This window comes from Dermacentor silvarum, chromosome 8 (genome assembly GCF_013339745.2).
Source record: "Dermacentor silvarum isolate Dsil-2018 chromosome 8, BIME_Dsil_1.4, whole genome shotgun sequence".
NCBI lineage: Eukaryota > Metazoa > Arthropoda > Arachnida > Ixodida > Ixodidae > Dermacentor > Dermacentor silvarum.
Window position 1 is genome coordinate 51667544 of NC_051161.1, and position 72089 is coordinate 51739632.

Sequence of the window (72089 nt, forward strand, 5' to 3'; positions counted from 1 at the left end):
TTCGGTAAATAAGAAATGCTACTATCATTTGCTACTAGAAATGCTACTAGAAATGCTACTAGAAATGCTACTAGCGTGAAAGATATGTACCATCATGGGTTATGACCAGGCGCGTAGACAGGGGGGGGGGGGGGGGGGGCTGATGGGGCTTCAGCCCCCCCCCCCCCCCCGAATTTTTTCGTGCGGGCATGCACCACCGACCAAAACTACCACCGACGCCGGCAATCATTCTGGATTTTGTCTACAATGTCTTTTTCACGCTCGCAAAGACATTTCGGCACGAACATTGCGAACTCGGGCTAGATTTCGTGACAACGTCCTTGCACCTGGAGTCACGTAACGCAAGGAGCCCCATCCGAGCACAAACTTTCATCGGCTTTTCGATAGCGAGCGGGCGCGTTGCGGCACCTCGCAGCGGCCGCGGAATATACGGAGCGCATGGATTTCAATTACGAAACTTTATGGGTATAAAGTTCTCATAAACTTTTGACGCGAAAGGTGCGCTGACATTTCCAAAGGCATGCTTTAAAAGATTTTCAATTCTAGAACTTTATGGGGTTAATCTTCTTATAAACTTGGACCAACATGCGCGCACCAAAACGCTTGTGTCCAAGCCGTTCCATAAATGGAAGCGCGCGCTCGCAATCTCCCACACACACGAAAATACTAAATATCACAGTGACTGTCAGCTAGCAGCTGATAATTTTCTCCAAACATTTTCAGGAAGCGTGCCAAACGTCATTGATCAGCTGGACCAGGGCAGGCAAAGTAAATTATGAGAAAACAGAAGAAAGTAAATGGCCTACTATTGCGATTTTTTTTTTTTTTTTTTTTTTTTTTTTTGCGGGCGACAAGGTCTGGCTCTCCGTGGCCACAGGGACAGGGGCCCTATGGATTTAAGCAATGCCCCTGCTGAAAATACAGGCATTTTCAGAGTGCTTCTTCGCATGCGAGCTGATTGTGGAGATACATATCTGAAGAACCATTTGGAAATTTAGTTGCCCCAGTAATGCCTCGTATTTAAGCCCAGACGCACAAAACCAAGTTATAGAAATTTATGGTGCCATTATCAAAGAAAGCCTAGATTCAAAAGCAGGCTGCTTCTCCATACTTCCTGACGAAACGACGGACATCGCTGGAATCGAACAGCCTACTGTTTCTGCAAGGTACCTAAACAAGTATGCCAACGACATCAAGGGATTGTTTTAGGTTTTAGCACCGGAATAGATGCCCATCTCTCATTGCGACAGCAGGTTCTATGTAAATGTGTAAATACTGCTGCAGCTTCTAGTCACCCTTCCAGTGACCACTGCCAGCGCAGAGAGAATATTTTTTTAACAAGAGTTTACTAAAAAACTACTTGCGCTCTACAATGTCTGTGGAACGCATGGTTAGGCTGGCGCTTCTATACAGCCACAGAGACGTCGGCATCAACGTGTCCGAAGTCATTGACCGCTTCGCTCAACTTTCCCGCCGAGAGAAGTTTGTCCTTTAGATAGCGAAGCAGCAAAAATCAATGCAAGTAAAAAGCACTGTTCCTTCAGGTCCATAAGTTCTTAATTATGAAAACGTGTGACCGTTCATTAGCTTTTAAAACCGCAGAAATTTTCGCCGTTTATTCTAGCAGTTAGCATCATGATCACAATTATCACGCGAATACAAAAATTACGAAAATACCAATAACCAATTGCCAAAAACACACTCGGATATTGGATAGTTCAACTTGCCGCATCATCTGTGGCCTTCGCTTGTCCTTTTCTTTCATTTTCAGCTACCTGCTTTTATTTCTTTTTTGAAACGAAGGAATACCCTCCTTTAATTTTGGGTGCAGAATAATTGTTGGCGTTGTGCAGACAGTTAAATTAAACATTTTCGTACTGACTTATGCATTATTCCTCTATTATTCTACCCACATGGTGCTGTCGCGACCGCTGCATGGCCCAAGTACATATCACGATTTCTGCGATCATAGTTATGTTCTTGCCTAGATCATCTGTCTTTCTGTGCGCAAAGTTTACTATCTGTGACTGAGCAACATATCTATTTGTCTTATTTGACGCATTATATACACTAACGTTTGCTTAAATACGTAGATTTATTGGAGACTGATACGTATTTTTAAATATCTTGTTGGTTTTGTGTATACAAGCAGTGAACTTTGTTTCCAACGACTCTTTTTTTGCCCTTTAGCGAGTTGTATCTTCGCATTTCTATATTCCATTCTATCTTCGCAATTTCTAATATATATTTTGCAGAACTCCCACTTCTTATTTGTACTCACTGCTGCGAGTATTATCTCGGTGTAATTACAATACACGACGAATTACAGCTGCTCCTGCGCAATCGATTGCAACGAGGGATAGCGTCATTGAGGTTTCTTCCTGGCCGTTGCATATGTACAAAAATGTAAACAAGGTTCTTGAATGACAAAGATTCATCAAAATATGTGTCCTCAACTTATTCATTTTATGGCCTTTACGTTTTTCATATAAGCTGCATGCACTGCTTTGCTGGTTTCGAACTGGTATTGACCCTTTTCGCGGCGATCCCGTGGGCGCTGCCATATTTGATCACGTGGTGACGCGTCCATTGCTTGCCTCAACAGCCTCCGTTGCCTCCTTGTTTACAATGGAAGTGTATGACGCCGGCGCGGCTTAGAAAACATCTGTTTTCGGAGATATCATAGACGGTGACTAGATGGACGACACGAAGCTTTGATCACAGCTTCAGAGAACATGCAAAAGCGCTTTCGGAGCTGATTAAGCTATGGCAACATAATGCTTTTATGACAACATAATGGCATAAGCAGCGTATATGGTGCTTGTTCTAAAAGCGGGGCTAAATATGAATTCCAAGCTGTCCGATTATATATTCAGTCAGGATGAGTGTGTGTTGCTCTTTGTTCTTTATTGGGCAAATATTTTGAAGCAGTGGCTTGTCAGTTTCTGACTCAGTGAAGTTCCTATCTGATTATTTTCTGCCTAATCACTCGCGGGTGTGCTCAGCTCCGGATCCGATAGATTTGTTCTTGCTGCGCACAAGGCTTCAAACGTAGCTGTTTTGTACATTGTAATACCTTGTAGCAAATATATATTACAGCTGGTAACTTGTTTACTCTTGTGGACCATCACGAAACATTCACCTTCGACCATTAGTGCGCTATAGGTGTAGTCCGTCATTTATTGCGTGTATACAGTGCACATATATTCAAGTGTTGGTATTCACTTATTCTTGATACGTCGGCGATAGAGTGGGCGTAAGTTTTCCTGCCATTTGGACAGATGTGTATAGATAACGTGCGCGAAACTTAATATGACAGGAAGCGGTGCTACTCCCTTTGTCATTGTTTAACGAGTGGTACTCATTCTTGCCGACGTTATGGGGATGAAGCCCTTTCTTTGAAGGTTAGCGATACAAGGCTGGCGGATGAGCAAATTTCTTTATCCTCGAGGAAAGCCGTACGTACATCACGAAGTGCCGGTAACACATTCGGACAGTTGCAGCAGCGGTCCGCGAACTTGGCCACGCAGATTCATTCTATTCCTTAACATGCCAGTCACTATTTTTGCAGCCAACTACTGCACACGTCTTCAATCCACATTATTCAATCTAGCATGATTGGAGCACAGTGTGTTAGCGAAAACTCAGTTGCATTTCCGACAGCTGATCGCACAGAAGCAAGGTAGAAGCGGTAATGGTTTCGTATTCGTGCGCGGTCGCTGAGGAGAGGTATGGCGCGCCGCCGTGAGCGCCATCTCGTTTCTCTAAAACAAACTGCTCCCCGAAAAGGGTCAATAGTTCTAAAGTTCATGTGATGTTTTCTTTACTTATTAATTAGACAAAAAAAAACGCGGAAGCATTGATATCAGATATTTCTGCCACAATTTTTGGGGCATATGAATTATTCTTTTATGACAACATACATATCTTAATGGACAGTGCATAGCGTTCAATAATTCGTTTGCAGCATCTAATATACAATGTAATTGACAATGCAGTTATTATTCATGCATTTGATCCCTCGACAAATTCTATAAGGAGGAGGCCGCGCTGCAACCTGAGCCCCCCCCCCCGAACAAAATTTCTGGCTACGCCACTGGTTATGACTGCGCGGCGCAGCAAAAGTAAGCTGTGGTGTTCGCGACACGTGAAATGTAAGGCCAGGCAGAGAGCGCATGTTTACGCTGCTTATAAGAAAAACCGTTCGTTGAAGCTTAAAGATAAACTCAAAAACAAAACTGAAGAGATGAAGGCAGCTATGCAGACAGCCAAAGATAAGTACTTCAGCACGTTCCACCTGCGCATACAGAAAAGACCGAAAGAACTATGGCAATTCTTTAAAATGAACAATAAAGATGTATTATCAATACCGGCTCTTGATAGCGATGGTGCTACCGTCCATAAAGGACATTGAAAAAGCCGAGTGCTTCATCTCGTTTTTCAGTTCTGTGTATGCTGCTCGTGTTGACACTCAAAACACTGTGGCGCGATCCACCCCAGTGTTGGGTGAGCCCATGGACGATATCATGATCGACCAGCGAGGAATAGAGGCCGTTTTCAAGACACTGAATTCGTCTAAAGCAACTGGGCCGGATGCTTTGTCACCGGCACTGCTTTCTTTGTGCCCACGGGAAGTGTCCAAATACTTGTGCGTAATTTTTACTAAATCTTTACTAGAAATCTCTTTACCGGATGACTGGAAACTTGCCAATGTCGTCCCTGTGCATAAAGGTGGACCGCGAAGTAATGTTTTGAATTACCGGCCTATCTCGCTTACTAGCGTTGCTTGTAAGATACTTGAGCATGCACTTTACAGTAATGTTATGAGCCACATGAAAGTGCACTCTTTGCTTAGCCCTCAGCAGCATGGATTTCGTAGTGGATTTTCCTGTACAACACAGTTGCTTGAGTTAACGCATGATTTAGCAGGAGCTTTGGATAAGGGTTTTTCTGTTGACTGTTTGTTTCTAGATTTCAAGAAGGCGTTCGATGTTGTCCCTCACTCTTTACTTATAGAAAAATTAGAAATGTATAATATAAACAGCACGGTTGTTAACTGGATAAAAGAATACCTAAATTTAAGAAAACAGAAAGTTGTGCTTAATGGAAAAACATCCCGTGAAGTTGATGTGTCCTCTGGCGTGCCCCAAGGATCAGTCATAGGACCGCTTTTGTTTCTCATCTATATAAATGATATTTGCTCCGGAATTTCATCGCAAATGAGGCTATTTGCCGATGACTGTGTTTTGTACAGGACTATTAATACTGCCCATGACTGCAATGTCTTACAAAATGACCTGTATAAGATAAATGAGTGGTGCAACAAGTGGCACATGCTCATTAACTTGAAAAAAAAAAAAAAACCGTTCATATGCGTTTTTCGAGGAAAAGAACAACTCATGACTTCTGTTACTCTTTAAATTCAACCACGATAATATCAGTTCAGGAGCACAAACATCTTGGCGTTTATTTCACACCTGTTCTTTCTTGGAGCCGTCACATTGATCACATCACAACTAAAGCATGCCGCGTTCTAGGTTTCCTGCGCAGAAATGCAAAAAAGTTGCCACTGGAGACAAAGGTATCATTGTACAAATCAAATGTCCGATCTGTTCTGGATTATGCGTGTGCTGTGTGGGATCCGTGGTCGGCACGTGACGTAAACAGTTTAGAAAGAATTCAAAGCATAGCCGTTCGTTTTGTTTGTTCAAATTACGCCAGGAATTTCAGTGTTTCAAGAGCAAAAGAAAGCCTCGGTTCGGAATCGCTGCAGCAACGCAGGAAATATCTAAGATTGAAATTTTTTCACAACATATTCCACTCTCGAACAGGTATAGACCCCGGGAAATATTTTTTCAAGCCTGATTATGTTTCCGAACGGCTGGACCATGAAAATAAGGTTAAAGAAATAGCGTGCAAAACTGAAGCGTTTAAAATGTCATTTTTTCCCAGAACCATAAGCCAATGGAACAAGTTACCATCCGATGTCGGAACGATTTTTTCAAATGATGTATTGTCAAACTGTATACGCCCACTGAAGTAAGATAGTGTTTTTGTGTGTATGTGCGAGTATGAAAGTGTTCCGGGTACATGTTTTGTTTTGCCTGCTTTATTGATTGGTTCTTTGTTTCCTTCACCCCCCCGCTGTAATGCCTACGGGCGCTGTGGGTATTGTGATAAATAAATAGATAAATAAAAAATAAATCATCATCATCATCATCATTGACAAAAGCTGACCCCCCCCTCAGAAAAAACCTGGATCCGCCCCTGGGTGTTGTGTCATATGGTGGCGAGATTTTAAGCGAACTTGAGAGGTCGGAAATGTTGACATCAAAATGTTGATGTATACGATATAAAAAGCGGATGTCAAATGGGGATACAGAATAATGCATCTTGAAAAAAAATGTGAGAAAACGGTAGCAAAGAATTTTTGACTTGGTTCATAGATAGTTTACATGTTCAGTGAAGCTTAAATTGGAATAAAATGTAGTGCCATGGATTTTTTTTTTAATACTGGCATATGAGGCTGACACCATCTAAAGGAACAGTAGGGTTGCAAATTCGGGGTAGTATTAGCGCGGGTGTTGGTTTTTTTTTTTTTTTTTCTATGCTGATGTTAACTTTTGCACGACGCGCACGGCAGGAAATGAGTGCCTCGAGTGCCATTGCTTATTGATCCGAGCGGCTGGTTGTGGAAATGACAATCCCCTGTCGTCGGCGTATGCCTGTGCTAACACACCGGGCGGTAATGTAGATGTCCATCAATATGAAAAAAAAAATGAAATTATGGGGATTTTACGTGCCAAGACCACGATCTGATTATGAGGCACGCCGTAGTGGGGAGCTCCGGAATAACTTGGAACACCTGGGGTCCTCTAAGGTGCACCTAAATATAAGTACACGGGTGTTTTCGTATTTCGCCCATGAATAATATACTATATTGCGCAGTAGAGGAAGCACAATACTTATTGGACTTATTGGTGAGCCCTCAGGACTTACTGCTGAAGGTGTGGTTTACGCCTCGCCAGCACTAGAGCGGTAAACGACAGTTCCATGTTTGAGGAACGATTTTGTTAAACTGATGGCAAAGCTTTTTAGAGCAGGTATGAGATCTGAACAATTTTAACACTTTGGGATGCAGAACTGTCAAAGGGGTCTTTTAAACCAAAAGAGACGAGTGAAGCGTGTAGCTTTTTACCTTTAATTTCACCGAGTGTTTTACGGAAGGCGTATTAGGCGAGAAGCGCACTCTTCCCAGGTGAAAACCAATTGTTTAGTGAGGACTAAATTATTAAAGTAATATCTGCGGGAATTTTAAAGGGACACTAAAGCAAAACAATAAATCAACTTAGACTGATAAAGTATTCTTCGAAAACTCCGCTGTTGTTAATTACACTGAAATAGATCAATTATTAGAAGAGAAAATGAAGCTCCAAGTTAAAGTTTTTGAATTTCGCGCGGAAGCCCCAACGTCAGCACTCCAATGTGACGTCACGACTTCCAAGGTAATTTCTCGGTATTTGGGCCACGTTGGCTTCGTAAAAGCTCGCGAAACTTGCCATATTCAGCGTTGGGCTCCTTTAGAACACAATGCAGTCAATCTTTGCCGCTAAAGAATTAACTGGGACCTAGAAGACGCTGTCAAAATCCACGACGTCACGGTAAGCTGGTGCGGGAACTTCAAGGTGGCGTCGCCACTCGCCTTCTGTGTTTTTCGTTCCTTTCTGGCTTACCAAGCGGCTTCACGCGGCAAGAGTGGTGTTTTCGGTATTGTGGAAGGGTAATCTACTGATACAGAAGAAATCATTTTTCCCTTTAGTGTCCCTTTAAAGTCGTTCTAAAATTTTCCCCAGAAATGGAATTCATTAGATTAGGCCGGTATGATGGGAGTAAATTGGGTGATCAGTTAGGTTTTGCTACATAAATAATGCTACAAGAACTAAACATGAAAAAAAAAAAATCGCCGACGATTACGATACTCCCTAACGCGAAATTTGAGCGAAGTCTACATGAGTTTTCATTTGGCGATATATTGAGGCATCGCAGCGATCACTGCACCGACTGGCAGAGCCGCGACGCGCGGCGATATATGTATATAGATAGACCCGGCACACAGTTGCCGCTTCCCGGCAACTGCCACTTGGTAGTATAGCAACCAAAATCTTTACCGGGAAACACTTGCGGTGAACGCTATGCGCGATGGCGAGTTTTTTCCTTTCCCCCGCACGGCCGGTGCCGCCGCGAACGTGAGTGCCATCTGGTGGTGCTTCGAGGTGGCTGGATCCGATTTCCTCCTCGCGCTCTCTTCGCTCTCGCTGTCTTTCATTCCCCGCTGCGCTCCTTGTTCGCTCTTTCATCCTTCGTTAATCTCCTTCGCTCGGTTACGCCGAGACCCGTCAACGCTCAACGCAGGAACAGACGCCTAAGAGCTGCACTCTAAAATGTCAGGTACTCATGAAAAGAATTTTCGACAAGGCAAAAGTGAGCCTGTCCCGCGTGCACCCCTGAGCAGAACAGGTGTTACCCAACATTGCTCGATTTCTCCAACGGTTTTTGAAAAGCACGTCGTTGGTCAGATTGCGGGCAAGGCATTATCAATTGCCGGAGCCGCGTGTGATAATCATCGTACAGTGTATCTACTGAAATCTATGTGGTTAACAACTTAGCAGAATGTAAAACACTTGTGAGCCACTGTCCACAAGTAGAACGATGAAAGTTACGTGGTGTGCCGCTTTCCAAATTGGATTTGTAATGCGAGGCCAATATATTTATTTCACTGTGATACGCAAAGCCACTTGGAGGTCGATGTTTATAGGATGATCCATGTATACTTTACAAGCGACAAAAGCGTCGTAGTTATTTTAATTTGTTCAATTCCTCAAGTTGGGGTTCTGTTGTCTTACAAAAAAAAAAAAAGCCAATGCATTGACTTGATGCGTTTACGTTCAATCGCCGAAGCTGGTGTCTGGTTTCGGAACTGGTCGTGAATGAGTTATACGCAAGCCTTTGAAATTATTATAGAATTTATTAATAAAAAATTCTTGAGCTTCTTCTAAATAAAGGCGACTTCATTGAACCAGTTGCCAGCAATTAGAATTCTAGAGTGATTCCACAATTCTTTTGTGTTCCAAATTTTTAAGGCATTTTTGTTGAGGCTTGTTTTGACAGGAGAGAGAGAATTGAAAGTTTTAATAGTCAGAATTTCACAATCTCTATTGAAGTGGATGTAGCAGTACGAGGCGAGGGCAAGAGATGATAGGCTGCCATCCATCCAGCTATGAGCAACGTGCGATTGAAACGTAGGTTGGGGGATCAAGGGTTATCGAGCACTACGAGATCATTGGCAGAGGCGAATTGTGATGACTAAGCACAACGCGTATCTCCACCAACCGAGCCCTAAAGTTAGTAGCGTTTCACATTAATGTTGCCGGCAATGATTTTAAATGAGTACATGATATGGGCGATGCAAACTCAAATTTCGTTGAGCAATGGTTCGATTGGGGCATGAGGCGCTGCATAAGTTATGACAAATGTAAAACAGGGAGTCGTGCCTTCAGCCACTATATTACCAATTCTGAGGTGAAATATGTATCAATTAATGGGTGCTAATAGGTCTAGACAGTCAAATTTTTGTGTGGTTTCAGTGCGAGATCTGTAAAAGAAAATTTGGCCACTCTTTTTCTCCAGTGATATTTAACCGTTTTCTGGCAAATGAACGAAAATAAGAGCTTTGAAAGAATACTGCACCAGTCGAAACAAATTTAATCCAGTGATGCCAACCTTCTGTGCCAAAATATCTCTAGAATAACTCTTAAAAATCCATAGTTTACCACAAAAAAGATACCTAGATTTATATATTTATGGCTATTTTTCGTTATGAAGCGGTTTGCTCAGTTAAGTTGCGTTTATTAATGATACATGCGCATAGAACGAGAACAAAAGCTCCAAAACTCGAAAAAAGTTCCAAAATATGCACATTACAAAGAAATGCGGACTTGTCCAAGTCTCCATTCCCACTTCATTGTTCACGTACTTCAAATGATGGCTGCTTGTTATTACCGTAAGTTTTCCCGAGAGGGCATGCATTACTTTTTATTCGCCTTTACATAAAGGCAGGTGAAAAATACTGGCATGCATTAAACTTATCCTAGTATGCTCAGATGCAACATCCCCAATTCTGAAATTTATGAACAAGAATCTTGATAAAGAGGTCCCGATACCAACAGACTTTCAAAAGGTAGTGAGTCAAAAAGACACTGATGCCAAGGTATAATTATTAGCTGCTACTGAGTGCCTCTCAACACCCAAATTTTTGCATGGATTGCATGTAAGCAAGACACTTCTGACAGCAGTATTCAACACGAAACGCCCTGAAATTTTCTGAGGGGCCATATGGTGTGTATTTCAGTCTGCTGGCACCGCTGCTGGTTCGCAATGCTGCCAAGCTTTTAGAGTGCCGGTTATGACCTAAAATCATACCTGTTTTCAAGCACTTCTATTCACACCCACAGCTTCACTGTGCAATGTTTCCCGCCAAGAGAAAACTGCCTCCTTCCTGAAATATTGGGCAAAGCATCACTCTGTTAAGTTAGTGGTGGTGAATCTTTGCCATGCGCATCACAGGCACTGTAAGTACGGGATATAATAGTGCCAACATCTCAGTCCACACACAGTCTCAGTCATCAATAGGCAGAAAACGAAATTTGCCTTCGAACAGCTGACGATGAGGCTGGTCACAAAGGTATCCATCGTACAAATTAAAATTCCACGATCTGACATCATCGTCACCGCTACTGTAGCATCCAAACAATAATCCAAAGATGCAAGAGAGTCACAACCCAAATGTTCATGCAAGCATCCTGCTACCACAATGCACGCAATCTTCGCAATCACAAGGTGTTTGCCGTGTGCTTGTTAAAAATTGCCCCCCTTTGGCAAAAACATCAAAACAAATGTTTACTTACTGTTATAGCTGGCACTGAAAGGTTATACAGTAAAACATTGTTAATTCAACCCTCAATAATTCGGAAAATCGGACTCGTCCTTTGGTCCCGGCAGGCGTATGCATGATTTAATTCAATGAAACTCTCGTTAATTCGGGCGTATTTGGCCGCACGTCGGTTAATATGGACAACTCTCGCAGCTCGGCGAACACGGAGTGATGCAAATGTACGATGCAAAAGAGAGAAAACTGCGTTAGCGTCCACCGAAACGACAACCTGGAGTTCGCATCGCCATAGTCATCAGTGGAAATCGTATGTGAATGACATCACCAGGTCACTTCGTGCCTATTTGTGCCTTCAAAGCTCTTATTCTTGCGTTTACCACCACGCATAGCACCGCGTTGGCCGCGTGCCTTCATGACTGTTTAGTCGCCATTCATGATCGCGTAGATAGCGACCGCGGTTTCATCCGCAGTTATAGCAAACGTTTGTTTCGTTTTGACTCAGTTCGTGCGTCAGCCACGCACCTTCAGAACCGCAAGGTCGCCGTCCATGATTGTGTTGGGTGCAGCCGCGGTTTCGTCCGCAACGGTTGCGGCAAACAGTAGTTTCGATTTTACTCAGTGCAAATTTTTCAAAGATGAAGAGCCCCGTCTACATTGCGATGGGCGGCGACATGGCGACACTGCCATTGTGCATGCGGTAGTGAAAAGCGTGCCGTGGCCGCGTTGTGAAGGAAGTCGCGAGGGCTTCGCCGCTGCGAGCCCTAATCAGTCATGAGATGACAAGAATTGCAGCTTCCGCACTGCTTTTGTGTAAAATAGAACCAGGATTTGCCGATTCATTCAATAAATAAAAGCGTATTGACGTAGTAAGCATTTGTTCATTGTTTTCTCGATACCCTCGATAATTCGATATTCCGTTAATTCAGACATTTGTTTTTAGTCCCTAGAAATCCGAATTAACGAGGCTTTAAAGTATGAGTGCCAGTAACCTTGATATCGGGTGCAGCACTCACGAGTTGTTCGTGACTCATGTTTAATGGCCGTCCTAGGAACGAGTTGACATTTTATGTGCAACTTACAGCACTGCGTGTATTCATGACTATGGCAGATACTGCACAAGGACACTAGACTGAAGGCACAACCATGAAACACACTTTTGTTTTGCAAGTTGAATTGTTGGGCTAGTGGGTGTGTGCTTAATGACTTACTGTAGCGCAAGGGCACACTTTTGTAATTTTGCCTTCACACTACAATATGTCGTTATGCTTTTGTTTGGCACATTAAAAAGTGGTTCAAACAAAGCAAAAAGCCCTTTACAGGAACAAGGTTATTGCCGCAGTGATGTTGCTAGCGCAATTTCCGAATCTTGTATCAATAGTGATCACGGTGCTGTAACAGTCGAACCCACATAACAATATTCAAGTACCATGAAAATTCCATTGTTGTAACCGGGTTGCACCAAAAAAAAAAAAAATTCAAAATAGGGGGATGGCAGAACTGTTATGAAAAATCTATAATTGTGGGGAGGCCAGTGCCGCTCCCCACCACCTTCCTCCATCCGGATGCTGATTGTGCTGACTCATTTTAACTCTGCCTTCTGTGCGCTCCGATCACGTGTAACAAGCCGCGACTGTCGGCTTTCAAAAATGGCGCTGCTATAACAACTGCAAAGCGGGGTCACGGGCGGCAAGCGACATGCGAGCTCGGCCGAGGCATCCGCTTGGTGGCCTCAAAAGCAGCCTTTAAAAAAATGAGAGAAGGTTGCTGTGACAGCCTCTCAGCTTGAGAAATCCAGAAGAAATGCTGGGGTGACTCGCCATGTGCTTCTCACTGGCTTGCACGAGAAAACACCATGTCCACCAGCTTCGCTTGCTTTACACGAAGCTTGCCGACATCCTTCTCAGAGGCAACCACGTGCTCCACGTAGTGAAGGTCCCTTGTGAGAACGAAGCCTCGAAAGGACCGAATGATCTGCAGGGTCTCCTGTGAGGACAACATTGAGGCAGCCTGCCCTACGGCGTGATCGGCGCCGTCGTCGATGTCGTTATCCATTGCAAGCACGTTCACAACAATCGCCTCATCGGTTAGAAGCAGTGCACTTTTGTTTCACCGACAACGTAGTGCATTGTCGGTGATCAGTGGGCGGATCTGTTGTGTTGTGATTTTGAAATCTTCAGGCTATATTCTCAGTCGACCCCATTCAGGGGTACAATCGCTTTTGCAACATTTTGGCACAACTTGGGACCAGGCATGTCGGTGTCTACGGGTGACTGTGCACCTGGCACATTAACCTAGAATATCACTCCTGTAGAAATATAGGCTAGAGCAGGCGGATTCATCAAACAACCTCTTCGGCCAGAACTTGTAAGCATGTACTTTACCAAATCAACTGTAGAACAGCCACAGGATACACTCTGCTGCATCAATAAGGCACAATGCTAACCAAAAGTATAACTAGCAGATATTAGGCCAGGTATTTTGTCTACTATTAACAGTGTATCCCTTTAGCTATTTTTAAAGAAAATCATAAATGATCAACTTATCGGACTTCCTCAATTTGCCAGCGACTACACGAAGGGCGGGCGATTGACATGTTTTTTATTACATAGAAATAGCGCTATTCAGGAATGATTGGAGTGATCACGTAAACTTGCACTTGGAGAAGTCCATCTCTGGATGCTGCTCCATGAACCTAGAATGAGAAATTCAGGAAAATATTGCACCACTGATGCGTATAACAGCACTGATGTGCACTGCTGCCTGCTCGAGCATAGTACAGGCATCATTGGCCCATAAGCAAATAGCAAGACAATTTTTTCTGTTCGAAATTAGTTCAAAGCGTCATGAAAAAAATAAGAAAATTGTGTGTGTTATAACTTTAAACCATTCAGGCTCACACAGCCTGCGGAACTCAAGATTATTTGAAATGGAAAACATTTTGGCCTTGATGGACTTAGAATAGCATCGCTATGTCAGGGGCCCAAATATGATGCCAATGCAGCACCATTTCACGAAACATGCACTGTGAGCATTGCATAAGGATACTGTGTTAGCATGAATTACAAGAAACAAAACTGCTTGCTTGACAAGCTGAGTTATTTTTCTACTAAGTGAGGCAACATATTGTCCCATTTCATGGCCCCTAGAAAGGGAGCCTAACCAACAAAGGTTCACACCGCTTTAACAATACACAGATTGCCCAAAAACAGTAAAGAGGAAACAGAACAGAGAGGAAGTTGTGCTTCTTGAGTTGTTGTCCACGTTAAGTTTACAGAAGTGTGCAGCAGGATTAACAAGTGAATGGCTCATTGGGAACACTTTGTCTACAGCAAAAACAAATAAGCAGAGTGCAGTCAGCAATGACACACAATGTGTAAGCATAACACTCACACTCCTAACCTGCTATTGCATTTGCCCTCACTTGGCTTTGCTTTTGTGTGTATTAACGATAACCAGGGCCATCCGACACCTCCTTTGTAACTTGCGACTTCTTCCCAGACGGAATTCTGCATATCATTTGTTTTTAGATATCCAAGCCGTAATATGTGCAATTAAGAGATGCCCCAGTGAAGACAACCTTCTGTGTCTATCTCTGCAATGCCGGCATCATTTCATGCTGTTTGCAATCGAATTCACAAACTCACTCTAATTGATAATCATACATTCTTTCAGCTAACTTGCAGCTTTTAACCCTTTGCGGTCCGGTGTCAGGCATGGCCCGACAACGCCACACGGCCGTAGCGGTCCGCTGTCGGGCACCGCCCGACAAGGGGGTTCGGGGGTTAAATTTCGCGGTTTTTCTCACTGCGATTCACGCGCATTCTGTGTATACACGATGCGCCATCTCTTTAGCGATAAATAAACTTTGTTCGTTGAAGTTTACTTCTGTTTGCACTAGGGTGCGGCACAATACTCAGTACGGCTTCTGGATACCAGAGCGTTCTCACTTGCGCGCAGAACAGCACGTTCGCATGCAATAAACACGATGCGCCATCTCTTGAGGGATAAGTAAACTTTGTTGAAGTTTACTTCTCTTTGCACTAGGGTGCAGCACAATGTTCAGCACGGCTTCTGGATACCAGAGCGTTCTCACTTGCACGCGGAACCGCACGTTCGCGTGGTTCGCTGAGAAGCATCACCACTTTTTCATCGCGTGCGTTTTACGGTGGCACATTTAGTGAAAGCTTCTAGAGGTTTCCATTGTCAATAGCTTTATTTTGAGGCGCACACAGCTGCAGAATCATGCTGAGAAAGAACAGCGACACCTGCAGTACCGCCGCAACCTCTTCCAACAGCTGGTGGGTGACATGAGGGCTAGAGCCAAAAATCGGGGCCCGTCTGCGCGGAAGGAGTGCGAGGAAAGGCTAGATGGGAGGAGCCATTTCATCTACAAGCTCCCAGGCCGAAATAGGCAAAGACTGTGCTGTTTGTAGCGATCGAAAAACAAACGGAGGCAGGAGGTAAACTGGGTTTTTCTGCAAAACCTGCAGTAACAACCCTGGCCTGCACCGCAGAAAAATGTTTCGAGCGGGTATCACACGCTGCTCAAATATCGGTAGAGGAGTTGCCTACAGAATGCAAAAGAAAAAAGAAATATCATATGAGTTTTTCGTCCACAGTTTGTAGTTTTCATCATGGCGCTATAAACTAGCAAAATAGTTTCGGACTGGGACAGCCGGAAAGTGGGTAAAAGTTTCGGACCTGCAAAGGGTTAATCTTCTGTAATTAAAGTGCAAAGTCCTTTACTGTTTGGGGCAGTGATCTCATTTAACTCTTTCCCTACCGTGCCCACTGGACATCGTTAGCCCACTATTGATGGTTTGATATGTCATGTTAGAGCCCTTCCGCGCCGCGCACGGACACATGGCGCTATCGGACATGAAGGAGGAGAACTATATTTTAGTTTTCTAAGCAGTTTGTGCTTTTGCCGTCAAGTGGTAATTTTGGAACACGCTCCGAAGTGTCGCGATTGTCGAAGTAGAAAGCAAAAATGGCCGCCCGCTATCGATGATTTGAAATGCCACTTTCGAGACCTTCCACGCTGCTCACGGACACATTGTGCCATCGGATGTGAAGGAGGAGAGCTATATTTTTGTTTTCTAAGCAGTTCACTTTTTTCCCGCCAGGTGCCGACCTTTGTATGCGCTCCGAAGTTCCACGATCGTCGAAGTAGAAAGCAAAAATGGCTGCCTCAAAGAGCAGCGCACACTCTTCTAAACATTGCAGATCTCGTGATTCCGCTGCGTCTGCGACTGATTTTATCGATGGATCGAGCAGCAGCGAGTCTGAGGACGCTACCTTTTTGTCGGACTTTGGACTCTGAGAGCGACGACAACGTAAACCAGCCGAACATCGGTGGCCGCAGCCCAGCACGGCTAACTAGAGTGCTTGCAGTTACATTTTTGTAATGGAATACCTCTTCAATCAAATATTGATTGTTTCAGAGACAGTGCTTATTAAACGGCAATACATTTCATATATCATAATTTTTGTTACATTTTTTTCTTAGTAGATACAAGAGTGTCTTTATAAACTTTTACCAATTTTATCCCACAATCTTGATTTTGCCAATTTATCATTTTTATGACATACGTATCGTTAACAAAACTTTTATGCGTGAAAAGTGCAATCATTCTGCTTTTTGTTTATGTACGTGTTACATATAATATTGAGTGCAGTAGTTCCTTCAGAGAAAAGAAAATCTGGCGCAACCTACTAAAACACCTATTTTCCCCATGGTAGAGAAAGAGTTAAGCTATGTAACCGTATGGAGACCCTGCCCCTTTGCAATAACCTCTAAAATCCAACTGCACTGAACTTCAACTTTGCACAAACTGGCTATAAATGAATATAATACATATGGTTGAAGTAAAACTGGCAAAGCCACAGGGCTGGTGATCACCTTATCCTCAACTCTTTCAATGCCGTAAGGAAAATGGCCGTTATTTTTGTAGGTTACACTAGATTTTTCTTTTTCTGAAGAAACTATTGCACTCAAAATTTTAAGCAATACATGAAAGTAAAGCTGAATGAATCTGCTTTTCAGGCATACAACATTTATGAAAAAATTTAGTCATAAGAAATATATAAATTGCCAAAAACAAGAATGTAGAATTAAACTGACAAAAGCTTATTAAGATGCGCCTGTACTGAAAAAGAAAAAATGCTAAATATAATTTAGATATACAATATGTTTCTCTGTAATATAGCCACTAACTGGAAAGAAATCAATATTCTTCCTTGAAAACTACTTCAGCTACAAGAATTTAACTGGAAGGACTACAGTAGGGCATGCCATGCAGCTTATTGATGTGAAACATAGGGGAGCATTGCAAGTCTTGCAGCAAACTCTTGCTTTCTGGTGTGTCTGGCTGTCATAACATTTCTTGCAGTTTTGGTATGTTTCCACATTAGATGGCTAGTGCATTGGCTTCAGTGGGTGGTGGAGCATGAACTAGCGATGCTACCTCAAGTTCAGGGTTGATATCTGCCATCGTCACTCTCAGAATCGAAGTCAGATAAAAAGGCAGCATCCTCTGACTTGCTGTTGCTTCAGCCATCGATAAAATCAGCTGCAGACGCAGTGGAATCATGAGATCTGCAATGCCCTGGAGGCGACCGTTTTACAGCGAAAGCTGTATATGGCTAGGCGAAACAAAAAATTGTTCGCCCCATGTTTCGATAAACGTCTCCATTGGCTGCGCCGTCAGTTACGTCGTTCTCTACGTCGCACCCAAGCGTACGCGCCATTGGCAGCGCCGTTAGTAACGTCATTAGCGAATGCGTTTCCTCCAGTGCCGCGTTGACGCTGCTCTGCCCCCAACGCCGTCTCCTCGGCTCGCCGTTGTCACATGCATTTGATATCTTGAGTTAGCTCGGCGTCGTGGTTAGCAGCATCCGCCCGCCATTGGTGCTTGCGTTCCACTAGAAACACAAATATGTAACCAATAATTGAGAAACGCTTCAATACAGCGTCAGGATTAACCCACTGCTAAACACCGGGGCCGCACGTTTCAGCTTCGCTGGTTAACCATCTGTACGGAGTGCTCGCGTGGTGTTTTTTTCTTTCAATTCCTTGGCTTGCCATCCTGGGAGCCCGTTCAAAAACCGCTACCAGGAGGAAAACAAACTCCATATGAAACAAAAGCTTAGTTCTCGTACTATACATCAGATGGTACAGTGTGCTTGACAGCAGCGCAGAAGGTTTCGAAAAGAGCGTTCTAAACCAACAATGCCCAATCAGCGCGTCAGGGAAAGAGTTAAATAACAGCCTCAAATGGCGCCTAACCAGACAACACGTGCACTGGCGGCAAGCAGATACAACATGGATCCCAGAAGAACACATGCATGTTGATCTTGCTGTTGCACCTTGTCGCACAGGTGCCCAAGCGAGCACTGGTTCCTAATGTTTTGGGTTCTGCATTATTTCCAGTGAGCAGTAGTGGCGGCATTTCTTCAAGTTCCGACATCAAGAACGTAATCTTTTTGAGATGCATCCACTCATATTACAAACAAAAAATTTGCATGGAAGTTGGTTTGCATCTACAATATCAGAAATTGGGTTATCTTATGCAGTCTAAAATTTCCTTGCCAGTTAGCCCTCAGCACACTCTTATCAAAAACAAGTGGTGAAGCTTTTGTTTACTCACTTCTTAAGAACATCTTGTTTCTTTTGCTCGTCAGATGTTGGCAGGCCCATTTCCCGCTGCCTCTGGTCGTACATCATTTTCTCCACCATCCCTCGCGTTTCACCGTCAAGGTCCGAGAGCTGCACGAACAAAGTGACTCAGTTACCCAGAGTGCACAGACACAAAAATGTTGGGCGAATAATAATTTACGAGACTTGATGTTTCGAAGCTGGAAGAAAGTTGGCCACCTCAGGCTTCTTTTTTAAAGAACACTAAATGCGCATATCAAGCCAAAGTTGTAGATAAGCTCTACAAGGTGTCCAAAAATGGCGTTTTACTCAGAATTAAGTTCTCAGTAGGTTAACACTGTAACAGTGCAAACATGGCACCACCTCACATAACATTAATGTTCATTACTGATCAATTGTATACAACCACAGATATTAACACTTTTTATTGGCTTTTCCAAATAAGACACACCATTGATGCTGCCTACCCACACCAGTCTGTGAATGCCATTTGCAGGAGTGTGGCACTCTCTCTTCTAACTTGAAGCAGGCAGTAGTGCCCCAACAGAGCATGACCTCCAAGATTCTTGACAATGATACATAAGAGATCCAACCCCGTTCATCAAGAGAGATTCAACTAGTGGAACTGCAGTGGCTCTTTTAGTCACAAATTTATCTGCAGCAAAGTCACCGTTTAGCATAAAGTAAGCATCATGAGGTTTTTTAGACAACGTAACATACTGCATCAGTCCTTTCCTTTTGTTCCTTTCTTTACATACATGTCGAAAAAATAAACTGTATGTGCAAGGTGACTGTTCGGCCAATAGACAAATGCTGATAAAGGCCCACCATGAATAGTTCATAGAGCAGGCTATACAGCTGCAGTAATGCCCCGAGTACACACCCACTTACGCAAAAGGAATTGCAAAGTGAACAGTGCAATTTTAAGAAACAAATAAATATAACACAGCCTTGAGAACTTGCATAAGTGGAACCATGGAAGTGGAAGCTTTAACATAGTGGAATAAACAATAAATACACGTAAGTGGAAGATTAAATTAAAGAGATAGCTTCAATGTTTGCTCCTCTATGCCTCTTTAATAACACGTGCCGAAATCTCAGCCCATGAGCATATTTGCATTCTGCTCCACGGTCACAGCAGTCAGATCACTGGTCAGGACGACTGATCTCACACTTCGAAGCAGACCATCATGACTACTGTTCCGTGTAGTGAAAGCAAAAAATTAAAATGCTGGAGGTTCATGTGCAGAAGCAGTAGTATCTGATTATAAGGCACACTGTAGTGGGGGGCTCTGGATCAATTCCAACCACCTGAAGTTGTTTATTGTGCACCTAAATTTAAGTACATGAGTGTTCCAATTTCACCGCCATCGAAATGTGGTCACCACAGCCGAGATTGATCCTGCAACCTCGAGCTGAGCAGCACAATGCCATAGCCACTAACTTACTGTGGTGGTTAGCTCAGAAGATAAAATTTCCCGATCTTTTTCCACTGATGAGGCCAAATTCTGGTGGCACGTGACACTGCTATAACTCATCTGGTGCAGCAGTTCAAGACCCCTATGAGCTGTTGGCTACCTGGCAATGCACAAACCGGCTGCACTACTAAATTGACGGCCACTCGCACACTCTAAAGCTGCCGATTCTTGCATGCACTCTCCTGTGCTTTGTGTACACAGCACACTGTGCCTTGGTCGAATATAGTGTTCTGCGTTGAAATCACACATGAACAGCTGAGCGCATAGCTTGCGGCACATGGAGGTCTAATACATGCTGCACTACCTAATCAAGGCCACAATGAACAGCTGCACATGCAAAGTCAAGGGCGTTTTCCACGTACTGGGATCACACTTTAGAACAATCAATTTCGACTTCCGTTTTTCTTTCGCCCTTCATTATTGGCTCAGATAGAGCTGCCCCACTGTTATTAACAATGGCATCGGTGCAGTAGCGTTAATGGCAGTCGCTGCAGTGGATAAGAATAACAATTAAATGAATCATAACAAAACGCAACCTCTTCTCACATTTATGGTCATCACTTGGATTATGAACATTTCATGAATGTGACACCACAGCGCTGCAAGCCTTTCATTTTCTGCAACACCCTTCGATGGATGCCAGCGTAAAGAAACACCGTCTTTCTTGTTTAGAAGCATTCATTCTAGTACAGCAATGGGCACGGTACAAAATCGAAGACTTGCAGCGCTCATCCGGCTTGCTCACGAAACGCTCTTGTACTGCTACAGTCTTTTGTGCACACAACAACAGCGAAGATCACCGAGCTCTGACAGCTGCATTAGGAAAAAAAAAAAAAAAAGTAATAATTTCGTGCACAAAGATGTGGCAGAAACCAATCTTGCGAGGTTGTTCGGCAGTGTGGCGCAGGCTTTTGTACCGGCTTAGTCTGTGGTTACAAACAGCTTCCCCCCCCGCGTGGGCAATGTCAGCAGTGAAAGTGGAGAACCCTTATAACTAAGTAATGAATATATTTGAATTTGAATTTAATTGCAACAAGATACAAAACATCATGAAAATTCATGAGGAGCATCTGTATCCTTAGTATGATGCTAGTATGGATCCATACATAAATAATAACAGTGATATACATGTACAGAGGTCAACACACTTCTTGGGAACATGTGAACGACATTCTCAGGACTGGGCTGGCGAATATGAAGATGACGGGGCACAAAATCGATTGTGCATGAGGTTGCACGACTACAATTACACTTTCCATTGATTTCTCTCGACCTGGTGGTCAGCTTATTGGGGGACGCGGGGATCAGATCGCGAAAATCGCGAGAAAAATCTATTTTTGAAAACCACGCGTTTCGGTATCTGCAACGCCTAATCTATGCTGTATCAAAATGGTTTCGCTGAAAACGCACGAAAAGTGCCCCCAAAAAAATTAATTTGTCAGTGCGCAGGGCGATAAAACAGCTTTAAATCACGCAATATCACCACAGTTCATGGAGCCCTATCTCGTACTTCCCGCCACCGAGCGCCGCGCCATCTTGGTATCGTTCGAAAGTTCAAAGTTTCGCCGTTCCGCTTCTCAATTCGTCGCCATCTTGTAACAAACGCACAAACACAAAAGAAGCGCGGGTCAGCTGACAGTAGTCACACGGGCCCTCCGATGAAAGCAGGCCTACGATTGGCTGCCGTGCTGAAAGGCGTCTCTCCATTGGTTACTGCTGCGGCAGCGGGCAAGATGGCGACCGCAGTTCGCTTCGCAAACCTCGCCGGCGTCTTCACTTGACACGCAGAATTCGGATTTCTGAGAGCCCCAGGTTAGTGATGGATCGTCGCTCGTTCGAGAAGAGATTTTGGACGAAGCACGCCTTCGGAATACGGAAGCGCGTGCCTCCTACGGCGAGAAAAATACGGCAATTAGTGGGAGAAGCGGAGGAGCACCCGACTGAACGTGCCGCGCTACCTTGCACCGTGGATTACGTGCCGCGCTATCTTGCACCGTGTGGCTCGAGCAGCGAAACCGACAATCGCCCTGTGTCATCGGCACTGATAACGCAGTCGACGGAAGACGTGCCAATGGAGGCTCCCGCGCCTCGGCGTACGGCCACGCTAATCAGCCGAGATCGTATCAACGCGAGTCGAAGGTCACCATGGCCGGCAAAGACGGTGTACTCAGCTTCTGATGCATTGTGCGACACGGACCACGCCGCCTCCGCGCGAACCCCAACCGTCGACGAGCTACAGTGTGATAACCGAAGATTCACCGGACAAGTAGTCGCCCAAACTGCGCACCATTCGGACGCGCCTCGAGCCGCGTTTCGTGTCAGCGGCGACTGCAGAAGCGCGAGCATGCAGCGTTCGCGACTCCCTTCGCGCGGTGTCTGCAACTGAACGGAAGCTCAATTTGATGGACCAGCCAGGCTGTGAAATTTTACACGCCCACCAAACGAAGAGGAAAAGGTGCAAGAAAATGCCTAACAGCAATGATGCCAAATATTACAGCCTTGATGCGTCCTAATAAATCTGCGCTGCTTGCAAAACTTTGCAGCCCGTTTTCTCAATTGTGTCTTTTTTGTCAGTCACCACGCTCGTGGAAAGCATAGCACAACAATGGCTCCACCGATTTTGATCCCGTTTGTTTTTATGTATTCCCTGAAATGTGCTTGAGGGTATGACAGTCTTCAATATCTTGTTGATAGCTTACTTTCTTTTCTACTTGCTAATTTGTGAGTGACAAGTTCTGGTACAATTAGTGAAGGTGAACATGATGTTCTGTGTAAAAAAAATAAACGGGTTAAAAAAAATTTGAAACTGTTGTACCCTGTGGTCCTCTTTTGAGCAAAGATTAAAACTAAAGGCAGCTCCCTGGCATGTTTCGTTACTGTGCCAGGCTTTCCACGAGCAAGGAACTTGTAAACTTCTGTAAATTCTTATAAAACAAAAACTAATGAAGATATCTTAATCAAATCTTAGAGTGGCCTCTCTATTGCAATGTACAGTGTGTGTGCCAAATTTCGGCCCTTTCTGCCAAGTAACAAAAAAGTTAATTTTCATCCCCTCTTCCCCCCTTAAGCTTTGCTGGCTGCTTTGGGCCTCAGGAGTGTGTTCTAGGCAAGTGTGTTGACCTCTATACGCAAAGCAATTTCACCAGTTCTTGTGTTTATGCAGGTAGAAGAAGTATATTGAAGTAAGCTCAGCTCCCCCTTCAACTTCATTATAGCAAGGTCTTGCTGTATAGCAAAAATAAATTTGAAACGAAATTCACAGTAGTGGAAATCATTCGTACGAACCTTGGATGGTTCGGGGTTCACTTTCCTAGTGTTGATTTCTGGGTCTGTCATCACCAGACGTGTCCACCATTCCATCTTGTTAATCTGATGGAGAGAGAGCAAGAAGACAGTGCCGTGTTGCACCTTCAGTTTATTTCCTAAATCTAGGGAAAAGACAAGTTCTAGACAACACTGCTATAACAAACAGCACAAATATCGAAAACTTGCTTCATATACTCAAGATTCGACAAATAAGTTTACATAAAAATGCAATTAGAGATCAATGCTTTTCCATAAGGAACTAGTGCTAAATTGAGATCAATATTTGGGCGGCATACAGTTTGAACCCTTTATCATCACCAGCAAACGCCTGCTACCGACAAGAGCTGTAAAAAAACTTACAATCTCATAACACAGTTGGCTATTTCACAGTGCTCTGATTGGTTATGTAAAACAACAAAGCTGTATTAGCCGGACAGAAGACTTCGGTAGCATTATCCTGGCTTTGTTAACATTGTAGGAGCATGCTTATTGGCATGATAAAGATTCGTGACAATGTTGAACGATCTTAGAAGCTTTGCAGCAATGCTTGGAAACCACCAGTAGAATATCACATCATCCCTTCCTCAGAGATTCAATTTCCAGCCTGCAATTTGGAGCTGCAAAGCATTTGTCATGCACAGATGTGAAGTGCACTTGCCGATTTAGAGCAAGGCACTCAGGCTATGACACAAAGCTGAAGCTTGAGTAGGTGGCAGCACAATCTACAGCAACGGTCAACGTGGACTCAAGACATGTTGGTATTCCTCCCTACCATCAATACTCACTTTTTCCATTGTGACTAGGATGGTCTTCGAATCCTCGAGGATCCAGCAGGACTCTTCCAACTTGATCTCATTGAACAGGTCCCCATCAATGATGGGTGGGAAGCCCTTGAGACCAACTTTTAGGTGCTGCATAGAGATAGGAAAACAGACACATTCCTCAACTGCACACATTAGCAGTTCATGGCGGGAGACCTAATGGCCAAGGTGTGGTACATCTCGAACACCTGGCTACTCACATCTTACGCCTCTGAGAGAGTTTCTAGCCAGCTAAGAAGTCCTGTTAATAGAGGTTTATCCTGACTGGAAGCACATTACAATTTACGGAATACCAGAACACCGATGTAGATGGCAAAAGCAGTGCCATCTTGTGATGCTTTCCTACAAAGCCATGGAAACTTTTTTCTGTTGCGACACTGTTCCCACAGGAAGGGGGTAAAAAAAAAATTCACTACAGTTGAGCTCACTTCTGATGGCCTCACTTGAGACAAACATGCACTTATTGCAAACAAAACTGGTACGACTGTCAAAATACGCATTATTGCAATGCAGCCATGTCTCATGTACTATCAGCATCAAATGAAACTTCAACAGCAGAGCGCGTGGCCCAAGCATAAGTGAAGGTATAGTGCGCGCCGTCCAGTCATCACCATTGACAGGCGCGCACATCCAGTTTGGCCGAGAGTAACTCTACAGGACGAGAGCAACTCTCTAGATCTAGTTTAGCACAAATTGAACCAACCACACTCTTCACAAAAACAAGCTTTGTCACCATTTTGTGATGGCTGTGATGTTGCATCTGACGATTCCGATGGTAGGCCTTAAGTAGGCTGTTGCGAATGCCTCAAATGCGGTTTTGGTTTCGTATCTGATTGGAATGCGCAAGCAATTTTCAAGCCCATTTGGCTGGAAGAAAGGTGCATGTTAGATTCAGGTAGATACAGTATTTTGGCCACAAGCTAATTCAAAGTTCTATATTCATTCTAATACGAATGTGCAACTGAAATATCGAAAAAGTCATGCAAAACAACTACAGTCGAGTGCCTCTACAACGAAGTGACCTGTAAAATGAATAATTTCGGAGGCCCCAAGCACTCCGTTATAAAGGCGTTCAACTGCACTAATTAATGCATTACCCAAACTCGTTGAGGCCACTAACCTTTTTCTCAAAGTCAATGACAACATCTCGTGCCTTGATCTTTAGATTCCTTGGTATAGGGACCCTGAGCTGGAACAGTGAAAAAAAAAAAAAAAAACATAATGGACATTTTGTGGGTGCAACATCATAAAAAATACTCATCCCGTGTCAGACACACAAAAGAACTGCATGTACAGTGAAACCTCGTTAAAACGTACCCGCTTAATGTGCAATTGCAGTTCAAACATAGTCGCGAAGATTCCCCCACCCAGCCCCCATTGAACCCCATAATACGTAGTCGCTCAGTGCCCACCAAATGGTTAGTACGTACTATTTTCTTTCTTGTTCTACATGCACAGGCACAAAATCAGCAAAATCTCATGTGCACAGGCGTTCGATTCTCAAGTTGCGACGACCTTAAAACATGGCCACCACGACGTATTTCCTGCTCATACAGCTGTTGCCGAATGCTGGGCACAAGAGCATGGCCTTCGAGATTGGCTTCTGGTAACACGAAGAAGCTGCCGGTAGGGGGTACGAATTCGCTGTTGCCATCGAATCCAATCCAATTCAAGTAGTAACAGCGCAGAAGCGCATTTTATTGCGATAGCAATCTTATGGACACTCCAAGCACACTTCTGCCGTCGCCGTGGTCGTTGCTTTGAGGTTCTGTATGAAGTCCAAACATGGTAGCTTGTTGCCGTACGCTGTATGTGCGAGTGAAAGCTTCTGAGGGTCAGCCGATGATTGCAACTCAATCTCGTGCGCGCGAGGAAGAAAGGCGGGGCGGAAGCGCGCTTCTGTCGCGTGCGAGGCCTGGCGGGAGAGGCGAGAAAGGGGGGGGGGGGGTTTACTTCGGCGGCGGTCAGTGCGGGTGCCGTATCTTGAAAGCGATATGCGATGTGGAAAAAGCATGTCCGCGCGGGCCTAGTCTTCAAACGGATCTGCGATGTGAACAAAGTGTAACTAGTGCCGGTAGCCTTGTGTGCGCAGTGCTTTCAAGGTTCAGTTCGCGTTCAGGAGAGAGATGCCACGAAGGTCAATTCGCTCGCCTGCTGCTGCCGTGCCTCCTCACTCCAGTGTTTTGAAGCAGTTTCCACGGTCATCGAGTGAGATGTGTTCACGTTTACCTGTGCACGCGTTACAACGTGCTTTTTTTTAATTTAGTAAGCGATGTTTCACAAGTGTATACGACTGATAAAACTACTACCCTTAGTTCGTATAGTTGTCTACTAATTTGCTATCGCAATCAATGCTTCGCCTATGAGGTGGAACTGCGAAATTTTTTTTTCTTCATTCCGCCAGTGTGGTTGCGGTCGTGGACAAGGCCGCCTCGGCAGCAAGTGAAGATCACTTTATTTTCGCTGCCTACCCGCAAATAAAGCCTGTCTGCGTGTGTGTGTTTGAGAGCATCGTGAAATAATTCTTTTCCAGCCAGTAAGTAGGCGCTAAACTGGCATTGATGGTTAATTCGTACGTTGTTTAGTGCATACCTAAACGTCGTTGCTGGCCGTCTACGTATTAACGAGGTTTGACTGTACTGTAGAACAGATGACAAGCAATAATAAGAACATTCACATAGTACACTCAAACCTCGTTATAACGTAACGGGATATAACGAAATAATGGATCTAACGAAGTATATGAAATTCCCCTTGAAATCTCCATAGAGAACCATGCATTTGAAACCTCATTGTAACGAAGTAAAATTAATGTCTTAATGGATATAACGAACTTTATTAGTCTACCAAAAAAAAAAAAAACGATCACAGTGCGTGAAGTATTCCACGGAGTTCGGCACTCATTCGGCGCGGCTGTTTTAAAACTCCCGCATCGACCTCACGGCCATGCGCATCCACGCCACGCGCGGCCGAGCGAGCCATCCTCCTCGCTCAACCAGTGGGGCAAAACGAGCGGGCGAGCCACGTGACGGCAGTGAGAAGCGGCCAGGCGGCGCAGTGCCGCAGCAGCAGCGAGCGAAGTGACCTTCCTGCTGTCTATCACTTTAACGCAAAATGATCGCCAAGAACACACGGCACGCACAAAGCTACGAGCCGCTGATGCACCTACACTGCCTAGACTCTGCCCCCAACGCAGATCGCTTTCAAGTTACGGCCCGCGCTGGTCGCGCGCGGCGACGCAGTACGCAGTTCATGCCAGAGTACAACGCCACGCCGGCGCACACTTTTTCCATGTCGCACATCGCTTTCAAGATACGGTCGCCGGAGTAACCCCCCGTGCCTCGCGGGCGACAGAAGAAGCACGCTTCCGCCCCGCCTTTCTGCTTCACGCATGCGAGATTAAAGCGCAATTGTCGACTGACCCTCGCACGCTTCACTCGCACATACAGCATACGGCGCGCGGCGACGGTGTTATCGCCCTTGGACTTTATAGCGAGCAGCCAAAAAAACGTTATAGGGCCCCAACGTGTCATAGACACCAGCTTTAAGTAGAAAATACGGATCTGTAAGGCATGCTTCTGCTAGTAGAAACCGAAAATACGTCATAGGTGTTGCCCCCGGAACTTTGGGCGGCCAATCGCATCGTCAAGCCACCAAGCCAAGCGACATGAAAAGTCAACATGGCCGCTCGGGCCTGCGCGGGGCGGCATGTTCGCAACTGCATGATGTGGGAACGGTCTCACAGTTGTGATGCAACAGTGGGGTTCCCAATGCATTGGGTCCTATGGGAGCTATGCCGGGACTGGCCGAAAACGACGTAATAGCCAGGAAAACGTAGCACCCGGGAACGTAACAGCGCGGTTCTGCTGCAGTTGTGCACCCAACTGAGCATACATTGCCGTAAACTGTTATAATTGATATAACGAAATAATTACGGCTCCGCTTCAACTTCGTTATAACGAGGCTTGAGTGTATCTCTACTCAAACTTGTAGTGGCCTACAGCAGCACTGCAGACATTGAGCACAGCCTAAGCCATGATATCACATTCTGTCATCATGCCATAAGCAGGAGAGGAAATGAGTCTACAGCACTTGGTCAGAAACATGTCTTTTTTTTTCTCCCTTTCATCTTCCTTATAACATGCACATTTCAAAAAGAAGACACAGGTCATTTTTCCTATGCTTTCTTTAGCTTCAATGCTGACTTCGTATAGTTACTAACAAAGTTTCCCTTAATTCAGTGAAGTTTTAAGATGTCCATCGAATGTGAATGCAAAGGGGATTGCGAAATAGTTTGATATATCAGTAATTCGAAATAGAAAATTGACCTATCTGAAGTTTATCTGAAAGCTCCGCACATCTTGGACGATTTCCTGAGATCATGAAAAGTGGGAATTTACCAGTTTGTTTCGCTAAAGCCAGGTCGAAAGCAGAAGCTTTAATTTTTTATTTTTTTTGTACAAATGGAAAAAATTGCTCGTACTGTGAACGGTCTTTGATATACTGATCACAATGTAACTCTAAAAGCCTGCGTTTCCCAGCAGCGAGACCGCAATGCGCCTCTCGCGTCAAAGTTGTGCTGTGCGTTTTTATTCAGAATAAGGTAGCGCAGAACTAAGCTATCCTGTACGGATATGCATCGTGCCACCATCAGCGCACTTGTACTGCGAAGTGCGTGTGAATGTTCCCAGCATGTCTGTTACAAGTGCACAGTGTACGACCGATTGTCATACACCTGGAAGCGAATCAATACAGGCAGACGCTATTCCATTCGAAATTGGCTTTCAGCTGGCGCAACATCCTAAGTCCAATCCCACTCACTGTGTAACTGTGCGAGCATGAATGAAATGCATTCATTGCAGACCCGCAAATTGCACAGCGATGAGTTGCACGCCACTGCTGCAATGGCCTTTCCTCAAAAATGACCTAGGTGTGGATATGGTGTCCGGTGGTTTTGTTAAATTCAAATTGTAATGTAAAATTCGCCAGCGCATAGTGTTGAGGTCGAATTCGTTTTGGCCACTCGCGAACCCTAAAATGCCAGTTCGCGGAAACCCTTAGTCTGAATTGACAAACCCAGTGGTGCAAACATATCTGGTTCGGTACCCCATGCCTGCATCCACTCAGTGAAAAGATAAGAGTGCCATCCACACTTTCTTGTTGAATGCATATTGGCTGCGCAGGCCTTTTGTGCTCTTGAGGCAGTGTGGAAATCTGCACTTGCCAATAATAAATGGCCACTTGCAGCGACACATACCTTGCTTATTTTTCCTACATGGCAGGTACTGTTCTTCAGACTCAATGTCTTTTTTGACAGCATCTGACAAAACAGCATAGGTCGGTAAACTCGCTCAGGCTCGGACCAACCCACGAGTCTGAGCGAGCCTGGCTGAGAATTTGGGGAGTCTTGAGTTCAATTGAAGCCCGAATGAGTAGAATTTTGGCAAGTATGATGAGTCCAGGTGAGCCCGGCTGAGTAGAATTTTGGTGAGTCTTATCCCTGTATTCAGAAATACATATTTAACTTGAAGCCCATGCTTGACTTGATATAAATGACGCCTGGCGTGAACGCAGCCAAGCCGCTCATTGTTTTCGTTGGTGCGTTCACGACAGGCGCCATTTAAGTCAAGCGTGGGCTTCAAGTTAAGATGCATTTATGAATACGGACAGCAGTCCAAGTGAGCCGGCTGAGTGCAACTGTGGTGAGTTTGAGCCCGAGTGAGCCTGGCTGAGTAGAATTTAAGTCAGACTGAGTCGGAGTGAGCCCTAAGCAAAAATATATTTTGTGAGCGAGTTATGTTTATTTTGCCTGACCTATGCAAAACAAAGCTCATTTTGTCGGCACTAAATATTTCACATAAAATGTGATTGCAGCCCCATTAGGAGAGAGCTGCATGTGTAGGGGTGTGGAGTGGAGAAGTGCTCGATACATAGAATGTGGTGACGAATGGGAGTTTGATAGAAGCAAAACATTTGAAGAAAATACTGTGGGATAGCGTATCTCGTTAACTTTACCTCAATTTCAGAGAGAGTCTGAGTCCACCTGTAGTTCTCCAAGTCACAGCCATTGCCAGCATTGGGCTTGAGCTTCCCTTTGTCCTTCTCGTCTTCGTCCTCATCTTCATCTCCCTGGTGAAAGTGAGCACAACAATAGTGAGCAACAAGCACAAAGTGTCAGAACTTCTCGTCAGCAAACAATAACAATTTAATAAGAGCACAGAATAAGACCAGAAGAATGTGACCTAAATCTGAGCACAAGACGACAAAAAAAAAAAGAAAAAAAGGCCCAACTAGCACTAGCATCCTATTAAGATATTTGTAATGTTAATTATGCAAAGAAGTGCTGTGACTTTTCTAAATTTAAGCTCAGCACAGACAGCCTGCACACAACCTTGAATTACCTTGCTAACCAGCACTAGTCTCTGAAATGAGTTATACAGCTGAATGTCATTCGCATCCAACACGGAAATATACATTCGTTATATCCAATATTCCTTGCCAGCATATATTTGTTACATGCTGCTACCAGTGAGAAATGCTTTAAGATTTACTTTGTTATATCCATGGTCATTATATAAAGAGATATGACTTTACTTCCAAGACCAAAATGTACAACACTTTTTCTTTTTATTCAATTTCAATTTTAGTCACAGATCACATCAAGATGCATAGCAAAAGTAATTTACAGGAGGAGGTACCAAAGTAAAAATTGCAAGCACTACCTCCCACAAACAAATAATAAATACAAAATAATGTAAGCCTGACAAGTGTATAAACAATATGGAAATAAACTAGAAATGTATGTAAGTAAACAATGAAATATAAGCACAAAAATATATCACGGATAGATAAAGTGAGTGACAACAAAACGAAGAATGGTGCAAAAATACATATATAAACTTTGTAAAAACATTTTGTATGCAAATGATGCAATAGCACTATAAAAATTGTATCGTCACGAAAATCAGTAAAATGATCAGTGAAACACATGCATATGTACAAACTGCAAACATAAACTTAATGCCAAGTGAACTTACTGAGCTTGCTAAGGAAGGCATACTTTTCCGGATTGACTGCTTGCTTGAATTATTTAACAATTCAAATCAATGCACCACTGGCTATGAGAGACCGCATAACCGAAGGACTCGGGACTAATTTTTAACCACCGGGGGTCTTTAATGTGCGGTCAACGTTCAGTACGCGAAGATTTCTCGCATTCAGCCCCCACCAGAGAGCGGCCACCAGAGCCGGAAATTGAACATTCAATCTCATGCTCAGTAACATGACGCCACTGTAACTAAGCCAACACAGTGAGCATATTAGATTTCTAGCCAAATAATCATGAAGAGCAATAAGTAGTCAAGGATGCCAATTAAGCTCCTGATAAGCGATGATGCCTCCAGAAACACAAGCCATGGCGTTTCGTTTGGTGCCGAGATTCAAAAGAATGTGCGTAGTTATAATCTGTACGGTCTTCAAACATCAGTGCATGCACTAGCATTCAATATATTTTCAATACGGTTTACACTATATGCCCCTACCTTCCCTTATCCTATTAAAGTGTACACATTGCAAATGCACTAAACCAATGAAATCATAGTGGTTTCCTGCAATTGCCTGCACTAAAGGTCCCTGACCAGGCCCAAATGCAAATTTTGGTTATCAACTGGAACTTGTAAAACGACATCTAAGAAGCGCTTTACCGCAATAATTTTTCAAATTGGTTCATTAATGGAGGAGATTGAAGAAATTAACTGTCCTGTCACCATGCCACCAGGAGGCGAGTGCCACTGCCAATGGAGACACTATCTCACTTTGCCTTGATTAGCGTCTGCAAGCGGAGTCCCCCCCCCCCCCCCTATACCATTCCCTGCGTTCTCCAATACCGGGGCCAAGGGACTACATGTTCACCCATCAAGCCCTGCCTTTTTTAACACGAAAGTGTTTTATGCCGAATTTCACGACCGATTTCCGGCAACGGATGTAACTGACGTGATGTCGGCTCCGGCGCCACCATCTAGGAGCGGTGAAGCAAAGTACTGTATCGTGACACCAACGAGTGCCGACAGGGAACGCTTCCGTAGTCACAGCGAGTGGAGGCTCCAACACGGTGTAGCCATAGAATAAAGAACCAAGTGTAGCCTCGTGCATAAAGTTTCATACAATAATTATACAATAAATAATCACATAATAAAAACATTATTGTCCGATGGCAGGATTTGAACACAGGACCTCTAGCAGAGAAGCCCAATACTGAAACTATTACGCCACGGACGTATGTAGACAAGCGACACAAAGCGCCCTTATGAATTTATCGCGGGCTCGCCAGTGCATCGAGACACTTGGTGTGTTAAGATTTGGCCACCTCGACAAGCTGAACCGTTGTAATTAGTAGCAAATGCGGGCGTTTCCAGTGTCTTCTACACTTCGAAAAGTATAGATTGCTCTGAAATTTAGGGCAACTAAGGCACAAAAGCGCAATAAACAAAGCCATAAGAACGTCTACAGTAAAAGCTCGATGATACGAATCTCACGGGGTCACGAAAAATATTCGTATTAGCCGAAATTCGTATCATCGAAACACAATTAAAACTACTGTCGAATCTCGATAATTCGAACTCGAAGGGGCCCGCAAAATTGTTCGAATTAAAAGGACGTATTTTTGAAGTATTCGTGCACCATAGCACGATGCACGAACGGTGGGAGTCGTGAAATATCGCGGCGCGCAAGCGCATAGCAAGCGCGGGCCACGAAACTGCCCACGCCGGCTAACGGTCGCTTCCCGATAACGACAGAAAACGAAGCTTCAGGAAGCGAGCGGGCGGCGCCGGCACACGGGTGCACGCGGAGACCGTCGAAGGTGAGGGAGAAGGGCGGCAGGGAAGCGGACGCGTCAACTCCGCCGCTTCGGTGGCTCCCCTCGCCCTCCCTCTCAACTCCCTCGTAGCTCTCTCACCTTCGACTCCGTGCACACATCTCCGTGCGCGCCCGCCGCCGTGCTGGCGCCAGCTTATTTTAGCCGCCCCCTGAAGTTTCGTTTTCTGCCGTTATCGGGAAGCGAGCGTTTGCGGGCGTGGCAGTTTCGTTGGCCCGACTGTGCCTCCGCCGCTGCTTCCCTCTGCGCTGCTGCCGCAGCGTGCAAGGTCAACATGTGACTAGAAAATAGAGGAGAAGGGTTCACTGCCATTTTATCCGCGTGGCTGAGACGTCGGCACTAGCGTGTATGCTAGAATACGGTTGTCTAGAACACTCTAGTCGGCACGAACACGCTTGTTCCGGCGCGATGCAGAAACGGCGGCCTTGCAATTTGAGAGGGGGGGAAATTTCCGCCTCGGGGTTTTTTTTTTTTCCCCGTTCCTTCGCGCGCGGCATTGAGGGGTCTCTCCTGAGCTTTTGCTCTATGGCGGTGTCGGAGCAATGCCGGTCGGAGGCGCCGCCGCGTTATTTGGCGCGCTGCTAAGAGCATTGTCGGTACGCGGTATGTTCGAAGTAAGCGTGTTCGAATTAACGAGATTCGACTGTAGCTAAATTAAAGAGTCAGAGGTGAACTCACTCAGGCACGTGTACGTAAAAAGCATTTATTTCTTGAAGCGCCACCGCTTCAAACTCTTCGCGCCCAGTCGCGGAGTCCGCGCTGTCCGGCGCAGCGCCTCCGCACCAAAAGAGAAGGAGAGAAAGCGCGTGCCTGCGCGCTGTTCTCTTTCGCGGCCGTCGGTGGGGCGGCGTTTATTCGTATCAACCGACGCAGGCTGAAAATCGATTCGTAACAACCGTTCTCTAGCACGTTGCAAAGTAATGGGGCTCGGCCGGGACCACAGAAAAATTCGTATCATCCGGAAATTCGTATTAGCCGTGATCGTATCATCGAGCTTTTACTGTAAATCCATAAGCACGAAGAACAGACAAATCCATGTACTTCTGTGGCCTTGTGTAGGCAGTTAGCGTCGGATTAGCCTGTGGTGCCTCGTCGCCTACGGATTGCTGCTTCAACGTGCATCAGCAGTGCATTGCCTACTGCTTCGCTTGTGATGGCGCCACCTAAGACGACTGCTGTGCTAAAAGCACAGAAAGGCAACGACGTCGACTGGCGAGTATCGCTTTGCTCCAGCGAGAGTCACGCCTGCGTGAGGCAGAATCCCTTCGCGCGTTCGCGGCGCACGGTGCGAGCTCTGCCACTGGCATTCCTGCAGCTGCGTGTCGCAGCTTAACTGGTTGCCGTAGCCACTACGGAGCCGAACCAGAATGCGCGCACCTTCGCCGAAGCCACTCCACAGCAGGACGGCGCTCGCCAACAGGACACTGCATGCTAAGCAAACCTAAAACATGGTCGCCGGCCCGCAAATCGTGCGCCTTTCACTGCAGCGGACCTTGAGTTCACGAAGCAAACATGCAACAGCTTCTGTGAAGACACGTTTCACTTTCGTGTTCTACTGATTCCAATGAAAGAGGGATCAACCATATTTTTTTTTCTTTTCCTTTTTTTTTGTTGCTGCGCGACGCATTCACAGTGGTCGCGACGTTGCACCTTTCATATTGGATGATTAACCGTAGTCAGATGTCATGATGAGTAATGTAGCTAGCACTGCGTCTTACGTAGTCACGTGAGTGTGTAACCTTGATTCTCTGGCTGCGAGCAGAGCTACCTAGTGAGGGGGGGGGGAGAGGGTATGCAGTATTTGGTTTAAAATTTCAGCTGTTTACCTGGCACACAATGCTGCAATACGTTGCAGATACGATCGTGAGCAAGTGATGTTTTCGCTGTTCCTGTCAGTTTAAAATGACCAAACCTGGTGAGGGGCCATTTAAAGGCAGGCAAAAGTCACCATGGCATTGAAAATAGAAGAAAAAATGCTCCTGGCATACAGTGTTTGCACACTTTTTTTCTAGAAAGCGTGTCGGAAAATTGTCGACACATAACAATTGGATACGAAACCAAAGCTTCACGCTGTTGGAAACAGCCTACTATCACAGCCAGCGTCGTCACAAGATGACATAGCAAGTTTTCGTGCGAGGGCTGGTGACAACACGCCGCTTTCATTATGAAAGCTCATTTAAAAAGTTCTTTTACGTGCTAAGCTAGTGGTAACAGAGCCCCATGACATATTCTTAATGCTCCAGAAACGCATGCATCAAGCCGAACTGGAGAATTGGTTAGTCAAGGTTCGTTTGTGATGGTTGAGGAGCCGTTTGAGAAAAGTGGAATATCAAACACATGCTGTGGTGCATAGACAGCAATAAAAAGCTGCCCAAGAGTACACAAATTTTAGCTCTGAGAAGGCACATTTTGCAGGTTGGATTTTTTCTGATTGCAAAATCGGAGGAACACAACTTTTATTTTAGCTATAAACGTGGGTGTACATTCAACTCGAGTGGCCATTACTTCCTTACTCTGAGCCCATAGAAACTGGGTACTAGTGCTCACTAGGAAAAACAAAATCTAATTGAATTGTATTCAGACACACATCACAGCGGTAAAATGCATACCTCAGCCGAGTGTACACGATATAACCCTCTCCACACGGTCAGACACAGGAAGAGCGTACGGTAATGGAAATGCTGGCTGCTGTCGTGCACCATTTCTACGGCAGCGCATCCCAGCGCCCATAAGGCCGGCATACTCACTCATGAGCGACTCATACATGCTCTACACTGATTTCACAGACATGGGATATAGAATGCGAGTGACAAAAGATGTGCTTAGACGCGGGTGTGAACAGGAGTGAGGGCTGGTGAGTTGGAGTGACTGAGTGCCAGTTAATGTGAGTATCAACAAAAGTTGGTGACCGTGGGCATGAAAGAACATAAGTGCCTGTTGGCAAGTGGGAATGGACATGCATACAAGCGTAAGGAAGCGCTGGTGAGTAAGAGTGCATGCGAGTACGAACGTAAGTGCTGACGAGTGTTAGTGGACGCGAGATTAGTGGGTGCGAGTAAGTGTCAATGAATGCGTGTAAACATTGGCGAGTATTTCTAGGTGCGTGTCTAGGAGTGAGAGTGAGTATACAGCCCGACAAAAATATTATCGAGTGAGCATCTCCATATTTTGGGGACCTATGACAGCACCAGAAGGATAGTAACCTTTAAGGACACATAACCATTCTGACATCGAAAATTTGTTAGTGGCAGCTGTGTACCAGCCTACAATGAGCATGCAGCTGCAAGAAATCTGAAATGATGCCATAACAGCCAATATACGGGCTTTTGATGGCGACTAGGCAGCCACCATCGCGTTGCTCCCTTTTCGGAACACACAGCCGGCTCTCTCCATGTTGGTTCTCTCATCCCACAATCAATCAACAGCATTTGCCCTGGTGACGTCACACGCACGACCTTGCTGGCACTATGACATGTGAAGATGGGATTGGAAAAGCCCAGAGAGGTGCACAGTATGGTATATTTAGTGTGTGGCTTCCCCTCAGCAAGTGGCACTGCTATGTTCGCTGAAGGTGGTCACCGCGTCTTTGTGTACACAATATGAACATTTCAAATGTGTTCAAAGTATCCGAGGTGGTTTGGGGCCTTTTAAAAATGGGTGCAAAAGAATGAGCAAGTGGTGTCTAAATTTACAGACATTATGGTATACGAGGTGTGCTCAAAAAGTATCAAAACTTTGGTTAGCAGAAATTCATTCATTGATTAGGAGGTACAAAACTCTAATCTCCTTCAAAGTAGTCTCCTTGGTAATGCACACACTTCTCTCAGCACTACCGCCATTGTTGGAAACACTTCTCGAACGCGTCTTATGGAATGGTAATAAGGCGGTCCGTTGCATTCCGCATGATGCCTTCTCTTGACTCAAGTCGGGTTCCTTTCAGTAGCATTTTCAGCTTGGGAAATAGCCATAAGTAACACCGAGCCATGTCGAAGTAGGGAGCCTGACCACAGGAATGTGTTGTTTGCTGAAGAAAGTCTGAATCAGATGCGCAGAATGGGCGAGTGTGTTATCACGATGGAGCTGCCAAGTTTTTGCTGCCCACAGGTGTGGTAGTTTGCACCGCACAGCATCACAAAGGCCATGAAGGACCCCCTGGTAGTATTCCTCTCTGATGGTTTGGCCTTGTGGTACGTACTGATGATGCACCACCTCATGGGAGTCAAAGAAAACGGTCAACATGATCTTGACATTGCTGCAGACCTGCTGTGCTTTTTTTGGCCTCGGGGATGTCTGATGTTTCCACTGTGATGACTGCATCTTGGTTTCTGGGTTGTACCCATAAACCTACGATTCATCACCTGTGATCACGGTGTTCAAAAAGTTGGGGTTACTATTTGCATTGTCCAGCAGGTCCAGTACGATTTCCAGACAGAATTGCTTCTGCTCCACTGTTAGCAGTTTCAATATGAATGTCGCAGACACTCTCCTCATCCAAATCCTCAGTCAAAATTGAATGTACTGATCCAATGCTCACCCTTATCTCTTTCACAAGTTCTCAGACTGTGATGCAACAGTCCTCCATAACCAAAGTCCGCGCTTGCTCAATAACATTCTCATTTTGGCTTGTTGAGAGTCTGCCTGAATGTGGTTCACTGTCCAATGATAGGCGGTCATCTTTGAAGCGGTTGTACCGCTCCTTTATCCGTGAGGTGCTCATGCCATTGTCCCCGAAAGCCTGTTGAATTTTGTGAATGGTTCCCACTTTGGTATTGCCAAGCTTTTGGCAAAATTTGATGCAATATCGCTACTCATGTTGTTCTGTCATTTTACAACTTACTGGAATCTGACAAGCGCTCACTACGCGTCCTCACTCATAGGCCAACTGCCGGCAACTTGTACTTTCTGCGGGTGTAAAAAAAAAAAAAAAGATTCACGCATGCGCATGAATGTCCCCATCATATCTCTACTAAAGGAACCCTCCTGCACTTCACTGGTTTACACGAGAAAGAAGAAGGTTTGATACTTTTTGAACACACCTTGTACTCTGCATGCACACCCATCCCTCCTTTCAGGCATCTTTTTCATTTACCTTTTTCTCCTCCTTGTCTTCCTTTTGTGCCTCAGCAGCCTTCTTTGCTTTCTCTTCCTTTTCCTGAAACATAGTGCAAGCATAGATGTGATTTAAATTTCTAGTTAGTTTTTCTAGAGCCTTGGAAGAAGGACAGAAAAAAATTAAGTGCATGTTTACAGGTGTTCAAGCAGACTATGAACCGTTTACAATCATGATATGCAAAATACACTAAAGCGAGTTTAGATATTGTTAGAAATGGGTGGAATCAATACAATTACTCTTGAAATAAGGACACGAATTACATTTAATTATTGAAACAACTTATTTACAGCATACAAGACACACAACTCACTTGTACAGATCCAAACAGTTCTTTCAATTTCACACATTGAAGCAATTCCTTGAACTGCTCAGCCACACTGCGCACGCACGCGCACACACACACACACACACACACACACACAAGAATGCGCACAGCACTAGGCGTACCACAAACGCAGAGGATGTGGACCACTTGCCCAGAACTGATCTCGTGCCTGACACACTCTCGCACGCACAATTAGGAGGAGGGGACACCTCTTTGTCCCCAATACCAAAACCCCTGACTTCTTGCAAACATGCACGCCCAAGATAAACGAACAAAGAAAACAAAAAGTATCCAGTATGCTTGCTTACAATATGTATCAAATTTAAATGTGACTACAACATTCGGTAGACAATCCATACTGGACCTTCCTTTAGTTTCTACAAGACTTCTGTTTAAAATAACTTATACGATAAAGTTCCAGAGCTTTCAAGAGGTCTAAAGGTCATCCGCTGCAGTCTGCTTCATTGTGAATTCAGCATCAAGGTATACACTGACATAACGTGTGATTCAAAGCCTAGGACTGACTGGCTTAAAGGATTACCCCATCCAGCACAGACATCCAGTGCGTTAAGAGTACATGTGTGGCAGCTATTCAATAAGATTTTAATTTTTGTTAACCTTTTGTTAACCTTTGTTCTTTTTATAAGGTTAATCTGTTTGCCTCAGCAAACTTCCACATATACAGAAGGTTCAGGGTTACAATACTGGCAAGTACATGGTGCACAAATGCAAGACGATGGCTACAGCTCAACACAGTACTAAATCCTTTAACCCGCAATCTCGAGTTATTGGAGGTTTTACCAATATCACCAATGACAAGTCACACTCGTTCAACCCGATGTCGTGCTGCCCCCCGCCACCAAACAAGTTACAGTATTTTTCAGCATTAGAAGGTGGGAGAAGCCTGGAAAAAAGCATGTAACCAAGTATCAAGAGACAAGTAATATATTTTCAGAATCTGAATGACAGAAAAATTCATGGCTACATACAAAAATTATTAAATTTCATATGTTTTTCGGAATTCCTTTGGGAGGTAAAGGGTCAAATTAGGCTTGCTTCTTTATTTGCAGGAAGATGGTTCCTATCAGCTATTAAAGCCAGTGTTTGGGCTCGACATACATGGGCAAAATGTGAACGTACCCCTAGGTGCTCTTTATTTAAATGCAGGATTGTGACTTTTGCATAAATGAGTTTACTATAGGGCAATTATCCATTATTACAATGGTACCACCATACACTGTGTGTTCTGTGGTGTAAGACACAGCAATGGTGCACTGCAAGCAAAAGCATGCAAACCAACAAGACACCATGAATGCCATGTTTGTAGACCTGTTTTTGTATTTCGTAACACTTGCCAGCCGGTACCCAAAGCCCCTTCAGCATTTCTAGCAGCGATAAGTGTTCTACAGTCTTATTATACTGACGTTCCAAGACATCTTAATTACCATTTGTATAAAATGACAATAATTAGTCCTTGCAAATTCTGCTAGAGGCATAGAAGTATTCCGCATGTTTTGCGAGCATATCTAGATCTTAATTCAGTGGGTTATTAAATAGCTGCAGGCACAGAACAGTGCAGAGTCTCAAGCCCATGTGAAGTGAACATTTCTTTGACACTTCTAGACATACAAGCATAGGAGGTGCTACATGGCTAGCCCATGTGGGTAAGCAAGCCTAAACTGCAATGAGTTATCAGACAGCTTTCTACTGCAGCATATACATGAAACCCAGCCTAGGTGCCTTGACTGCACACCTTGTTGGTTCAACTGTGGGTGGCTGCAACATCAGAAGCACTGCAAGCAAGTGGTCCACACAGTCATCAGTCTATTTAGGTTCACTGCAGGACAAAGGCCTCTCCCAGCAATCTCCAATTACCCCTATCTTGTGACAATTGACTTCTCCTTAGTAAATGCAATTTTTCTCATTTCATCACACCACCCCCCAGTTCCCTACCGTCCTCGACTATGCTTTCCTTCCCCTTCTTAACCATTCTAAAACTCTAATAGGCCACCGGTTATCTGCCCTATGCATTACAAGGCCTGCCCAGCTCTATTTTGTCCTCTTAATCTGAACTAGGATATCAGCTACCACCGAATAATCCACACCCCCGTCTTCAGTCTCTTTATGCTTAACATTTTTCGTTTCATTGCTCGTTGCATAGTTCACACAGTGCTCCCTTTCAAACACCCAGTAATCACTGTGAGTGCCATACACTGCCAATGCACCTCACACCGGTGGTGCACATGATCAAGAGGCAGGAATTTAGACGGTGACTCGGATAAGCAGGCAGCAGAGCCACCGTCAGCTACCAAGGGAAGGATATCATGTAACACAGTATCGAGTAAGACAGCAGAAACAATTCACTGCAATGGACGTCATTCACACTATTACAAGCCATCTTGAAAGTAAAATTTTTCCGCTGTCTAGTCTAGATCATACTTTGAAATATCTCGGCTCGAGAAAGTGGACTTAGTGTATCCCGCCAAGGGTACAGTGAAGATCATTGATAAGCAATGCGAAATATTACAGTCATGCTCAGTGTAACGAAAGTGATTAGAATCACTAATTTATCTGTTATGATTAGAGACCACAACATTAGGCAAAATGCCTATTTTTTTCCTTAGATCTTTATAATGCCTGTTTAACATATAAGCACAAACTATGGGTTTAGAAAGATTTTAGCCGAACATTTATTGTGCTTATAAATGCCTATTTCAACATTGGTGCCCATACTGAATTTTCCAGAGACTAAAAATATCCTTTTCCGCGTTTTGTCTTAGTCTTAACTTGTGTATAATGTTATCACCCACTTGAAAACTTGGCTAAAGACTGCCGATTATTGCCACAAACACTTTGCTGGTGTAAAATCTGTTATTAACAAGTTTCCACTAGACAAGAGCATTGCTGTGATAAGGGCTACATGATGATGCACTTGAAGGTGACTTAGCGTACTTGAGGCTCACTTTACGGTTTTAGCCGACATTATCGACAAACTTAAATGCTTGGGTGAAACTCTGTCCCAGAATATGGGGCTGATTTTGAATGTTCAGGAAAGGTTCGCCACCATTACCAGTGGACATGTTGCTGATAGAATTAGTTCAAAACTAATTCCACCTTTTCAGCACTAAAAGAACTGTCAAAGGTTTTACCAGCGAACGCTCTGCAATTCTGAAAGTTCCTAAATACAAATATGTGCCACTAACTTGGGTGCATGTTGGGCATTCTTTTCCTGCATGCAAATCAATAGTCAACGAAATAAGGTGCAACATCAAACACAAAAACCTGGAGATGGTGCTTGTTTGTCACTGCTAATCCACAATTTTTTTTTTTTGTGTGGTGTTCAATGACACTGAACTTCAGGTAACTCTTGTAATCTATACAACTTGCCTTATTCCTTTTATCGAGAAAATATGAATTTCACAAAATGGACGTTTAGTGGGCCATGCTCGTTAGAAAATAATAATTTATTCTTAGATGCACAGCGGAAGTTCTTATTGAGCCTATACATACATGCCGAAAGGACCGTATTTGGTGCCTATACCTGTTATAGGTGCCTAAAGCATCATTTTTTAGCGCTTGCGGCCTCTAGTTATGATATTCACTGACGGTCTACAAGGCTTACAGCCTGAATAAGTTCTGGACAAGCTACTTAAAATGCACTTGTAATATGAACTTTTTCAAATATGAGCCATCGGCATAATAGAAGTCATCACGGGGAACTGGCATCAGAAAGTGGCTTTGCCGCCAGTATCACTTTACCTTTTTCTAACATACTGAACGTTGCTCTAAATTAAGTTGCACATATGCTATTCTATCAACAAAACTACAACTTACTAATACAGTATATCTAATGTTCCCCTTAAAATTCACCTGTGCCTCTCGAGAGCTGATGAATTAATAGAGACTGAGAAACTGATCACAAATTAACAGAAATCAACTGTACCCATTTCTGTAAACTTTTGTAAAGTGTTCCTCTATTTGCTGGACCACAAAGTGATCCACAAAGTGGCCAGAGTTTCATGACAAAGCAGAGTGTGGGCGACTGCCACTTCACAGCCCCAGCATGAACAGTGGAGGTTTGAGCAATTAGTGCTTTTACGTGGTTACATACATTCGACTAATAAATCACAACTTCCAACAACATGATGCAAGAATGATGTATCAATAAAAACAATGCAATGAACATAGTAAGGGTTCAGTTGGACCATCACAATATCCACATGCACACTGTATTGAGATTCAGTTCGAAAGAGGTGGTTTTCCGTTCAACAGTAGCAAACTTGTCTGTTTATAATTGCTCTTCTACAGGTGTAGAATTTCTCTACAGAAACAAGTACTGCATGACAGATTGAAACTATGCATAGTCCCACTCACAAAAGTGTACATAAACGTAAACGTCAATCTGCGAACTTTAAAATTTGTAAATATCCAGTGGACGTGACAAAGTGGGGGATCTTCAAAAGTTTGTCCTAAGCACACACACCTGCTGTGGGATAAACTTGCACTTTATTTAACAAAACTGGGAGCAGTAGAGACTGAAAAAGAACACACAGTTTTTAGATCACAGTGACTTTTGCAGCAACTTTGCTGCTGCCAATTTCGCCTGCTTCGGGGAACGTGTTTGTAAGTTGCTGAAAGTAAGTACCCCTCTGGTCAGGGTTTCTCCCTACAGTGGGCGGCGGTGAAAATGCCGCCCACTGCTGTGGTTTACTGTGCACCACTCCTGTTGACCGGTTAAAATTACCATTCTGTCTTTTTCGCAATCCTCAGGTGTTCCTTTATCAAATAGTGAACTATTAAAAAGAAAAGTGGCATAGAAGTTGAGAAACTCGCACTTTTCCTAGTGCGGCTGTCGACAAGGATCAGGCAGAAAATCGGGAAGTGCCATCGCACTGCGGAGCACACTACTTTCTATTGACTTAACACTGCCATTTTGGAAGCAATGTAAGGAGGATAGATCTGAGCATTAGCTAGCCACAGCAACATAGTTTGCCGTGCATAATTAAGAGCAAAATAAGCAAACAAAAAATGGGAAAACTAGCATCGCGATTCGCAACTGCTGCCATGCGGACACAGGAAGATCTCCAATGCCAGACGAGGTGCCGAAGTTTGGTGATTGCTGTAGGATGCGTCACCGGCTCGCATTAGTGTCGTTAATGCGTCAGAAATGCAGAATTGGTGAACTTACAATTCAAAACGGCGGCGTGGTCGTATTGAAATATGAGAGAGAGAGAGAGAGGCTAAGTTGCTTGTATAACCCCCCCCCCCTCCCAATAGCAAGATGTCTGTCCACGCCTCAAAAATTCCTGGGGAGAACCCTGCCTTTGGTATATAGCATCTTGCGCTGCCACAACTGGGAGGCATAGATAGATACAATCATAACTTCTTTGTATGCATTTTTTTGCAATCTTGAGCCACCCCATTCTTAAAACACCTTCAACACTTTTGCAAACAGAATATATTTTTCATAAAACTCGACGTAACATTCATAACATCATAGAACAAGCCCAAATTCGTAAACCCCACAAAAAAAATAATAAAAAAAAAATAGGAGAGTTGGCAGGTATACACACAGTTTTTGTCAAAAGTAATGCAGCCACTGCCCACATGGCCACAGCTCACTATGATGTGTCCCTGTTGACCACCTCATATATTTATGCAGCTTGAAAGCTCCGAGGAGAAAGGTGAAGTCCATCTCGCATTTTACAGTTTTTAAGTACCTATATAGAGTTAAAACTGCACTACACAAAGCAGCCAGGACTCGGCAATGCTCGTGTTCACTTCACTGCTCTTGGCAAAAGGCTGTTCAGTTGGCCAAAAAAGATTACGGGACACAAGTTTCATAACAAAGATGAATTTCCGTTCTGTTAAGGCACAGCCCTTCTAATTTAATAGAACTACTACTGTCTGAAACTCTGGATTCAAGCCTATGCACCCAGGCTACATGACAATTCGGCTCTTTCACAAATCTTCTGTCCAACAGATGCTTCGCACAATAGAAAACTGGGCAAGTTGAATTACGTTCATGATGTAGCAGCGCAAAGAACAGACACAGACCGGAATACAGCTGAAAGTCAATGCTTGTGTCATCCCTTCTACATTGCCTTCAAAATTGCCCCATTGCTTTTCACAATTAATTCGGAAGAAATTACTCAAAATATTCACGCTGAGTATGAAGTCTGGTGCATTTGCAACTGTGCGGCAATGATTTACTCATACACTTGTCATCCGCTTTTGAGAATAATGACACTAAATTGATTTAGACATCTGCGCTGTGGAGATGCAGCTTTCGGTATCTAAATGTGGTATTTAAATTAAAGAGAATGCCTTTTATGTTCGTCCCAAACCACTAAACAGTAAACGCCCAGCTTGAAAAACGATTATTTCCCATAGCTGCATTCAGGTATCGGGAGTTTAGGATACTAGCAGGCCGAGTAAGCTGCGTTAAAAATAAACGTGACAGCGTGACAGCATAGCTGGTGTGTCTTGCACAGGGTGACAAATCGACAACAGTAATAATCTGGTGAAAAACGGTCACCATCTAAATGCAAAACGATGTACGAGTGATCATATGGTGCACCGACATCATCGTGGCCACCATGTTTGGGTACTGGCATGGTGAGAAGCCGCGCTCGTGACATCGAGTCAAACTATCTTTAAACAGTTGTGGCTGACTGTATATTGCCATTTCTGGCAGGGCTAAACAGTGGTACACACCTTTTCCAGTTCTTTTTGAAGGGCTTCAGCCTCGGCGTCGCTGATCTCCTGAACCGTGCACTCTTCTTTGTCCTTCTTGAGCTTCGCCTTCCGCCGCTCCTCTGCTTCCTTTGACTTCTTTTCCTTCTCCGCCTTCTCTGCTAGTGCCATGGACTCGTACTTAGAAAACTTCTCGAGTATAAGCTGAAACGCATGTGAAAATAACCATTGACAACACAATCCCCAATATACAACAATACATAGTAGCAATACACATGGCACAGTAGACACGGCACAGTAGCAGACAGCTAGCCGGCAGCAAACCGGTCTCTACAAAATCGTCTGCCACGCTATTCGTTCAAGTAAGTTCCTTAGCTACAAAAGCCACCAGCTTGAAAAGTTAGTCACTGAGCTGCACTGCTACCGAATTAACTGATGGCGCTTATACTAACAACCAGAAACGTAACGAACAGGTCGCCTCAAAAACGCGCAGCTGATTACAAAAGGTGACCAGCGAAATTACTTCAATCAACACCTGTTTCCTCTGACGCGAAATATACTCGAACAGTTCAAGTTACAGTAGAATATTATCAACCCTAGGGACACACACCAGAAAGGCTACGTTACCCACCTTTTTCGCGGAGCCTGGTCCACCGCCGGTGTAGAAATCGGTTTTTCTGGCGAGAAAGCTGAAGATGGTCTCTAGGAGCTAGAACACAAAACGAAAGCACATCATTACTACAAAAGGTTGAGCCGTTGGGGCGCTATTTCGTATCTAAAAGTGGACCACTACTATGCTTTCAGTGGCTAATTATTATATTTTGCTCATTATGTTCGTGAGCAAGCAAATTTTTTTTAGAATCAACATGAGCGATAAACCAGTAAAAAATCGTCAATGCAGCTCGTTTACATAGTCATGCTCAAACTTGTATAAACTGAGAGATCAAGGTTCAATAGAACTAAGATCATTTCAACGCTTCTGGTTCAGGCGACGTTGGTTTATCTACCAGGAAGACCACGCCGGCTCCATTCGGAGATCCGTCAATCGCCGGATCATGCGGGCGTGTTTACGTCGTTAGGCCTAGTGACAACCACGAGCGGTGCGGCGGCCGCGCACCACCACAATTCGAGTCAACTCACATGCTGCACGCCACCTTCGTGCTGTTGCGCCAAGGCAAGCAGCATGCCGTCGAATTTCTCAACGTCGGATTCAGGCATTGTTGTTTCAACGAGGTAGTCGGTTCACTAATCTGTTCTGGCTCAGACCGCCAGTGCACGTCCGTCTGGTCCGTCGTTTACCGGCGTTGCCTGGCAATGCGCAAATCGAGCGTCACGGACATCATGATATTGTTAAAGAAGCACGTAAATAATATAAAAAAGCCAAATTTACATACTAAATTAAATTAAATAGCAATCTTAATTGTGCCAAATTGGGCGCGAGCTGGTTAACAAAAATGAATTGTAGTTACGATTTCACTTTCACTGCTCCGAGTTCTTAAAGTTTGCTACAGTGGAACTGAGAAAAATTTATGGCAATTAGTCGCTCTAAAGAACCCTTCATGATATAAATCACTTAAGTATCTACTACTTTTCGCTGTTTTCGCAAGATGTGGTTATGCAGTTTCGATTCACAAAAGCGCCCAGCGGCACGCGAAGCGTATACAATTTCGGAGGCCATTTAGACTGGTCGTGGCTCACGTTACCTCTTCCTCTTTACTTCCAGTAGGTGGCGACTCTAGTCAAGTGAGTTGTTTCTTCCTTTACGGTCACTACTTTCACCATGACTTTCACAGACTGTTTTCACCGCGATGAAATGGTTGTCTTCGCTTGCTGCTTGCTTTTCCGTGACCAGACCAGGTCGGACAAGCAATCATATCCAGGGACTTTAGGCCAGACCACGGCCGTACTACTGTAGCCGTACTACTCGACAGCCCCCAAGCTGCGAGCAGCGTTTTTCTCTCCATGGTTTTTCTCAACTGTGCGCACATAGTGACGTGAAGTGCGTGGTTAGAAAAAGGAAACGCGCGAGATTTAAACGAACATCACACATTCTTTTTGTCTGTTTCGTAGAAAAAGAGTGATTATTATTAAATAAAACAAAAACCGATTTTCCCAGCTATTATACCGGGTGTTCCTGCGAAGACTAACCAATTTTTAAAAATCGCCTGTGGCAGATGGTACAATTCTAGTCCTTGAGCTGGTCTACTCGAAGAGGCGGGCATTACCTGCACGATAAATCGAAAGACGTAATCGAGTAATTAACAAAAATCACAAATTAAGTTTTAATCTAATCACCTTATGACACACTGCAATACGCAAATGAAAGCCAGGTAGATCGCAAGGCGTATTCAATTGGAACCAATTCTCAGGATGCACACCATGCATGCAGTTTCGAGATACTAATTCCGGAACATTGCGAAGAAATACACTGGTGGTCCAGTTACTTTCGTGCTTCAATACATAAAGTTATGTTTTGTTAAAAAAAATAAGTGGAATGACAGTGCATTTTTACTGTAAGTTTGATTGCACATATCACGAAAATGGTGTCACCCACTTAATTATTTCTCCAAGTGGACATTCCTTGCAGGCTCACCGGCTGCAATTTGGAATTTGCAAATCCTAAGATAATTAGTTTAAAAATTAATTAGTGAAGTTCGATTACGTGCTTGCGAGAACGATATCCTTTAACACCAGCGTTGGTCGTTGTACTTGGAGCCAACAACCGTGCCCAAAGCAAATATTTAGGAGTGTGCAAATAGCTAGTGATTTTTGAGACCGAATCGAATACGAATCGAATATCGAATGGTTTTCGAATAAAGAAAAGCCGTTATTACCATTAATATAAAACATGCTAGTATTCTTAAAGTTTGCAAGTTTCTGTCATTACATAGTACGCATATATGCTCCTAATGATCCATTTGTGGTTTGCTTATTAAAACCACAAATGGAGCATTAGGAGCAAATAATAGTTTCGTTACATGTACAGGACTCTTCAGAGAGTGCGAATGATCGCTGTACAGCCTCTAAAGTATCGCTAACTACGTAGCCTGCTCCACTTCGCAAGTTCTCGTCTCTTTTGTCTATAATTTGCCCGCGGGGGTGAAAACATACAGTACTTTTGCTCCAGTTTTAGGTTTAATTAGGCGCAATTACGGCTTGAAATATTCGAAAAGTATTCGTATTAGGAATAGTGACGATTTGGTTCGAAGACAGAATTGACCTATTTCAGAGTTCATTCCCTGTGTTTTGTATATATCTTGATAATAATGTTTTATGATTAACTCCCTTTTACGCCCGCTTCCTCGTTTCTGTTTCCCTATTTGTTTCTCTATTTGACATTGTTTTGTCTACCACACATGTCTTATTCTTAATTTTTGTCTTGCGTATTACTTTTTTAAGTGCACCAGTACGAAGGCTCCGTAACTTTTCGTGGGTACTATAATAAACAATTGATTGATTTATTGATTGATTATTTATCTATTCATTTATTTACTTTTGGAGGGAGTATACCTCCAAGATGAGCGCATGTTAGACAATTACCAAATTTAAGTTGGATAATGCAAATGCGATTTGTTTCTGCTGAAATTTCTCTAGATTTCTGCAAGATGTGGTTAATAACCAGTTTGTCAACATGGTCTCTCCAAGGATAAGCATTTGTTTGCATTATGGAAGCACACAGTTCAAGTTCAAATAGTTCAATAGTTCAAGTTCATAGTTCAAGTTCAAAGCATAGTTCAAATTTATTTCTAAACTCGCTTTAAGGCATTCAAATAATGAAGTCACTGCACTCAAGCTTAAATTATGTCACAGTGCAAGATGCCATGCCAACAAGAATGCCTCCTGTTTGAGCCACAGTCACAGAAGAAAACGTCAGCACCTATTTATTTGTTGTTTGCCTAGATTCGTTTTCCAACTAGAACAAAGTGCCTGACCACCTACAGAGTTGAGCACCGGACCTCCCTTACAGAATGTAACCATGTCAAAAAACTGCGCAACTTTGCGACACCAATGTAAAGATGCGAATATTTTGTTTTGCATGTCGTGCACAGACGTAGCACCACCACATCTAAGCGCTTAGGTGTCATTTGCAGCGAAGCACGCAGATACGCGGCCAATTTTCTGTCTTTCCTCTAAAGAAATACTGGCCCAAACACATGACCTGTCCAAGGTTGCTCCGCTTATAGGCGGCTTCCAGTAAATTTTAGTATATAAGCTTGTCTAGTCGACTGTTAAGCGCTGCGGTCTCATCGTTGTGCTCAGCGTTAAGTGTATGTGTCCGCTTACGCCCAAATTCGCTTGTGCTCCTTTGTTCGGTGCTGCAGTAGTACCTTTGTGTCGCTGGTTACAGATAAATATTTCATTCTGAATGCGCTAACATCGACAGCACGGCTATAAGGTACCAACGGCAAAACTGCAGAATGAGCACTTCCATAAAGAGACCAAGGAATCCGCACCCTAGCTGTCGTTTACTTGGTGACGCGCGTGCACGAGGCGCCTGTAGTATACGATGCAAATTTATACTTCGCACGCTAATGTGTAGCTAATTTGCAGTGAATGAAATCAGAACACGCCGTCGCGTGAGCCGTTCCATGCACTTGTTTCCATGTCTCAGTGCGAAATTTCCCTAGACACTGGCAAATTTCCCTATTTCCCCATAGAAGACATCAAATCCTTAGATCTAGGAAACTTTCTCTGACGTTTGCAGCACTGATCTGAACTTTATAGAGCAGTTGGCAGACGTGGGATATAGGTCGGTCGGCCGTGAACGGAATGTGTCACATAATTTTCCCGCTATGGCAAGGTGAGGCAAGAGCTACCACCACTACATTAAGAGGCCAGCATATGTCGGCCTGTCTCTCTCTGTCTCTATCTCTGTCCGTCCATCCATCCATTCATCCATCCATCCATCCATCTCTGCGAGAGAAGGAAATGCAAGGTGTTTCCTAATGTGAATAAACAAAATGAGAGTGCCAGATCGAATACTCTGAGTCGCCGTCGTCGTCGTCATCATCATTATCATATTATTATTATTATTATTATTATTATTATTATTATTATTATTATTATTATTATTCTATGTTCACTGCAGGGCAAATGCCGCTCCCATGGATCTCCAATTCCCCCTGCCTTGCACCAGCTGACCACATATTATGCCCGCAAATTTTTTTCCATTCCATCCCGCCACCTAGTTCTCCGCCGTCCTCGACTGCGCTTCCCATTCTCTTGGCATCCACTCTGCAACTTTAATAGACCATCGCTTATATGTCCTACGCATTATTACATAGCCTCCCAACTCCATTGCTTATTCTTAATTGCGACTCGAATATCGACTACCCCCGTTTGTCCTTTGTGTCCCACGTAACTCTAGCTAAACTTTAAAAATATGCAAATGCCACGTAGCTAAACAGAACCAAAGTAATGTTGTTTGCCATCGCTTGGAGATACTCAGATTATCTTTTCCATTCCGCCTAGTTCATTACTAGTCGTAATTAATTAATCAACTTCTCTATTATTATAATAAGATGAAAAGTGTCAATGAGAAAATTGTAGAGCAACATGAAGAATTCCTCAAACTGCTTTCTGTTGCTCAATACGCGCGACACAAAAGTGTTTTTCCGAGCGTGAGAGAAGCCCGCGAATACACGCAAAGTGCCTTGAGCGGTCAGTCGCCCGGCAATTTTGCGTGTATTCGCGGGGATTCGTGGACTAAGGAACCTTCCCACCTCAGGGTGATACCGGGCCTCGCTCGGGACAATGTTTCATCAATAAACGTTTCTTTCTCTCGCTCTCTCTCGGCCCAAGTTAAGTGAAACACCCTGTATGCACACGGCAGGGGCGTAGCCAGGGGGGGGGGGGGGGGGGGCTCAACCCCCCCCCCCCCACACGCACACACACACACTTACCCACTCTTTGTTCATCGTCGCTTCGCGCTGAAATACTTCATGAAACCGGTGCTACTATCACAATTTCATTCCTGGGCGCTTCCGTTTGAGTTGGTAATTTACAGCGAATCATGTCTGCATATGGAAAAAACTGTCACGGTGTTTGTCAAGGCTTTTACACTCTGTGATGTTTTGGGCGAGAATGTGGCGGCCGCCCGCATTCTGAAGCAACAAATGCGCAACAAATGCGCAACAAATGCGCAACAAATGCGCAACAAATGCGCAACAAATGAAGCAACAAATGCGGCAGCCGCATTTTAGATGATGGCGAAAATGCTCGAGGCCCGTTTACTTAGATTTAGATGCACGTTAAATACCCCAGGTGGTCGAAATATCCGGTATACATTTCCGCCGCTTCCCTTCAGGTGCCGGTTAGGCCGCGCTCGCGCAGGATCTTAGGCTACGTTCACACTTGGTCTCGAAGCTGTCGGAAGCGGCAAAATCTTGCAAAAATCCGCCCGCCCAGGCGGCAAAACAGGCAGAAAAACTGGCTGCGAGCCAAATCGGTCTCGGGCCGATTTTTTCGCCATGGCGAAGCGGAAACGCGGCGGAAAGTCGTTCTGCGCGAGAAACGTCTCTTGTTTCTCTTGTTTCACAGCAGTAATTACCAGCCTACGGAAGGCTGGTAATTACTGTTGTGTTGTTGAATCCCAAACCAGCAATTACGGAAGGCTGGTAGTTGCTGTTTTGTTGTGGAATCCAAAACCAGCAATGTACACACGAAGGGGTTGATGACAGCAGTGACATTCCACCGACTCGCAACAGAATTCACGAAACAGACAGCCGACAAGCATGAATTACTGCTGTGCGCAGTACAGCGTAAGTAAACTCTTGTTGCAGGCGCTGACAGTTCTGGTAGGAGTTCACGCGTCCTGAGAAATTGATTATGTGCACTATGCACTGAACAACACCGGAGTTCATTCCTGCATCACTAGTACACCAATCAGTCGAGATTCTGTGAGGTACAAGGCCGCGTCCTGTTTGCACCGGCGTAAGTGAAGCAGAAATGAGTTGCACGCACTACTTAAAATGCGTACACATGCCATATCTATGCTGTGCGGTGAAATATTCTGTACCATTCTGAATCTGTTGACGTAAAGGCAAATGACGGCTGCACGCTCGCACACAGCGGAAGACACAGCGGCCCATGCACTTGCCGCAGGAAATGCAACCCTCCGGTGAACCCCCCCCCCCCCCCCCCCGAAAAAAATTTCTGGCTACGCCCCTGGCACACGGAAGGGATAAGTTGTCATCCACCGGACTGTATACCAGGAAGATACAAAGGAAACCCACACTGGTTTCTCAGGAAGAAAGAGTTATATATAACATTCGTCCGGGTCCGGGGATCGAACCCGGAACCAACGCCTTTTTGGTGCGGTCGCTCTGTATACCATTCGAACGAAGCATGCAGGGGGCTAGCAGATCGCAGCACGAGGGCGAATTAATCAACAACTCGAAGCTAAGTGACACTGAAACTTATAAGTATATATTTTTAGTACATTTTAACAAGTCTGGACCGTACTTAACGCGTTTTGAAGGTATACACTGAGCAGGAAGTCGAAACAACGATGTGCCGTTGGAATGGCCGGCTGCCCATCATTTTCCAAAACCGGAGGGCTTTCTTTCTCTGGATGCACTTCAAGAGGTGGGCTATATACGAGGCAGGAACACCGTAATTTAGAGTCGAAGAAAGAAAACGAAGAAGGGATACGGAAAACTCGAAGCGCTGGGCCGGACCGACCACACGCGGCGCCGCTCTTTATTGAAGGCACAAATTTAGTACTACCGTACATGCATGGATAGCTGATGTTTTGTAGTGGGGGCAAAAATAGAGGGTGAAATTAGTGAACGGATGGGGGACTTCAGGTTGAACGAACTGCGGAACTTACTTTCTTTTATTATCCCTTATTTGCTTTTTTCTTTTGTTCTTTTTGACGACGAAGGAGGAAGAAACACGAGGAAGGGCGTTCACTTTATTGTCAGCTCGGGTGTTCCGCAGCTTCAGATATGCAAATCGAGTCGAACGAGTACGCGGAGAAATAATAGCAGGCTTAGTTCTGTGCGACGTACTTACGGTGTAAATAACAATGGTGAGCGAGCTAACAACTCTATTATTTGGCTGCGCTATAGATACAGTAAGAAGAAGAAAGCAAACAACAACAAAGAATAATCTAGAAGTATATATAGAGAGAGGACGTGGCCACGTGCAGTTGGAAGGTTCGTGCAATGCGCAACCCATGCAATCCAGCTCGCCAAACGTGCGCACCAACATGTTTTGTACGTTGTTTTCCCCTTCAGTGAGGCAATGTGCTAAAAAAAAAAAAAAGCGTGGAGTCTTGACAAGTAATTCGTGCGCTTTAGTTTGCAATAACCCACTCTCCCTTGAGCGTGATAGTATACGCGTTGCGGTGTTGACCACATTATAATGGACGCCGCAGACAACGCGCACCTCTACTTTCCATTAAAGACTGCCAATTATATACAAGACTCATATACCTATATCTGTATCTCAATTAGTTTTCGCTGTTTAGATTCGCTTCGGCGCATTGGAGTTGAAGCTTGATCCTTTCAGTGCACTTACGTGTCGTTTCTATTTGCGTTTCTTTATTACCGAAAGATACGCAGTTAGGCACGCAGTTAGGTTGCATTACCATCATAGCTCAGCACAATGCGAGAGTTGGCTGGCTCTGCTGGTTATTGTAATGTCAAAGATAGCCTGCTCTTTTATATGTCATACATATATCGATCTCTATCGAAAGGCGTACTTCGAGCTGCTATCGTGCCTGCATGTAGACGTTATTATGCTCGTGTTTCTTGTGTTTCAATGATTGCAGCGTTTGTCATGACGGGCAAAAAAAATAACGTGTCCCCAGCAGGGATTTTCAGTTCTTCCGCAACCCCCAATCATGAACGCGAACAGCACACGATATAAACGAACAAGAAAAACAAGAAACAACGTCGCCGCCACCGCATATGCGCAAGCAAGTACCACGTGCAAATTCTTATGCCTGTTGTGATAGTAGTGACCATCATAACACAACCCCAGTCATCCTTATCATAATATTCATCATCATTAATATAATAATCACCATTAAAATCATCACCACCACCACGACGATTTGGGTGATGTGTTTTAAACACAAGGTGCGCGAGGAAAATGATTAAACAAAATAATTGCGCAAATCTGTTGTAGAAGTAGATCCATGCAAGGGAAAACTGCCATCCGTCTGAATTTGGCGAGACAAAAGCTAGTGTCAAATATAACATGAAGCTACAAAGGAAAGTTCCTCGGGAAGGAAAACTTCGCAGCTGAAAATTAATTTGTCCGCTTCAAGGCGCATCGCGCATGATGCGTGCAAACTTTACTCGTGACAAGGAAGTCGGCATTTATCGTAAAATAGATTTCAAAAATACCGAGGCTCCAAACTTTCCCTGATTCCTCGATCCAGTTCCATCGGACGGACAAAAACGCCAACACACTTTCGTCCTCGAATACGCCAATGCACTAGGTAAACATAACGGCGTGAATTAATCATCGATTTCCCGTTTTCTTCTCGGCGCTCTTCCTTCCGTCTCAACACCTTGCACTGTTTGCTCGCCTCGGACCCAAGAAGTGATCATCATCTCTTAGTTCGAACGTCAGCGAACCGTGCTCAGGAAGGGCGGTATAAACAAATAGCCACTTCCTCACAGCATGGCCTCCTGAGAGACGATCGGAAAAGCCGCTCGCATTCAAACCTTCCCGGTCACGAAAACAAGAGTTGGACGGACAGGCACTGCTTTCGTTGCATGCAGTGTACTCCTCTCTTCCCAGCAGCCACTCTCTTTTCGGTTTCAGCAAACTTAGAGCAGTCGACTGTGTAGGCAAGACTTGACTCTGTGTAGCGTGCTCCAAATCGCGTTGACCTCCGCTCCGTGGCAGACGACCTTCCGCGTTCTCCGCACAACAGCGGCTCTTTCCGAACACAAGGTAGTTCTTTCACACGTTTGATTGCCTTTCCCGTCCTTTACGTGTGGGAACGTCAAACGCGCGTCACGAACGTGTATTCCTCTGAGTTATACTCGTACTGTGACTGCGGGACTTTGAAAATAGGCGCTTGACAACACCTCATGTGCCACGATGGCAGCGTTGACCCATGTGTTCCGCATACGCGCAGGAGGTGCTGGCACGACCGGGGGATCGGAACAATCGAACGGCGTGCATGCGTATACGTCGACGGCAGTAGGATCTTCCTTTTTATAGATTCCAATGTGACGGGCTTTCGCTGCGCCTCAAGCGGCCTGTCGTGGCAGTCTCTTCTATATAAACAATTGAAAGTGAGCATTGTTCTTTGTGTAAACTCCGGTAATGGTCGGGAAAGGAAGGTCAGACATTAAATGGTCCGGCGAACGCGGAAGCGATTCTTGCTCCATGCCTTTGTGCTCTCCGATGGGCTCAGCCTTCCTGAATGGGGTATGACGGGAGTATGCATCGACATGAACCACAGTGTTTGTGAGGCGCGCACCCGTACCACGACAAAATGCCTACCAGATGTACACGTCCTGACATTTGTTATTACCGGCTTGTGTCATTGTTTGAGGATCACAGCGCGGCCGCACGCTTGAGGTCGCGGTTGTTTGGGGAGCGACGTAATTGTGGCTGAGTTTTAAAATGGGACGTACGTCATTGAAGCGAGCGACTCTTCCTACTGTTTTCTTTCTTTCTTTCCTATTTGGAGTGACGTAAGTTAGCTGCTTCGACGTAAGCGCGGTGTCCACTTTTTCTTCTTCTCTCTATCTGGATGGGAAATAGAGCGAGAGGTGTTTATTTAACTGTGTATGAACATTTGCTGCGTGTTCGGCAGCTGTCACTGCGATTCTAGACTTCAGTGATATTTCGGGTAATTAGAATGTGATTAGACATTGCGTTGTTGTGTAATCGAACCGTTGTTATCTCTCGTGCTCACTACGTGGCCTTAAATTATTTCCTAGTGTAACTTTCAGTGCTGTTGGACTCCATTGTTTTTAGATGGTTACTGTCATTCGTCTATACAATATGCAGAAACAATGACGCGTTCAGAACGGTTACTGCGCAGTGAATGAAGACTACTGTCTTTACTGCGACGAGAGCCCGTATTGTCCATCCGTGCCCTTTGTTCCTTGAACAACTCGTAAGCACCATGCAACCGCTCACCACTTTCACCCTCACCCAGGAAGCTTTCAAACAAAATCACGTTGCGTCCGAGCTCCTCAAGCAAGAACTTCCTTGTCTGTGGAGAAGGCCTCCGCGCTTCGACGTCATGCTGTTACGTCACACGGGAAAGCCGAGAGTCCACTAGTTTCTTAAGGTAAGTGGGCCACGCCTAGGGCTGACCGGTATTTCGTCCGATGAAGAGTCGTCTATACGGCAGCGCATACGGCCCTTTCTTTAGATGACGTCCCAGTCATAGCGCGTGGTCCTTCCGCAACCTACAGCTATTGTGTAAGAAAGCACTGGCGAGCACAAGAAAAGAGGAAGTGAGATTACTATTAGCCTATTCACAACAGAACAAATTAGGCACGTCACCGCAGCTAAATGTAATCAATAGAAAAGTCGACGTTTCAACTCCAGCTGCCGCCACGTTTCACCAGGCGGGGTAATCTGTATCCCAAGCATAGATGCCGTTTGAGTGCGCTACTTAACTGTATACAGTAACCGCTCTCAGCGTCGTACGTGCGTATACTTCTCTGTGAAAACTACACTTTTCAAATTTTCGCTAGCAAACAACTGATCGCGTGGCCTTGCAGTTCTTACTCAATTACATATCCACATTTGAAGTCAACGGTAAGTATAAGGTCTATTTCTTTTCTTTCTTTTTTAAAGACGCCATTGTTTTCATTTCGCTTTTACATCGGTATACGGGCTATCACCTTCGATGGTAGGGGACAAACTTTGGTAGCTTCCTCCTTGGTAAAATGATAAGGTTGCACTTTCATGTAAAGGCGGTCGTCCGTTGCTGTTACTCCTGAGAGATGAAACCCCTCGCAACGCATGCGTAATGCTATGGAGCGTGCGCGTCAAACTAACGTGTACGCTTTTGCACCACGTCAACTTCTTTTTCATTATGGACACTACAGGCGAATTTCTGCCGTCGGCATCGCCGTCGCCGTGAGGTTCCGTATTAAGTCCAAGGGCGATAAAATCGTCGCCGCACGCCGTATGCTGTAGGCGTGCGAGGTAGAGCCGGCGATCGCGGCTCAATCTGGCGCACGCAACGGAGGGGAGCGGGAAGGAAGCGCGCCGTCTTCCAGTCGCGCGCAACGCTCCGGAGGGAGGGGAGGGCGCGCGTTAAACTCCGGGCGGCCCGAGTAAAGCGCGAGACACACGGTGCGATTTTGCGTGCGATCCGTCGTACGACGCGTCGGAGTCCGACTTGCCGCATACGACGATTCGGGACACATGGTACGAACGACGTGCGATGCGTAGCTCCGCCCACAACCGGCAGCCCTGCATGGACGCTCGGAATACTGCGGAACTTCGCAAAGTGAAAACAAACGTATTTGCACAGTTCTCTAGTTTCGCACAAACGATCACAATAAAAACGCGTCTGTGCGAACAGCGTAGACGTGTTTCCGCAAAGCCGCGTCCGCAGTGTGGGCTCCGTCGACAGCCGCCGATGGCTAGGAGCTGCCAGGCCTAGCTCGCTGGGCCGTCGAATCCGAGACCGGTGTCGCTTGCGACACGACCGCTTGTAGCTCGTAATAATCCTCCTACGTCGGTCAGCACAACGTGCACACAGTTATGTCGCGCTTAAATTGCGATACATTTGATTTTATCGGCGCGGACGAAAGCGAACGATCAAGCCAGGCGAGCTTGCGATCGCTGGGAGACGGTATATAGGCCTAGCTCGCTGGCCGTCGGATCCGGGGTCGACAGCCCTTGCGATCCGTCCGCAGCTCGTTATAAAGCGCCCATATTCGTCAACACAATCAACGTCTGAACATTTATGTCGCTCATAAGTGGCAATACAATTAGTTTTCCCGACGCCGTTGGTAGCGATGAGAAAACATTCCAGTCAGGCGAGCCGCTTCGCATAGACGACTGTTGCGGCGTCTGCGCTGACCGCTTCCGAATCGATACCACGTCAAAGATTTACTACTTAGCGCAACGTTTTATAACATACACAACTTTGAGTTCACTTCATTCTATAGGTTATTTCGTGTCAGAAACAAAGTGTACCCGATTTTTGTGACGCCGTCAGCGGCAAAGAGGCCAGCGCCTCGACCAGGGAGAAAAAAAAAAAAAAAAAAAAAAAAAAAAAAAAAAAAAAACATCACCGGGACGATCGGAGCGCTTGCTCGCCGGCACCGCCCCGCCGGCTTTACCACGTCACCATGACGTACACGCTGGCGGCGCTGTCATTGGCCGCGGCCGTCCGACCGATCGCACAGTCGTACGACTATATCCAGCAGGTTGGTCGCATGCGGCGGCGGCGGTCCGCCGCCGCCTGCAGGAGAATATGTTGAAAACTTGTTGAGTGCGGCGGCCGATGCGGCGCGTCGTACGACGAATCGCACGCAAAATCGCATCGTGTGTCTCGCCCTTAAGACCGAGCTGCCGCGCGCGCGCCCGCCGGGCCGCTGTATCTTGAAAGCCATCTGCGGCGGGGCCAGAGTCCGCCCTACGCTGTGTTTTCGCGGCTTAGTTCGCGTTGATGCGAGCGGCGGCACGAAGGTCAATTCGCTCGCCGCTGCTGCAGCTACCGCGCTTACTCACTCCAGCGTTTTGACAGCGAGTTTCCGCGGTCATCGACTGAAATGCGTCCATGTTTGCTTGTGCGCGCGTGAGATCATGCTTGTTAATTTAGTTAGTATATATGCCTATATTTACATGTTTACACGGCCGATAAAACTACTATCCTTACTTCGTATAGCTGTCCACTAATTTGCCATCTCAATCGATTCTTCGCCTTTCGGACGAAACTGCGACCTTTTTCTATCGCTTCAGAAGAAAAAAAAAATGGGAAACTTTGCTGTGCGACATGCGAGAAATGGTTTTTAAGGCGAGGAAGAATGTGTCTTGAAATAGGCATTATAAGCATAGCGTGTTTGAACATTCACCTACGAGAGTTCGGACTCATATTTGTCTGTCAAGCAACACGACGGGATAGAATATTTATCTTCACTCATCTGAAACGTGAACCATAACAGACGCTACGTTACAGAAGTAAGCAAATGGATGGGGGGGTTAGAATTTTATATGTCGCACTGATAAGAAACACACCTGTGATTACAAACACCCACTGCAAAATTACGTATAATTGCAATATGCAAACACAGTGATATAAGTGCTACATTCTTCAGCAAAACAATGAATGAACGAAAGAACGAACGAAAGGAAGGTATATTTGCTTTATGTGCACAATATACACACAAAAGTAACACGTTGAATGTTTAAATAATTACGTGGACAAATTAACAGCTGTACCAGTACATTAAGTAATGAATGAAATGTTTATTTAGTTATTTACGTAATTTCTTTCTTCCTTTCTCGATGCTTCCTTTCTCGACACAATAATCAAACAATGGCAATTGTGTCCCTGATTCAGGCAAACGTAGAGACCGCGACCAAAAAATGGGGAAAGGGAAAGCTTCTAAATTTGTACGCCGAAATATGCGTGCGATAAGCCTGTTAGTCCGCGTTTAAGGACGTTCAATTAACCACTCGGTCAAACCGTCGCTGTTGAAGCATTTGGTAAGCAAAGCTTGAGCAACAGCAGTGCTCCACGCATATGTCCGAGAAAGTCGATCGTTGCGTTCTCGGCTTATGTACAACTTACAGTCTAACTTATACATGATACCTACACGACACGCCGCAATACACTGGCATTAGTGCAGGGGATCGCGTAAACACACCGTGTGTAGGCCACCACTTATAACAGTGGTGGCCTACACAGTGGTGACGTACACCACTGGGGTGGCCTATAACAGTGGTGACCTACACACAGTGTGTAGGCAACCACTACACAGTCTGTAGGCCACCACTTATAAGCCAGATCGCAGGGTACGAAATTTCACCGACCACGCTGTTGTTGGATTACGGGACGCCGGACGCCAAACGAGGACACGTGTAGACGAAGGCAGGGTCAAAAGTTCGCACGATCATGAAAGGACGCCGTGACAGCCGATGGGAGCGGTTGCAGGGCGCTGGGCTTGCAGGGCTTCTGCGTAGTACTTCATACCACGTGGTTCATGCCGTTTGCTGCCGTGGAGCCCTCTGGTGGCACCGCGTGTGTAGAGCCTGGCGAGTTATAGCTGCCACAAATAGCGGTGACCCCACCGCGGCAGCTCGCTTCACTGACATATCCGGGCATGTACCGCATAAACCCGAATATAATGCGAAACCGAATGTAACGCGAAATGAGTTTTCGAGTGAAAGGAAAGCCGCGAAAAGAACCCGAGAACACAATCACACATACATGCGTAGCCTCGCAGACAAGTGGACCAGCGTCAGCTAGACGTAACTGCGTAACTTACATATGCGCACAAGTTATCTCAAGCCAGTGCTCTGAAGGAATAAGCAGAAGAAGAAGAAGAAGAATCAACAAAAGTCATTGCTGGTAAAATCCTAACATTACTATTATAAATTGTTCTGTTTAGGAATTGTTTTCAGTCGAACCCGGATATATCGAATCTGAAGGGGATCGCAAAAAAACTTTGATATATATGTATAGGCAATTCGATATATAGGTAAAATAAAAATTTTGTACAAAAATGTTCAAGAGGATTTTACTGCTGTTCGTTATACACAATAATTCGTTTTATGCGGGTTCGATATATCCGGGTTCGACTGTCTCTGTCTGTTTTGATTGATCAATTCAATTGCACATTACTTGTAGTTTCTTGAAATATTATGTAAATAGTTAAGGTGCCCAATTCTTGGTCAAACCACCAGGGTGGATGTGAGCCATATATTGTAGGGTCATCATCATCATCATCATCATCATCATCATCATCATCATCATCATCCATCTATCGGGCTGCCTCTGGCTTCTTCTGGCTATGAACTGATTTACTGCGGCAGCAGCATGGGCTCTGATCACTCAAAATTGGCCTCCTATCCTCTAGCCTCTGTATACGCACGCGGAAGACAACGCCATCTTAATAACTTCTTCGCGATGCGCACAACGCGGTCTTCGTCCGCAACAGTATATTGTTTACAGCGCGTCCTCCGAAATGAGTGTACAGATGCCAACGCTCTCAGAGTCTATACGTGACAAGCAAAACGCCCTCCAGAAATTGCCGAGCGCTAAAGCGGCGCGACAACACAATGGTTCGCGCGTGCTTTATTTATGTTTCCTTCTGGACAAAAGAAGCCATAAGGTGTTACTAGCCCCATTGCGCTGGCCGACGGATTGCTGGCACATTTATTATGCACTTAATGTTCGCTCTTGTATCGTATTCGTTCAAATCAGGCAATAAAAAAGAAAGATCAGCGGATCCCACGCTTTTGATGTTTGCGTAAATGCTAGTTCTGTAAGCATAAGCGCTTCTCTCTCAATGCACGCCGTGGTCCCTCTCACTTCGCTTCCCAGTATCCGACTTTTCCAATTTTCTGTTACCGACTTCATCACTTCTTGATTCTAGTTCTGCTTGTCCATTCGGGCACATAGTCAGTGGCACATACCCTTAGGGCACAGGCCAAGAAGGGACACATAGACAGTGTCCCACTTGCTAAATTTTGCATACCGAGTGGCATAAATTGTTGTCGGCTCAGGAAGACAGAACTGACAAAACAGGAGGAAAAGGCAAAGAAAACTTCGCCTAAAAGTAATAATAAAAAAAAGTTGACAGTCACATAAGTATCCTTACTTTATCTGAAGACGAAAGCGTGATGGCTCGTCTAAATTATCATTTTAAATTAAAACTCCAACTTAATGCACCTTGCTCCAATTTGTACCAACCTTAATCCTGTTTAATCCACCCTATTGTACTTTAATTACCTTCATTCCCTTCACTTCATCGTGGGATTTCGCAGTGCGAGCCGCAGCAGGTCCAGCGCCGGGAACGTGACGTCATCACTTGGTCACGTGGGATTAGGTACCATCGGATGTGAACGCCGGACGCCGGATATTTCGCTTCGCGGGGCATATAAGGCTTTCGCATTTATAAAATAAAATAAAAAGAAAGAAGTGGCTAGCTAGCACCTCCAGCCTCTCAATTGAAGATTGCCGCATGCAGGGCCATGCTTGATCCCATAATGAAGGTGCCGGGCAAATATTTTTTTTTAATTCACCATATGGCGAGAGTTGAAGCGGAGGTGGCCTGACGACGACACGGTAACAACGACGACTGACGACGGCGTAACGGAGAGTAAGGACGGACGGACCGACCGTATACACAGTAAACCATACTTCGCGCCTGTGACTGTTGTGACAGTAAAACAAGTGCTGGTGACCTAAGTTCAGCTTCTGCATGCGTATGGGGAGAATGAACAGTGTGGAACGGTCTGTGTGTGGGCGCTGTCACACAGTCTGTGAAGGCTGAAGAAGGGCTGGACGCGGAGGCATATACGCACGGGTAGACGAAAGGCGGCCACGTCGCCTCCGCGTACGGGACGCGGCAACTGCTGTCGCCCGCTGTGAAGGTAGCACGCCTGGGGGTAAGCGCGTTGCCGGTGCGGAATTCGATCTCACGGCCCCAGCAGGTCAAAAAAAAAAAAAAAAAAAAACGCGGGTGGAGGCTGCCAGTGTTGTTGCTCGCGCTGCTCCTTGTGTTCCCGCGCGTATGGCATGCTCGCGCGTAGCGAATGCATCTCGCCATATAGCCGAGCTAGACAGACGCGCGCACGTAAGGTGGGTCCTGGGAAGAGCAGCGAGAGCAGATCAGCGCACCCAGTTGCTTCTTTCAGGGTTTCCCTGCAGCGTTGGGCTCGATTCCTGCCGCGCATATCTAAGGCAGTATGTAGAGAGGTTGGTTTAGTTGGTCTGTTGGTACAGTTCTAGTTGGTCTAGTCTGGTTGGTACAGACCCTTTTATCCGCAATCTGCCAGCAGTGCATCCATGATACCAGAAAACTTGCGGTCGTGCATTTTTTGACAGTCAAGTTAGTCAAGGAAAAAGAAGTGTTTTGTCTCATAATATACTATATAGGCAGATGTTCTTGATGCGTTCGTATATAAGGAAAGTGCCCCATGCGTCGAGCTCATGTATGTATAGCTTTCTAGTTGTGCTTATCAGTAAAACTCGCTCATCAAAAAGTCTTACTCTGAAGAAAATCTGGTTACAGCAGGAAAATTCTATAGAGTTAACGGCTATTGTAAGTTTTTGTTGTTGCAGAGCACTTGACCGAAAGTCTTTCGGAAGCTCTGTTCGTAAACACAGAAAGGGGTCTATAGAGAGGCAGGTGAAGTTCGGTGATAACCATAATAATTAGAAAGGAGCGCCACTCACAAGAACGTCTTGACGTCTGAAAGAAAGCTGAACCAGCTGGAGTACGCGTATATAGATAAATAACTTTGGTCGGCTGATGTAAATGATAATGGATAATTAGGAAATAAAAGCTAGTTGCTTCCAGCTAAAGTATTACCCCTGGCTGAGCAGTGACATCAGGATGCCCTTTAAAATGGGCCTAGACGTTCCTGTTTCATCCTGAAACCAGTGACACAAAGACAGATTTGTACGGAGAAAACAGTTGAATATTGTTTGAAACTCGCGAAATCGTTTGACGTCAAGTAATGAGCTAATGTAATTGGCTGGCGCTTAGTTGGACCATAGCCTCCTATTTTTTACAAAAAAATATAGGAGGCTATGGTTGGACAATGTACATATAACGTACCTTGTAATTCTTAGGCTGTAACCGAATATAGCCAACCAATACACAATAATGAATGATAATAAGTCGAGCGTAAATATCTATGTTTGGTGCAAAATGGCTATAAATCGTAAAAACGGCGCTCGATCAGCAATTGCACGATGATACAGTGTATCAGTATATATATTGAATTGATATTGTGTGAACCACTGCGTGAATATTAGTCCCACACTGGGTATATGTTGGTGGTAAGTGTAGCCTTAATTGGTCGTTTGTTCATCCAGCATTGCCTGCAACAACACTGCAACAATGGATGGGGTTGCACTTCTGTAAAACGCCACTATAGGGCCAACATTGGTGTGCTACCTGGGTCCTCTTGGAACATTTGTACGTTATGTAATGCACATATTGCACTCTGTCTGTTTCAAAAATGAACTCGGACTCAATTGCGTAAAATATTCATCTCGACTGATTCGTTCAGCAGCTTTGCGACACCAATCGCGAAGCTGAAAATTCGAGCAGCCGAACGACTCACCGGAAACGGTTATTTGTTTTCGCACCAAAGAGACCCTTCACGACAGTTGCTTTGCGACCAACTTAATCGCACGACCTCAGGGACTCGCCGGTGTGAATGCGCCCTAAGAATTGTATCGGGTAAGGAGACACACTCTCTCCAATTCACATCACCGAATGCTGCGAAGAAGCATCCAAACATTTAGTCTAGCTTTTTGGCGATTACACTATACCGTTCATTACACCGGAGTTGATTTACGGCAAACGACTGAAGACCTTAAAGTGAGAAGTCTAAGGATATGTTTACGGACAAATACGCACAATATTAAGCTACGTATACCATTCAAACGCCTGGCGAGGACACAGGAGTTCGTGACTAGCAATGAGTTTCTTGAAGGTGGGCAAGGGCGCATTTATCTAGTCTAATTAGTCACAGGGGACCCGGATCGCGAGAACAAAACGGGTCACCCGGGTGTTCATATAAGTTACGCCATTTCCCATATCTTTTTCCAGGGCACCGATCCCATAGCCCTGTATATAGATCTCATTCAGCAGCGCACGAACTCCTCGCCCATTCTGGAAATGCCGTTGTACTCGAAACAGCCAGCACGCAACGTGTTATAGATGCACCGTGCTTTGCAGCAGTGAACGCGTGACGGTTTTGCGGCCATTCGAAGTGGGACAGTTGGGCGCATATGCATGCGAACTGTTCCAGGAGCCAGCGCTTCGCCGAGGGGCGTCCCGTGTTGTGAACAGTGCGCTCACTTTACACATGGGAAAGTCGGCGGCTTCTTCGAAAACGCGAGCGCCACCCGTATCAGTTTCCTGCCCCTTGAAGACCCCGCACGTACGTGCCATCGACGACCCGAGTCTCACACATTCCAGTAGCCGCTTGCAGGCAGGTGGGTCGGTCGGTCGAAGCCGGCTGCTCGAGAGTAGCGCCAACTGCGAACCAGTCTTCTGTTTGTCACGTACACTGCGCGGTAGAAAATCGACGAATAAAAAAAAAAGGGAAAGTAAAGAAGAAGAGTTGACGGTTGCTCACAAATACGCACTTTCGAACTGCACACGCGAGCATACAATCACACAAACGCGCGCGAGCGGAGACAAGTGTGCACTAACGTGCGCGCGCACGCACACACGCGCGGACACACACACACGCGCAGACACACGCGCGGACACACACACACACGCACACACACACACACGCGCGCGCGCGACAGCATCAAAAGTAGGATGGAGGATTCACCACGTAGCCGACGCTGCCCCAAGGCGCCGTAATACAAGCGGAGCTGTGTTATCTGAAGGGGTCTTGCGGCCGCTTAAGAGAGACAGGACCGGGGGCCATACGGACAGCTCTGTGCTCCGTAAAGCTGCTGCCGCACTTATAGCTCTTGATCGCCTATCGTTCTGTTGCTCTTTGTTTTTGTTTTTATTTCCTTCTTTCACTGTCGTGTTACACGAGTCGTCTGGTTGCTATAACGCGCGGCGGTCCCTGCTGGCCTGTTTGCGCCAGAAAGGTCCAAGGCACAAAACGTTCTGTAGGCGGACGTGGCCCAACGCGCATCTTATAATAACTTCTCTCGCGAAAGCCACTTGGACGGCGAAGCCCCGCGTGTGGGGATGTTTAGGGTCGACATGACGCGGGAGCTTCCATATAACGACCTGCGCTTACACGGCCCGCAGGAGGGGCAAAGGAATACGACCAGAAAGTTCGCGTATATAGGCGACCTAAGCTCCGAACGTATAAAAAGGAAATTTGGTACGACGTTCGACGCCTTCAGGGTGTGGGTCGGTACTTTCGCCGCCCCAGAAGAAGGCACATGCATAAAAAGGAGGAGGAGGAGACGAAGAAAGGCACGGTGCATCATTTGAAGGCAGGGCTATTTTGCGCTCGAGAGACTGCAGCGATCATTTCACTTTTATTGCGGCCTGCGCGGCTTATCGTATTTAGAAAAGCAGGAAGAGAAGAGGAGCTGCCGCACCTCTGCTTAACACAATAACAACATCTGCAGCATGGGCAAAAACTAAGTTGAAGATGGGGCGCTGGAACCACGCACCAAGTCGCCCCAAAACATGCTATCCTCATGTGCACAACATGATCCATCGACAAGCGCGGGCCTCGGGGGTACGCTCAGTCTATCGACCGGAGGCACCTTCAAAGTTTGACAGAGCTTTGCGGGGAGTGCGTAGCTTTTGCTGGATATGCCTCGTATTACAGGCGCGATGAAAATCGGCGTTAATGAGGCAGTGCCACGCAGACGCCGACTCCTCTTTTGTATACAATATATACAGAACTTGGCTTGAGTAGTGTATTTGGAATTTTAGGATAATAGGCTCTAAAGAGGCCCACTTTCTATTTTTTTACACTGAAACTGAATAAAAATGAAAGTTCGGAAATAGAACCGGTTTGTTGTGGAGAAAGAGGTGCCCCGCCTGGAAGTTATTACGGATGTTCGCAAAAGCATAGGTGCCGCAGTCACATGTACCACCTGTTTCAAATGCGAAGAGCTAACATTTTTCTTTAAGTGAAGTTGCGTTAACGATTATTCATTTATTTTGCGACAATGCGGTTGCCGACATCTATGATAATATCTGGTAACTATATAATTGATCAACCTTTATAGCTAATTGACACCGAACGACCATGAGGCGTACCGAGATCAGTTCGGTGCCCATCTGCCTACATACGCCGAAAAAGTAACGTTCCCAAAAGACCTGCATGCAACATACGCGAGTGCAGTGTGAACCCGCTGCAAGCATCTCGCACACACGTGCCCCTCCCCCTTTCCCTCGGAGGGACGCTATCCCTTTCCATCGAAGGCCTTGTTGTCGCATATACGGCTGCCATTATCCATTATCCGAGCAACGAATTCACAATGATGACGCCTCGCTCGCGTAATTGTTCATCTTGCATGCTTGCGCGGAGCGACAATGTACGCCGAAGAGGCCCATGTCTCGCTATCGATCGGTTTGTGTCATTACCATATATAATTTCCTTCTGCAGCCGCGGTGGCAAGAGCAGTGACAGTTCTGGGACCGAGAAACAGAGGTATACGGAACCAAGAGCATGCGGGCATGACGCTGGCCTTCGCCAACCGTGCTTCATTAACCGCTCGGTCTCTTCATGTTACATACCGTATTTATTTGAATATAATGTGTTGCGATTGTTTTACAAGATGCAGGAAGGAGGCCAACGTTGGGGCTCGACTTGAATTATAGAAGGAAGTTTGAGGATTCTGCAAGCAAGTAGATCGTTGAGTCCGTTTGAGGACCGCAGCTATACGTCGCTGCATTAATCGGCTGACGGCGAAAGTGTGCCAGCTAAAGTGGATCGGTCGCACCGACCAGGCAGATTGCATGGCGAAATGGTTGGCGGGTGCTTACGAAGACATTCGATCCTGCCAAGTTCAGCTCACGCGACTATTTCAAAAGAGGTGTATTTCAACGACAACGTGCAAATCCGAGCAGAGTACTACATTGTTAGAGGAACAGAGTTATAAGCAATCAAACGATGTCGGTGTCGATGAGATGGCGGGTGAGCTTACGTCCCGTGATTGAAATTTGGATATGTCATGCGCAATAATGGAAAATGCCTGCAACTAACGTGGTAGGTTAAAAAGTGTAAAACTTTACTTATAGGGATATTCCCGGCTGGCTTACATCAGAAGAAACTTTTTTTTTCTTAACACTCGGATTTCTGGGTATCGGCCTTGATTCGAGGCCGGCCTTTGATCGGGTAAACACGGTATACAAGTGCGAATCTCACCTCAGAGAGTCGCACAACATACCGAGGGAGTGCTTTATTTATAACAGGGTTCATTCGCTGCAGAAAAGCCGAAGATGATAGGTCATGAATCTCCGCGTGCTATTACGAGCACTCCGAAGACACCGCAAGGTGGCAGACTTGTATACCAGATGTATACAAGGTGCTTTGTCAGCACTCAGAAGACAAGTCGAAGGGCAGCGGACAAAACGAGGGAGACGGGCACTTGGCGTAATGACGGTCATTAACGAGCCAATCATAAACAGACCCTGCGGTGCCCCGGGCAGTTCGCTCTAGAGCGATGAGCGTGCGTCCAAATCGCTGCGGGGAAATTGAGGGCGCGGTCATTGTCACCGGGGAAGTACAGGCAAGGCGTGCGAAGAGGTAGGTTGAATGCATCAGAAATAAAAAGAAGTCCTTCGCATAGAGCTTTAATTTTGTAATAATAATGAATGCAATGTGGCCATAAATTTGTTGATCCATATGTGCCCATCTGGGAATTGATGAGCATGATGATGATGATGATGATGATGATATGATTATGATGATGAGATGCGGGGGCAGGAGCGGCTGCGTCCGCGACTCCCCCCCTCCTGCTTGTGTAAAACGGGTCAAATAAAGATGATTTCCATCTCTCTCCCAGTAATAACTTCCTAGTCCGAGAAAGCACGTGCGCAGTGTTGTTTTCATTGCGATGAACTCCTGAGAGAGAAAGGGAGAGAGAGATAAAAGGATAAATCAAAGGCGGGGAGGTTAACCAGGACTGAGCCTGGTTGGCTACCCTACACTGGGGGAAAGGAAAAGGGGAGGGAAAGATTATGAGTAGTAGAAAAAGCCCACTGTGGATATCACCGACGCTTTAACAGGTTTCTGCTCTACATCAGACAGTACTCAATCCGGATCATAGACGGGCACTCAATACGGTACCATTTAAATATCGCAGCAGCGCTTTTGCGGCGTTTTGTAGCTGCAATATACGAGGCCATGGTTCCAAGGTCTTGTTCAAGGTCCTCAAATCTATCTATCTATCTATCTATCTATCTATCTATCTATCTATCTATCTATCTATCTATCTATCTATCTATCTATCTATCTATCTATCTATCTATCTATCTATCTATCTATCTATCTATCTATCTATCTATCTATCTATCTATCTATCTATCTATCTATCTATCTATCTATCTATCTATCTATCTATCTATCTATCTATCTATCTATCTATCTATCTATCTATCTATCTATCTATCTATCTATCTATCTATCTATCTATCTATCTATCTATCTATCTATCTATCTATCTATCTATCTATCTATCTATGTCCGTCCGTCCGTCCGTCCGTCCGTCTGGTACAAATTTAGCTTCGGCGTTGGTCACTGAAATAGCGAACACACATTCTGAATGTTTCGAGGTCACCCTTCGCCCATTTGTACCAGCTGAACGGGAGCCACCTCCACGTGCCAATGGCAGGCCGCATCACAGACAGACGATGCACCTACAGCGCAGCCGTAACTGCTCGCCCGGCCAACCGCTCAGACTCGTGTCCCGTCAAAGTCATCTCGTCAAGGGAGGACAGCGCGTGGTGTCGCGCGCGCGGTTTCCTCGTTGTAATTGCATAGGATATTCTACGCTTCTCAACGTAACGTGTATAATACACAGTATATAGACGCATGTGCGGTAGACGCGTGCGATCTTCCCTCCTGTCGACCTCACCGTACACCGGTGGCATGTTTTCTATATACTTATAGTTTCGTGGACTGTGCTCCCGTGACACTGGGAACTTCCTTGTTGTTGAACTGCCTCTTGTTTTTTTTCCCCTCCTCTTTCTCCAATACTACACGCGTTTCACCTTTCGTTTCTCTATCCTACAATCTTAGTATTTGACGGACGCGGAAGCTTCGGTCCACTGGAAACCCGAGTGACCCTTTTCGAGCTTGACGGCAAGGGGGGAGGTCAACGAGTTCAAGCCGGCGGCCCTCTCCTCGGGTGATTGACGCCAGCCGTGGGAAAGTCGCGATGCGCGCGAATGTGTGCACGAAGGAACTGAGAAAGGAGCGTTCGGCCGAAATAGGCCGAAATACGAGCTCGTTAAAGAAGGAGCATCGTAAAAACTGAACTTCGACGCAAAAGCGGCGTGGCTTTTTCTTTTGCAAGCGCGAGAACACCACCGCCCGAAGATTTGTAGGTCTTTCATTGACAAGCCTGTTTTCATTTATTCATTCATAAAGCTTCTTTCTTTCTTTCTTTCTTTCTTCTTTCTTTCTTTCTTTCTTTCTTTCTTTCTTTCTTTCTTTCTTTTCTTTCTTTCTTTCTTTCAAGAAGACGTTAAAGCTAAGCTTGTTCATCAGAGGACGAAGCTTAAAACTTGGAGGAACTGCGGTCGACCGATTTTGTAGCATTGACGTACCGCAATGGCCAGGTCAGCATTCCCTGGAAATGAATCGGGAGCTCTAATACCCTTCGCTGGTGACTTCATGTGACCTGAAGGCTCGGCGGTCTCCACGTAAGAGTCTAAGATGGGCAAGTGAACTCATTAAGTGCCAAAACTGGACTCGGTGTGCAACGGTGTCCCATATCAAAGGAAACACCTAAATACTATATAAGTTAACGATTCACAGCACTAGTCGTAGGAGTCAGCACTAGTCGTAGTCGATTAACAGCACTAGCACGTGGCACTATAGTCGTACCCGCTTATCGATCCACGCTCGTCTGGCTCTTTCGGGAAAATTATGATTAAAGCCACACATGTCATCACGGTTCACTGACTGCAGCTATACGCAGAGAAATGCTATCGCATTTAAAACCTGTAAAGGAAAGAAAACCACGTGACACGGATCGGCCAGCTCGGAGAAAACATCGACGCACGCTTTCACTTCGAGGGGTATACCCTGCAGACTCGTGCGATCTTGTGCGCGACAGCGGCGGCTCGAATGGTTTTCCCGGGCACGTCCATAAGACGTCTCTCGCGGTGCGTCGTTTGTGCTTTTGTTCCTTGAAGTGTGCACGTATACTAAGAACCCAGGCGAGAGATCCGTTACGGTAACACTTCCCCGAGTGAAACCACCTTGACGGCTAGCTAAGCCTTGCAGACTGGGTCCAAGAAAAATCCGCGAGAAACAAATAAGTAAACGATGAAGAAAAAGCGGAGAGCTAGCGCCCTCGAAACGTGAATAGGCGCGCGGCGCGCTTATACGTGCCCGACTGCTTCGGAGGGATAGTCAGTTTCGCTGGCATCAAGGAGAAATGCACTGTATACGTTGTCTAACGGGCACATTCGACGGGTCGTTTTCAAGAGTCACGTTAAGGCAGCAACTAAGCTCAAGTCCTAGCATAAGAGGCTTTCAATGGCGACAATGAAGCCAGATGATCGCTAATAAACCTCCAATTATAGTTAGTTAAAACAGACCTAAAGCTGTCTTTAAATGTTTTGTCTGGAAAAACCAGAGCGCGCTTTTGAACGACCGGTCGAACGTAAGCCACAGATAACAGCGGGCAGAAGCGTGAAAACTACGATCAGCGTGCGCCCGTCGGAGTTGTAAATCATGGGCACTAATGATTGCGCGTGTCTTAGTTTTGCGGTCCGCCTGTAAACGTATACACTGTTATCACAGTAACAGTACAGAGAATAGAAGTCGTAGGCATGTGAGTTTCCGATACGGAGGTACGTTATTACTGCCTTGACTTGATTTTGTCAAAATTATTTTTCCTTTAGAATGCGTGATAAGTTCGTTACTGGTAGAAGTTTATTATTTCGATAACGTCCTGGTTGTAGCGTCATTTCCTCACTCATAGTGGATTGCCCTGTTTTACGACCTTAATCTCTTGCATTGCTATGGCATCGCAAATTGCGCTTATATGCACTATATTAATTAAACTA

At 45.2% G+C, this 72089-nt stretch overlaps 1 protein-coding gene across 1 annotated transcript; it reads right to left on the minus strand.

Annotated features, from left to right (window-relative positions):
- Positions 1-13529: 13529 nt before the first annotated feature.
- LOC119461216 (nuclear migration protein nudC) lies at positions 13530-46527 on the minus strand. Its single transcript, XM_037722442.2, has 10 exons — positions 46360-46527; positions 45851-45928; positions 45241-45423; positions 38175-38237; positions 30226-30339; positions 25331-25399; positions 24175-24300; positions 23369-23452; positions 18598-18716; positions 13530-13640 (listed from the first exon to the last, which is right to left on the minus strand). The coding sequence occupies exons 1-10, from the start codon at positions 46435-46437 to the stop codon at positions 13589-13591; spliced, it is 966 nt and encodes a 321-aa protein (XP_037578370.1). The 5' UTR covers positions 46438-46527; the 3' UTR covers positions 13530-13588.
- Positions 46528-72089: the final 25562 nt, after the last annotated feature.

Coding starts and splice junctions, on each gene's coding strand:
- LOC119461216 (XM_037722442.2), bottom strand. CDS start 46,437: ATGCCTGAATCCGACGTTGAGAAATTCGACGGCATGCTGCTTGCCTTG. Junction 45,929..46,359: donor ACGAAGGTGGCGTGCAGCAT/GTGAGTTGACTC, acceptor TTTGTGTTCTAG/CTCCTAGAGACCATCTTCAG. Junction 24,301..25,330: donor TCATTGACTTTGAGAAAAAG/GTTAGTGGCCTC, acceptor ATCTCTATGCAG/CACCTAAAAGTTGGTCTCAA.